General features: G+C 22.8%; 17 protein-coding genes across 17 annotated transcripts in view; 8 read left to right on the top strand and 9 right to left on the bottom strand. All coding sequences in view use genetic code 6, as the record gives it.

Moving 5' to 3' along the window:
* TTHERM_01026320 (transmembrane protein, putative) overlaps positions 1–1,330 on the bottom strand; it is a gene marked incomplete at both ends in the record, with an annotated part of 1,602 nt that extends 272 nt beyond the window's left edge. Inside the window, 3 exons of the mRNA XM_001030731.2 lie at positions 1–314; positions 577–876; positions 936–1,330. The exon at positions 1–314 is cut by the window's left edge and continues 272 nt beyond it. Coding sequence (XP_001030731.2) covers positions 1–314; positions 577–876; positions 936–1,330 — 1,009 coding nt within the window. The remainder of the gene's footprint in view (positions 315–576; positions 877–935) is intronic.
* A 1,586-nt stretch (positions 1,331–2,916) lies between these two features.
* TTHERM_01026310 (EF hand protein) lies at positions 2,917–10,581 on the top strand (the record flags this gene model as incomplete). Its single annotated transcript, XM_001030730.3, has 16 exons — positions 2,917–3,462; positions 3,535–3,673; positions 3,753–4,219; positions 4,284–4,673; positions 4,738–5,252; positions 5,314–5,698; positions 5,810–6,375; positions 6,614–6,809; positions 6,862–7,011; positions 7,074–7,299; positions 7,347–7,730; positions 7,987–8,438; positions 8,506–8,701; positions 8,764–9,182; positions 9,242–9,422; positions 9,740–10,581. The coding sequence occupies 16 exons, from the start codon at positions 2,917–2,919 to the stop codon at positions 10,579–10,581; spliced, it is 6,054 nt and encodes a 2,017-aa protein (XP_001030730.2).
* Positions 10,582–12,408: 1,827 nt separating this feature from the next.
* On the top strand, positions 12,409–13,341 carry TTHERM_01026300 (hypothetical protein; the record flags this gene model as incomplete). The annotated part of the gene is made up of 1 exon (XM_001030729.1): positions 12,409–13,341. The coding sequence occupies one exon, from the start codon at positions 12,409–12,411 to the stop codon at positions 13,339–13,341; it is 933 nt and encodes a 310-aa protein (XP_001030729.1).
* A 47-nt stretch (positions 13,342–13,388) lies between these two features.
* Positions 13,389–13,712, bottom strand: TTHERM_001026283 (transmembrane protein, putative; the record flags this gene model as incomplete). The annotated part of the gene is made up of 1 exon (XM_012795971.1): positions 13,389–13,712. The coding sequence occupies one exon, from the start codon at positions 13,710–13,712 to the stop codon at positions 13,389–13,391; it is 324 nt and encodes a 107-aa protein (XP_012651425.1).
* Positions 13,713–15,107: 1,395 nt separating this feature from the next.
* TTHERM_001026281 (hypothetical protein) lies at positions 15,108–15,572 on the top strand (the record flags this gene model as incomplete). The annotated part of the gene is made up of 1 exon (XM_012795970.1): positions 15,108–15,572. The coding sequence occupies one exon, from the start codon at positions 15,108–15,110 to the stop codon at positions 15,570–15,572; it is 465 nt and encodes a 154-aa protein (XP_012651424.1).
* Positions 15,573–16,797: 1,225 nt separating this feature from the next.
* Positions 16,798–17,571, top strand: TTHERM_01026280 (hypothetical protein; the record flags this gene model as incomplete). The annotated part of the gene is made up of 1 exon (XM_001030727.1): positions 16,798–17,571. The coding sequence occupies one exon, from the start codon at positions 16,798–16,800 to the stop codon at positions 17,569–17,571; it is 774 nt and encodes a 257-aa protein (XP_001030727.1).
* Positions 17,572–20,915: 3,344 nt separating this feature from the next.
* On the top strand, positions 20,916–21,320 carry TTHERM_001026261 (hypothetical protein; the record flags this gene model as incomplete). The annotated part of the gene is made up of 1 exon (XM_012795969.1): positions 20,916–21,320. The coding sequence occupies one exon, from the start codon at positions 20,916–20,918 to the stop codon at positions 21,318–21,320; it is 405 nt and encodes a 134-aa protein (XP_012651423.1).
* TTHERM_01026260 (SIT4 phosphatase-associated family protein) lies at positions 21,321–30,923 on the top strand (the record flags this gene model as incomplete). Its single annotated transcript, XM_001030725.3, has 4 exons — positions 21,321–21,849; positions 22,089–22,331; positions 23,058–24,294; positions 24,464–30,923. 4 exons carry the CDS (start codon positions 21,321–21,323, stop codon positions 30,921–30,923), a joined length of 8,469 nt encoding a protein of 2,822 aa, XP_001030725.1.
* A 925-nt stretch (positions 30,924–31,848) lies between these two features.
* Positions 31,849–34,447, bottom strand: TTHERM_001026242 (hypothetical protein; the record flags this gene model as incomplete). Its single annotated transcript, XM_012795968.1, has 11 exons — positions 31,849–31,939; positions 32,224–32,313; positions 32,568–32,657; positions 32,713–32,802; positions 33,017–33,106; positions 33,224–33,316; positions 33,522–33,614; positions 33,748–33,837; positions 34,044–34,093; positions 34,149–34,261; positions 34,405–34,447. The coding sequence occupies 11 exons, from the start codon at positions 34,445–34,447 to the stop codon at positions 31,849–31,851; spliced, it is 933 nt and encodes a 310-aa protein (XP_012651422.1).
* Positions 34,448–34,803: 356 nt separating this feature from the next.
* Positions 34,804–36,051, bottom strand: TTHERM_01026240 (phytanoyl-CoA dioxygenase PhyH; the record flags this gene model as incomplete). The annotated part of the gene is made up of 2 exons (XM_001030723.2): positions 34,804–35,247; positions 35,533–36,051. 2 exons carry the CDS (start codon positions 36,049–36,051, stop codon positions 34,804–34,806), a joined length of 963 nt encoding a protein of 320 aa, XP_001030723.2.
* A 1,266-nt stretch (positions 36,052–37,317) lies between these two features.
* On the top strand, positions 37,318–41,376 carry TTHERM_01026230 (hypothetical protein). Its single transcript, XM_001030722.3, has 16 exons — positions 37,318–37,405; positions 37,460–37,509; positions 37,571–37,660; positions 37,874–37,963; positions 38,114–38,203; positions 38,301–38,390; positions 38,582–38,671; positions 38,972–39,061; positions 39,217–39,306; positions 39,662–39,751; positions 39,860–39,949; positions 40,226–40,315; positions 40,608–40,697; positions 40,810–40,899; positions 40,997–41,086; positions 41,220–41,376. The coding sequence occupies exons 1-16, from the start codon at positions 37,379–37,381 to the stop codon at positions 41,323–41,325; spliced, it is 1,353 nt and encodes a 450-aa protein (XP_001030722.2). The 5' UTR covers positions 37,318–37,378; the 3' UTR covers positions 41,326–41,376.
* A 5,839-nt stretch (positions 41,377–47,215) lies between these two features.
* Positions 47,216–48,841, bottom strand: TTHERM_01026210 (hypothetical protein; the record flags this gene model as incomplete). The annotated part of the gene is made up of 1 exon (XM_001030720.2): positions 47,216–48,841. One exon carries the CDS (start codon positions 48,839–48,841, stop codon positions 47,216–47,218), a length of 1,626 nt encoding a protein of 541 aa, XP_001030720.2.
* A 4,031-nt stretch (positions 48,842–52,872) lies between these two features.
* On the top strand, positions 52,873–53,217 carry TTHERM_01026200 (hypothetical protein; the record flags this gene model as incomplete). The annotated part of the gene is made up of 1 exon (XM_001030719.2): positions 52,873–53,217. One exon carries the CDS (start codon positions 52,873–52,875, stop codon positions 53,215–53,217), a length of 345 nt encoding a protein of 114 aa, XP_001030719.2.
* Positions 53,218–54,890: 1,673 nt separating this feature from the next.
* Positions 54,891–57,145, bottom strand: TTHERM_001026177 (SLEI family protein, putative). Its single transcript, XM_012795967.1, has 9 exons — positions 57,053–57,145; positions 56,949–56,998; positions 56,678–56,767; positions 56,313–56,402; positions 56,022–56,111; positions 55,763–55,852; positions 55,482–55,571; positions 55,337–55,426; positions 54,891–55,156 (listed from the first exon to the last, which is right to left on the bottom strand). Exons 1-9 carry the CDS (start codon positions 57,089–57,091, stop codon positions 55,051–55,053), a joined length of 735 nt encoding a protein of 244 aa, XP_012651421.1. The 5' UTR covers positions 57,092–57,145; the 3' UTR covers positions 54,891–55,050.
* A 1,039-nt stretch (positions 57,146–58,184) lies between these two features.
* TTHERM_01026170 (hypothetical protein) lies at positions 58,185–59,492 on the bottom strand (the record flags this gene model as incomplete). The annotated part of the gene is made up of 1 exon (XM_001030716.1): positions 58,185–59,492. The coding sequence occupies one exon, from the start codon at positions 59,490–59,492 to the stop codon at positions 58,185–58,187; it is 1,308 nt and encodes a 435-aa protein (XP_001030716.1).
* A 3,083-nt stretch (positions 59,493–62,575) lies between these two features.
* TTHERM_01026160 (hypothetical protein) lies at positions 62,576–63,880 on the bottom strand (the record flags this gene model as incomplete). The annotated part of the gene is made up of 1 exon (XM_001030715.1): positions 62,576–63,880. The coding sequence occupies one exon, from the start codon at positions 63,878–63,880 to the stop codon at positions 62,576–62,578; it is 1,305 nt and encodes a 434-aa protein (XP_001030715.1).
* A 1,653-nt stretch (positions 63,881–65,533) lies between these two features.
* Positions 65,534–71,123, bottom strand: TTHERM_001026159 (cyclic nucleotide-binding domain protein; the record flags this gene model as incomplete). The annotated part of the gene is made up of 15 exons (XM_012795966.1): positions 65,534–65,621; positions 65,801–65,890; positions 66,031–66,120; positions 66,430–66,519; positions 66,778–66,867; positions 67,140–67,229; positions 67,491–67,580; positions 67,879–67,968; positions 68,244–68,333; positions 69,267–69,356; positions 69,687–69,776; positions 70,024–70,113; positions 70,359–70,448; positions 70,711–70,800; positions 71,036–71,123. Coding segments are annotated over 15 exons (1,346 nt in total), but the record flags the coding sequence as incomplete, so codon positions are not given.
* Positions 71,124–71,941: the final 818 nt, after the last annotated feature.

Genomic DNA, 71,941 nt, shown 5'->3' with positions numbered 1-71,941 from the left:
GTATAAAAGAAATTGAATGCCAGTCATAATCACACCCACAGCTAAGTCCAGTTATAAGCTCATAGCTCTTTTAGCAAAAGAAGCTGCCAAATGCAATTACACAAATCATAGGGTAAACCAAAAGATATTTAGAGGATTATTAATATTCTTTTTGTTAAGCTTAGATAGATTTAAATATATAAAAGAATATTATTACTATCTCGATTAATAAAGGGAGTAGATCTAAAGCAATATTTGAAAAGTATCCAGAAGTCGTTTCTAAAGTAATAAAACAGATATCTCCTATATTTCTGTAATCCTCAAAAAATAACGGTCTATTTTTGCAACAAAAATAAAATAAAATACTTTTTAGTCAAATTTTAATTAAGTATTGTTGAAAATTATTCATATTTCTATGCTTTTATTAGAAAATTTAATTTTTTAAATACATTTTCTCTATAAAAGCAAAATATTTGTGATAGGATTTGTTAATAAAATGCTTATATTCCAGTGGTTTAAGAAAATGGAGTCAAGAAATAAATAAAAAATATTTTATATTGCTTAAAAAGAAAGGAATTAATTATTATATTATTTTACACAACAGCAAATAAGAAAGGTATTATATACGAAAAGATTAGTGCATATTTTTTCACCATTCTTTTTGTTTTTTATAGAACTGTCTTGCTTCCAGGATTAACTGTGTTAATGTAAACAGTATATGCGATTATGCTTCCCCATGAAAGAGAAGAAAGAGAACCAAATAGAGTTAAAAATGCAGATAGGTTGCAAATAAATCTATTAGAAACAATATCGATATATTTTTGATTACAAATAATTCCCAACGTGAAAAGAATATCACTAAAACAGATGCAAACGATCATTTTTGTCGCAAAGCTTCTAATATTTTTGTTGAAGAAGTACATTAAGATAATGACCAATGATAAAACAATACTTACACTTCCTGTTACCAAAATTATAAGAGGGAAGTGGTTATTATCATCATCTATTGATGGCATTTACTTAATTAATCACTTACTAAAACTATTTAAATGCAGTCAAATGCTTTGTGTTTTTACCAAATAACTTCAAGTACAATCAGCTATTTTTCAAAAATAATACTAAATCTTTAAAGCGCTATGAATTTTGCACTAAGTGTTATATAATGATTTTATTTTTGAGTATTTTTAGAGTAGATGATTAGGCAAGTAAGTATTTATAAATGTGATTTTAGTATTCTATATTAATTTAATTAATAGTAATGTTTTTTATAAAACTTAACCTTTAATCTGTAAATATACCAAAAAAAATCACAAATAATTAATTGAACTATATTTTAATGTTTAGTCTACATTATTTCTCAAAATTGTCCAATTATAAAAGATGTATGAAATTTACAGTATACTCAAAAAAATAAGAATCATTAAATAACAAAGTATAATTCTTTTATTTTAATTTACAGATTTAACTATAATAATAATACTTAGAGATTTTCATTAAAGTATTTTGTATTTTAGAAATTATATTATTAGTTTATTTTTTCTAAATGTTCTTAAGAATTTCTAAAAACATTAAATTTAACAGTATTGATAAATAAATAGATAATTTTTACTTTAATTTTTCTTTCCAGAAAATTAAAAGAAAATTAAAATGAAAATGATAGTTAGTTATAAGTATGAAATAATTTAATTAAAGATAGTAAATATTTGCTAGATAGATATACTTAAGCATAATTTCATTACTCAATTAATCTTTCAAAACATCAAAACAAAAATAAATTTAAATTTAAGCTAATTTAATATTCTTGTAAATTTTCATTTTCTCAAACCAATTAAAAATTTTTAATTATTTTTAAAAAATAATATTTATGATAAATATACTTTTTGAAACTCTACTAGCTATCATTTATTAAATATATGAGAACATAGAGTATTTACTTATACTTACATTTTAATAAAATTGCTAAATAAATTTATTTACTTAAGACATTAAATATTAAAAAATAATATCAAAAATGGGATATTAAACTATTTCACAAAAGCAAAGCTAATTAAAATGAAAAAAATTACTGAAAACTGATAATTATTACTTATACAATAAATAATTAAATAATTAAATAAATAAATAAATGTATTTGTTAGGTTTATTTTCAACAGATACTTTTTAAAGAAAATAAAAAATTAATTGCTTCTTTTTTTGTTATTTATTTTTTAATTGAAATATAAATTGATAACATTTAGATTATTAAACAAAATGAATGAAAAAGTTAATAGAATAAATTTTGGTATTCAATTTTCATAAAAAATGAGTTGAAATTTATTAGTTGAAATAATGATAAAATATTCTAATATATCTAATACAACCTAGAAAGCACTTTAAGCAAACAACAAAATATTAAAGTTTTATTATCATCACATAAAATTAAATTTAGTTTAAAAATGTGCATTTTTTATTTAGTTATTGAATTAATAAGTTTTGATTATTCAGATAATTTTGAATTTAAATAAATATTGAAGTGCTTAGAATTAGTACTTTTATCAGTATCTTAATACAATTATTATTTTGATTAGATTTTTATTTTTTTATATTTCACTGAAAAAAAATAGTTATTAAATAAGTTTATTTGTGTGAACAATTTAAAATTTATAAATCAATTGAGAGATCATCAAAAAGATTTTTTTTTGCTTGCAAATTTTCTTTATTCCTTTATATATAAATAAATATATGTATGTATAATATTTGTGCTTATTAGTTCATTGAATGTGAATTAATATAAAATATCTACCTTGATTTTTCATAGTAAAATGAATCAGATTATTAATAGAAATATCAATTTTTACAAAGTCAAATTCAATGTCAAAGCAAATATTATTTAATTATTTATTTATCTTTTGATTATAAATTAAAATAAATTAATTGCATTCAATTTAAAATTGAAATATGAATAAAACACCTTTTTCGCAAAAGGAGAATCGCAATTTTTAAGAAAAGTCAAAGCAGACAAATCCCTTTTCGTCATAGAATGCAGGAAAAGGGATGTCTGATTTATAAATTGTAGGCAGGAAGTATGAAGACGTTAAAGCAGGAAATATATTTTAAAAAGATACTTAATAAGATTAATATGTTAGAGAGGCAAAGGAATATGAATAAAAAAATGTTGTAAAGAGTTAAACTAAATCAGGTGGATTCAAAATTCCTGAAGATTACTTCGATAAGCCAAGATATAAATAAAGGGCATAGCAAAGTGAAATAACTCCATTAAAGAAAGAAAAAGAATTCGACAGCAATAAAAATTTTGTTGGAATTTCTAAACAATAAATTTTATAAAAATTGGGAATAACAGATGAAGATGAAGGTCTAGCATACGATACTTTGCAAGATAGAGTTTATGAAAATAAATTAAATGAAAAACTTTCATAGGTAGTTGAAAATAAAGTTCATGAGAAAATAGAGCAGATTCACCAATCAAGAGAAAGACTTTCAAAAGTAAACGATTCATTAGACAATATTATATAACTTAAAACATATTTTTTTTTAAATTGTTTAATCAATCAAAAGTCAAAGGAGTAATTAAAAGCGATGCAAGAAAAGCAAAACAAGTAAAAGCAAGATAATTGGGATAGACTCACTGGCAAGGATAAATTAAAATCAAAAAGCAAAAACATATTCGAAGTTGATGACCAATTTGAAAAGAAAAGTATTTTTTATTCATTCCTAAATAAATGATTAATTATTTATTTATTTATTTGTTTTTTTTAAATAAATGAATTGCTTAGATAATACTGTTGAATTTGAAGTTGTTGGTAAAAAGGTAGAAAAGTCAAAGTCTTACAAGGCTCTTTAGCATTTATCAAATACACATAGTGAAGAAGATCCTTATATCTTAGAAGCAAAAGAGTACGAATCTAAGCATGTAGTTAAGAGGATTACCAAGTCCGGAGGCTTTAAAATTCCCGAAGAAATCTTTGAGAAGCCGTAATCTAGGAAGAAAGTACCTAAACCTGAATAGCATCCTAAGAATGATGAAAAAGAGTTTGATGACACCAAAAATAATGCAGGAATTTCTAAAATGGAGATATTATAATAACTTGGAATTTAGGATATTGACTAGGGATTAACTTATGATAGACTTTAAGATAGAGTTTATGATAATAAGTTGAATGAAGAGCTTTCTGAAGTAGTTGAAAATCAAGTTTTTGACAAGATAGATTAAATACATAAGCTGAGAGAAAAACTTAAACAAGTACAAAATTTTTAATGAAAGATGAAATAATTTTATTAATTTTTTATTTTTGTTTATTTGTAAGACTGAAGAGTAAATCAAAAAGAACAAAGAAAAAGATGAAAGAATGAAGTAAGAAAATTGGGATAGATTAACTGGCAAGGAGAGATTCAAACCTAAGTATATCAATTAAAATGGAATTGAAGAGGAAGAATTTGAAGAAAGCAATAATTTAGAGAAGGAAGTAGAGGATTACTACACAAAGAAATACAATTTAGAATTGTCTGACAGAAAGAAAAAAGAAAAAGAAGATGAAGATGAAAGAAGCAGATCCTACAAAGACAGGTTCTTTGATGACAAAAACAGATTTTCTCAGCTGAAAATGTCAGGATCAATTGATGAAAATGTTAAACAATTCTATGATGCTTTAGAGAGCATGTAAAAACCTTCTCTTGAAGAGACTGAGCACACATTGGTAAACATCTCAGTTTAATATTGATAAAATGAAAATATTTTTTAATTTAAAATTAACTTAAAAGGAATTAATAAGCAAAAAGAACAAATATTTTAGAAAAATTATGTTGAGGAAATAAGGAATAGAAGTCAGTGATGATGATGAAGAAGAGGAAGAAATGGGAGTAGATTTAGAAGCAGATTAACATAAATTAAGCAAGTTGGGAGATAGAAGCCCTAGAAAGTAACTATACAAATCACCTAGAAGATTTTCTGATGTTGCCTCACCGTTGAATATTCAATCAACTGTTTCTCATCAAGGATTTAAAAGTCCTAAAAATGGTGAATTAAATGTTTAACATAGAGAAAATTAAGAGTTACATGATAGTCATAATTTTGACCATAAACTAAAAGGAGCACATAAATTTTAAAATCCATATAGAAGGGAATCTCAAACCAATAATGAAAAACCTAAATCACCTATTGGTCAACAATAACAACATAAAGTAGCAATAAGATCACCTCCAAAAACAGTGGAAGAAGAAATAAGAGATTATGAGAAGTGGGATAAAGAATTTAAAAATTATGTTGTTGATAGAAAGTAAGATCAAATTTCAAAGCTATTTTTTATATTTTGTCTCATTAAATTATTCTTTAAATAGAAAAAGAGAGCAAGTGAAGAAGTTAGAAAAATCTTTGGAAAAAAAAGACTTTGAATTATATGAGTCAACTTCTCCAAATCGCATTCGTTGGGAGAAAAAACCAACTACAAATTTAGCTAAGTCATATGACAAATCTCAAAGTCCAGACAGAATGGGCTAATCTAGTTTGAATAATTCAAAGGGAGACATCAACTAACAAAACAAATATTAGGAATTAAAAATGATTTAGACCATGTTTGATAAAATAGACAAAGAGCAAACTGGCCTTGTTGACAAATTAGATTGTGTTAAATATTTAATAAAGCAGAAATAGCTCCTCTCTATTTACGATTTAACTTCTTAGAATTTAAACAAAAGTGTTCAGCAGTTCCCCACTGAAAAAAAGGTAAGAAAAAATTTATATTGATCATCTATATCATCTAAAAAGAAATTGATTTTAACAAAATTTAAAATATTTATTTATTTATTTAAAAATTTATTTATTATTAATTAATAGGGATATTTTACTTATGAAGAATTTGTCAAATTCTTGCAAACACCTCGTAATATTTTAGAAAAAAGTACTACAAGTGGAAATTATTTTTATGATGAGATTAAAAAGAATCGTAAAAAAAATATTAAAAATGCCTAGCAAAGTCTTAATTAAATAGAAGACGAAGTGGCTGAACTAAATGAAAATAACAGCACTTGTTTACTTTAAGCTGAGCATTTGAGAATAATGAGAGAATTGTTTATAGATTTAGATAAACACAATGACATGATAGTTAGTAGAAAGTAATATGTTGAAAAACTTAGAAGTGATGTAAGAATAGTTAAAATACTTCATTTACCTGCACTTTATATGCCTTCGATTGATAAAACTATGAATGTAGATCGTGTTCTTTATAGAATTGAATAAGAGCAATTTATTGGTGATCCTGATATTAAATCTACTAAAGAATACTTAACTTGGCAGCAATTTTTAGAGTATTTCAATGATATAAAATCTCTTAAAAAAGGCAATGAGGCTGACACACAAGAAAAAATAAAATAAATTAAAGTGTTTTCATCAATAAAAGATAAGTAAAATTTTTTTATTAAGTTAAAATTAATACAATCAGATCTATAAACTATCTCCAATATTTAAAAACTCTTTTCATAAATTAAAATTTTTAATTCCATATTTATAAAATTGAGGTCTTTGTAATAAGGCTAAAATTTTGAGTTTCAATCAAAGTTTTTGGTTTGAATTTAAAGTTTTTATTTTACAGAAAATTATAAATTGGAAATATGAACGAATAAATAATATATTTATAATTAGTGTTGATGATCAGAATGAAGTCGACTTAGAGGAAGGAATTAAAAATATTCTTAAAACAGAATATGATAAACTTCCTAAGCAGTCAGAAGTTTATGTGAATTCCTTTTAATTTATTGAAGCAGTCAAAATGAATCCTAAATATCCTTAATATACAAATAACTTGTCGAGAAGAAAAGCAGATAAATTTGATTTGAAGGTAGATTTTTTAATTCTTTTTCGTGTGCATTAACATTTATTGATGTTATTAGGAAGAACTTTTGTGTGATACTTTAGATAGAATGGAAGCAGAATGTGATGAATATCTCGATTTTGAAGAAATTATGGAGTATTTTACTCGTAGAGGAAGACCAAAATACATCAACAAGAAAGAAGAAGATAAAGAATTTAAAGAAAAATTAGTATAAATTCATTCTTAAATGTTGAACTGAGAGAATATTAATTTAATAAATTTATTACATAGGCTACTATTCCTAGATAAAAAGATAACGAGAATTTATTTAATAGCAGAATGAAGGAAAAGAAAGAATAACAAATGCTAAACGATTCAAGCTTTAAACAATCTGTAAATAACTCCAATTATATGGAATAAGATGCTGTTGAAGAAATAGATGGTTATGATTCCGATCCTGAAACTCATATTTACAAAAGAGGCTATGAACCTGATAGGAAGGCTCTAGCAAGACCAAGTAAAATTTAATAAATATAACATTAACTCATTAAGGTTTATTAATAGAGAGTGCTTTTAACAGATCATTTTAGAAGTCTTCAGCCAAAGAAGGATAGTCTAGTGAAATAAAAGGACTCTCTCAAAGTATCACTAAAAGCTATTTAGTTGATAAAAGAAAAAGTGGTTATGGAGCTTTGGAGAGTGATGATTAAAAATATAAGCCATACACTAGTGATGAAGATTAATACTACTCAAGTAAATCTAGCCATAAAAAGAAAAGAGTTTATTAAAGTGACTCAGAAGATTTTAATTATAGAGATGATATTAATGAAGATGAAGATCATTATTAAAATCCCGATCAACATCATATAAAGCTATCTTAAACTAGAAAAAATAATTATTTAGATGAGCCAGCAAGAGAAAGCAATTAGCAATATTTTGACTCAAAAAGTAATTAATTTATTCATTCAATCTATTAATATTAAGTTTGAAATTTAATCATTTTTTCTTTTGCTTAAAAAAAATTTCAATAAAATTAAGTTTTGAAATAAATTTAAGAATTATTTATTTATTCTTCAAATAATAAAATCGTTTTTTTTCAAATTAAAACAATTTTTATTAATTTTTTTCTACAAAGATAAAATATTTGTTTAACTTTTTATGATAATTCTATTTTAAATTTAACAAAATGTTTACTTTTATTTAGGAAATTTACAAGAATAAAGAGGAGACTACAAAAAAGCTATGTTTGATTACTATGCAAGTGAAGTTTCTAAAGAAAAAAAGTTTAAATTGACTAAACCTGAGCCTTACCAGTTTGACGAAAGAGAAAAAGAGAGAAAATAAAAGAAGACCATAAGATAAAAAAAAGTGGAAGAGATGATTGAAGAAGCTAGGGAAAAGGAGAGAAAAGAATATAACACTCGCCCAAAGCCTAAAGAAATTCCTGATCATGTAAAGAAGCCTTTATATGAAAAAATCATGCATGAATAGGAAAAGAGAAGACAAGAAGTTAGAAAGAATTCTGTAGCAATCACAATATAGAGAGAAAAGCCATTTAAATTTTACATTCGTGATAAGAACCCTGAAACTTCTCTAAAAAGAAGTAAAAGAAAGACTTAGGAGGAAAGAGATTCATTTGTTTTCAAAGCAAATAAAGTAACTTCATTACACAATTTATTAATAAGATTTATTTGTTTATATATTTACTTATTTTTTTCATAAGGTTCCTTGGTTCTGCTCAATTAACTTGCTTGAGAAAATAAATAGAGATGAAGAACTAAAACGTTAGGAAAGAGTAGCAAAGCAAGCTCAAAAAACTATGTCCATGTCTAAATTACCTCCTCGTATGGAGAAACATGAGCAAGAGCGTCGTGCAAGAGAGCTTATGGAAGGATATTCAGGAGTTACAAAAGTATCAAGTAAGTTAGATTTAATTTGTGCTATATTTCATTTGTTGATTTAAAATTTTTGTTATATTTAGCCATGAATCCTCTTAAAAGAGAGATGTATGTAGAGCCTTCGTTTTAACCACCTAAGGCAAAGCCAATTCCTAATTTTAATAAGATGCACTAAGACTTCTAAGAACGTCTTGATAAAAAGAGAAGAGGGAAAAGACCTACAGAGGTTCTTCCATTTAATTTTTAAGAATCTCGTAAATTGCCTCCAAGAGATTATTTAGATTAAGAGAATGAACTGATGAGACTAACTAAAACTAAGCCAGCTGTTGATAAACTTTAAGAAGCTATGAAATGGAGAGATCACAAGCCTAAATACCAACCTCCTTCAATTTAAAAATGGGAGACACTAGTTGAAAAGAATAAAAAGGATAAAGAAGAGAAAGAAAAGAAGAAGCAGGAAGAAAAGAAGAAAGAAGAGGAAAGAAAGAAAAAGGCTGAAGAGGTATTTTATCTAAATAATTAGTTCTAAATTAATTTAATTTTTTCATATTAATTATAAAGATGGCTGTAATTGTAAGAGAAAAGTATTCCAAGAATGACCAAACACTAAAATTGCAGCAAAACAGAAAAGAGGCTGTTACTAGAAAATAGCAAGAGTTCAAAAAATAAGAGCAGGAGTGGTAATAAAAAAAGAGTGAGATTCTTGAAAAAGTTAAAAACAGACCTTTGTTGATGGAGCAAAGTAATAATTTATTTATTTATTTTAAATATTTTTATTTAAAATCAGTTAATTAAATAAAATACCACCAAAAAGATATATTTTAAAATTTAAAATCAACTTTTAGATTTTATTTTATTCAAAATTTCTAAAAGCATTAACTGTCCTTAAAATAAAATTTATTTTATTTGCTAAACTGAAATAAAATAATAAATTAATTTTTTTCGTGAATAAACCAATATTTTATTTTGATAATTTGTTGAAATTTTTTTGATAAAGAGAAATAATAATTTGGTTTTTTTATTTCAATCGATGTTTATTTTAAATGTGATATTAAACAGAATGTAAAGGAAGAGCTTATCTTGAGAAACTTAAAACTCTTGATAGGATAGATAATCGCTTGAGAGAAAAGGGAATGAGCTCTAAGGAGAGACTTAATCTCTACACAAAAGATGAAAGGAAAATGCTGGATGAAATTAAGGCTTTAAAAGCTAGAGGATTCAAGAGCTTCAGAAATGAGTTAGATGTAGGAGATGATGTCTCTATTTCTCCACCTAGAGAAGGTGAAGATTATGAGTAATTAGCAAAAGAGTTTGGCGAAGATATAGATGTTGGTAAAACTAAGCCTAAGACTACTGATGCAAAGAAGAAATAAAAAAAATAGGATGAAGATAGCAATTAAGATTCATATTTAAATAAAAAAGGTTCTGTGACATAAAAAGAATTAACACTTGATGAGCTAAGTCAATTACAAGATAGCTTTAGTGATTAAGAGAAAAATGCAAAAGAAAAGCCTGTCAGCAAATTTTCAAATAAAAATTATTTATAACCTTCAACTAGCAACAACAAATTTGGAACCTCAACTAAGAACGCTGATAGCTCTTATTCTGCTGCAGAAGATTCTTATTTAGATAAAAAGAAAGATGAATCATCTAGCATAATTGACTCTAAGAAGAACTCTTTAATGCAAATGAAAGAGAGCTCATTTGAAAGCAAAAAAGATTAGCCTTAAATAAAAAAAGTAACTTCTCAATTCCCTTCAAAGATTGAGTCTAAATAAGATACTGATAGCAAAAAGTCATTAGCTGACTAGAAAAAAGAAAGTTTATTGCAAATGAAAGAAAAATAAGAGGTAGAAGAAGAATATCAAAATGATTTTGATGATTTAGATTCACCTAGTTGATTTTAATTCAATAATTTATATTAAATAACAACGAACTCTGTAAAATAAAATTTAAAATATAATTTATTTCTTTGTTTTTTTGTTTGACAAAGAATATGTGTGCTTTAAAAAAACTTATCATATTAATCAATAAATTGCTCACTCACTCACTCTTCCTCTTATTCACTTTGTAATTTTTTTGTGGAGTTTGTGTTAAAAATAGTCAACTTAAAAGCAAAAAGAAATTTGAGATAAAATAATTACTCTTTAAATTCGTTTTTAGATTTTATCAATATAGTTATTGAAGGCGTAATATTTTTAATTATATTACATTAGACTTGCTTCTTTCTATTTTATTAATCAATACACCAGAAATTTAATTTAAATAAAAATTTGATTTGTGTGATGTTATTATCACAATAATATTAATAAATAATAGTTAATATTATAGCTGATCTAATAGCCTTATCTATTTTCTCTTTTTTAAATAATGAATTATTTCCTTGTCAAATTTGATGTGAGTTAATAAATTTAGAATATTTAAGAGTTTTAAATATATTCATTTATTAATTTTGATTACAAAGAAGATAGATTCGTGTTGTTTGAGATTATTTAAACTAAAAAGCTGAAATAAAACTTTTATTTTAAATTTCTATTGAAAAAGCTTTAAAAAAAATATTTTTTGATAATTTAAATTGATAAACAAGAAAAATCTCTAAATTTCTACTAAAGGGAGATTAATCAATAGTTTCTATTTTTTAACATCAAAATATCAAAAAAATTTATAAGATGTACAATTTATTTATGTGTATTAAACACATAGTTAGAACTTTAAAAAGTAATTATCCTTAATCTATATATTATGGATAGACTTAGTTAACTACAAAAAAAAGAAATAATAATTATCTAATTAACTTAATATAAATAATATACATCAGAAGATATTTATAAATTGCTTGATATTTCTTCAATTAAATTTTGTCTTTGCCTTGAAAATTATATTTTTTCTTTCGAAATCAGCAACAAGCAGATTTAGATAAGTTAATTTTCATTTTTTGTATCAGAATTTTATGAACTTTTTTTTTAATGGCTTACATGAATTAAAGGTGTTCTAAATTAATATTTAAATATTTATGTACTTTAATTTATCGAGCAGGAACTCTATCAGATATCAAAAAAATCATGATTATATTATATTTATTGATAGCAATAGCTCACAACAAAGAGTTGTTGTTTTGAGCAAAAGAGAATTAAAGAGTGGTAAATAAATAGGAGAAAGAAGTGAAAGAGATTAGATTATGTTAATAATATTTATTTTGTGCTTTTCTGTCTTTATTAAGGCAAGATAAATTATTTATGTAATGAAATCTAATTGAAAATTAATAGTTTTTTTTTTTCTATGATGAGTCATCTTGTAAATTAAGAATTCGCAAATTAATTAAACTTTTATTTTAAATTGATGTTAATATTTGTTTCTAAATTTAAATTTACAGTATTTCATTTTGATAATCATGGAAATGGGTTGATAAAGAATTATAAATAAATGAATATTTAACTAACTAGGCTATTAGATAGATAGATAAATATTTAGATAGTGGCTTTAGAAGCTTATAATAAAGCTTAAAGACTTGTTTTATAATAATTGCTCTTATGTTAGTCATTAAAAATAATAAAAATAAAAGTATTTTTTTTAATTACATTATGTTTAGGGCGTATCTTTCTTTTTTTAGTTAGTAAAATAGCAGGCGAGTCACAATACAACAAATTTTGATAATTTATAAAAAAAAAATAAATATTAAATCTTTCATTCTTAATTAATTAATTGGGCAAAAATTATTAAAGTTTAACATGAAAAGTTAACTTTGGATAGCAAACAACCAAAAAGAAAACTAGTCTGAGGTTAGAGTTAAGAATTACATAGAAGAGGACAGCTAAACATTTGACTCTATAGATCCCACTCACCATGAAGACAGTATTTATGAAGCACTTGAATAAACATCAAAGGATGATATGTTTGGCGATAAGGAGTTTTACTAATAAGGTAGAATTTCTGGTAACAAATATCAAAATTTGTTAAATAATTCCTAACTCTATTACAAATCTTGCTTTAGTAATCATAACCTCGATAGTTTTGACACTGATTTTTATATTAATAATACTCCGTTACCTTTATCTTCTAGCTATTTGTTCTCTTCTAGCTCAGAAAGTTCCAGCATAATAAATGAAGAGTAGTCCTCTGAAGAAAAGTGCTTAAAGCTAGTAAAAGAGCCAGAGTCTAGTTAAACTAACTAGTCAGAGCAGAGCGATAGCCTTTGCCAGGAAGATTGCCAAAGCTAGAGCTCAAAGCTAACGATGAATTAACTTGGCTAAAAGAGCTGTGAAGAGACTAAGAATCTATTCATTCTTGCAATCCCCTATATCATCTCACGCCTTAATGGTAGTTCTAAAGAAAAATGTAGATGGGAGTATGCCAGCTAGATTACTGGTCTTCAAGTCAAAAAGTTGAACTCCCTTAAGAAGTTCAATTCACTTTTATAAGAAATAGAAGAAAAGAGTGAGAGAAATCCTGAAATTTTAAAAACCTTTAGACACAGTATAGTAGAAATATTAGAACACGACTATATAAAATACGCTACTAACTAAAAAGATTATAAAACTCAAGCAATCTTATTGAAATATCTACAACCTATTAAGCTAATAACCCTATAAAAGTCAAACACCTTCTCATCAGTTAAGTATGTTAATAAGCTTTTAGAGAAATATCAAAAAAAAGCTGAGTGAATGAATGAATGAATAATCGTGCATATACAAATTATTACCCTATACAATCAGTTCTCCACTTTCTTTTTCTTCTTCTTCTTCTTCTAAAACTAACAAAATATAAAATTGCTAACCTCCCTACCTACCTACATAAATAAATACTAAATAACTACCAATTATATACAAAACAATAGTAAGTAATAATAAAAATATAAATTGAGTGATCCACTTATTAGTTTAAATTAATTTATTTTAAAGTATAAAACCTTGTTTATTTCAAAATTATATATAATATTTTCCATTATAATAAATAATAAATATTTTGACTGTAATTTATAATTTTCTTTTGTGATCTTTATAAAAGTTGAATTAACAAATACTTTCAAATTCATGCTATCAAGTTTAACTATATTATTTCAATAAAACTTTTGAATAAGCTAGTAGATTAACTCAAAGTATTTGAATTCTACCTCAAGCTATAGTCTAGTTACAGATAGTTGCATGTAACATTCACTTATCACCTTTTATAGCTATTCGTTCATTATAATTATCTTCATTCATTAGCTTAGCGCAATTTATAAAAAATTAAATAATTAAAAACTAAGAAAGAACTTTTAGTGATCAAAAAACACCTATCAATTTTTAGATTTTTCCCTACCTCACAATTATAAGAAAAGAGAAATAGTTAAGGTAATCAACACTTATAATAAAATTAACATAATATCCCTACCTATAGCTCCCTATAGGAGAAATTAACTACTTTTCATTCATTTATTAATTTAATTAGTGATCATCAATTTTCTTAATGATCTTCAAAGTTAAGCACTACTTTTATGAATGTTAAGTAATTTGATGAACAAATGAATAGATTGACTTATACCTAGTAATAAACTTCATTTTTAACATGAACAAAATAATAAAATAGTAAAGAAATTCATAAAAATTACAAAATTACTATTGTCCTACAAGAAATTTTTTTTTGACATTAATGTTTCAACTTAATATTTTTTTTGTTGTTTGCAAAATTTAATAAATTATTTTTTTCTGAAAAATTAATTTTTTGGATTAATAAAATAAAAGAAAATAATTTTAAACTAAAATAAAAATTACCCAAAAATTTAATCAGCTTCTGATGAGTAAAAAAAAAAAATATATTTTATGAGTAAAAAATATTTGAATCGGTTTAGTCTTTTTTAACAATAATAAATAAATAAGGTTATAAATATTTATTTTAAATTTATTTTTTAAAAATATACTTTTAATATAAAAGATAAAAAAACAAGTGTATGATATTAAAATTAACCAAATCTTGCTCAATTTTTTTTAAAAAAAAATTTGCATTTTATATTTTTTAATTATTATTAATTATATGGCAGATTTATTCAAATAAAATGATTAAATAGAAAAAAATAAATTTATAACAAGGATTCATTTTTAAAAAATACAGCATTTATGCTGATTCTCTCATTCAATATTCAATATGAATGTGAGCAAGAAGTTTATAAAAAAAGAAACTGCAACTATTAAATAAATAAATAAATCCTAAAGGATTATTAACAATCTTAAAATCAAATATATTTATTTATTTATTTGTTTGTTTATTCATTCATTGAAAATTAATTATTTTGAAAATAATTTATTTACTTGATACTTTTTGAAATTTAGAATCAACAACAACAACAATATCAATCAATCAACTTACTTAAAAAATAGATCAAATTTAGCATTTCATATAAAAATTAACAAACAATCAATGAGCTAGGTAAATCATTTAAAGGAAAAGGCTGATGAATACTTAAGAAAACATAGAATTAATGAATTATTTGAAGATATTTGCACAGCCATATGCTTCAAATAGCCTGAAGATATCGAAGGCTTCATAATTCAATAACTTAAGCTAAAGAAGGAACAAGGTTTTAAAACTGGAATTTTTAGTGATGAAGAAATAGATAATGTTTTTACTTTGTTTGATTTAAAGAAAGATGGGTTCATCGGAAAAGAAGCTTGCAAAGATGCCTTAAAAACTTTAGCCTCATCAGAATATTAATTTAACGAAATAGATGAATAAAATATTCCTGAAAAAGTAGATGCCGCTACTTTTACCAGACTCTGCTTCTCAGTATTGGGAGTTCAAAAGCAATGAAGGATAAAGCAAATTACTTAAATATCTGCTAAAATATAAAAATATTCAATTTAACCTAATGTAATCTCATGTTTTATAATAATATTTAGTTTAGATTTTCCTTCGTTGACTAAAACTGTTCAATCGATATTTTTATCAAGCAATTATTAATTCATTCAATCATTATTTTATATAGAAATAATAGCAAAAAAACAAATACATAATTTAAGTAAATCTACTATAATTATTATTTTAATTATTGTTAAAAAAGCATTATAATAACTAATAAAATTTTAGCTTTCATTCATGAAAACAAAAATAAATATAAAAGTAGTTAATAAATAAAAAGGGCTAATTAATTTTGCTAAGTGTTTAGAATAGCATAATAGCTCACTAAATATTTAAATTTTTAATTATTTTTTTATCAAGTAATTTCATTAAAACAATATATTTTAAATTTCATAAAATTTATTTTTAAATTTAATCATTATTTTTAGTTTATTTGTTCAAATTAACTTAAAAAATAGTAAATAAAATCCTGCATGATCATTTATTTTTAAAAATGTAATTTAAATAAAAATATTATATAATTTGTGTTTGTTTGTTCTATTTACTATAAATTTGAAAATAAATTAAATATAATATTTCTATAAAAAAATTATATTAAATAGAAGCTTAGAAAGATTACTTTATTCGCATTCCAGTCATTAAGAGATTTATTTTTTTTCAGTTTTTTAATTTTTATTTTTAATGGAATATATTAAAATGTATAGAAATTGCTTAATGCATTTACTTAGTTGTAAGCAAAAAGAATGACTGATATTAACAATACCTAAATATTTATCATTAAATTTTCTAGGATTTTTATTTTAATAATATACTATAAAAGCTCCTTTTAATAACTTCCAAATGCATATTTGAAATTAAAAAAATAAAGACATATATCAAACAAAGTTTTTTTAAATCGGGGGGAAGAGTGACATTAATTAATAAGAATTGGCAGTAGGTTGATTGCACCAGATAAAGAAAGTAATAAATTATAAAAATAGATAGAAAGAGTACATTAAACAAGTAGTAAAAAAGAAGTACAAGTCATATTGTTTGATTTAGTTTGACCATTCAATAATTTTCCTTAAATTAGTAAGTAAATAAATTAATTAAATAATTAATAAATAAACAAAAGCAGAATTTAGAAAAATCAAAAAATATAAAAATATTTAGAAAAAAGAGAGAAGTACTTACTTACTTACCTAAAAACATACATTCATACAAACAAACATAAAAACAAACAAAAAGCCCATAACTAAAAGATTGTTTGAAAGAAAACTCAATAAGTTAGCTTTGGAATATTTTTAATGGATAAAAATCAAAGTGGTATGAGCTATGAAGATCAAAATAGTGACAGTGGAAATAGAAGCGGCAACGAGAAGTTGATTGATTTTCCTACTAATGGTAACTCAAACTAATTTAAGATAGATAGCGGTGGTATTGTGCCTCCTTATTTATTTAATAGAAGCTCACGCTACACTGACTGCGTCTCTAACTCTTAGGAGGAGAAGACGATGAAAGTGCAAATCTACTTGAATATAGAATTTACATTTGATGGAAAGGTCGAAATGCTCAAGGTGACATAAGATTTACCTCCTAAGTAATTTACTATTGACGATGTGATAAGCTTAGCAATCAGGGAATTTAATGATATCCTTGAGAAAAAAAACAGCCAATATAGAATAAACACAACTTAATCTATTTGGAATCTCTATATGTCTAAGAAAAACGGAAAGCCAAAGTAAGATCTACCTGCTCTAGATAGAGATAATCTTCTTTAGGACACTTAAGAAGACATGTTTTCCTTAGATACAAAAGACCAAAATAAGTTATGGTTAGAAAGCGGTAAAGAGTGGTAAAATTATATAATTTAGCAAGATGAAGGAGATGAAGACTTCATGCCACCACCTGTAAAAAATAATAATGACTCAAAAAAAGATTAAGTTGAAAATAAGGAAACCCAAATTCCTCAAGAAATAAATAATTCAAAGCCTTAGAAATCTAGTGTACCAAGAACTTAAAAAAAACAGAAAGAAAACACTAAGACCTGCTTTAACAATTTATGCTCTTTTTCTAAGTGAAAGGAGACTTTACACTCTAATCCTTCTTAATTGATTTTCACATTCTATAACAAACATTAAAAATAACAACAAACAATTTTTAAAAGTAGTATTTTTAAAACACTCATGTTCATTAATAAGCAATTAAATAAATGAATAAATTAACAAAAAATAAATAAATAAAAATCAAACAAAAAAGTTTGTTTGCTTCTCCAAGTAGATTTGAGATCAGCTTCTTATATAACATGATTGATTGACTATTTATTTGTATTTTTACATGTATTCTAATTCAGAAATTTAATAATATAATAAAAAAAATGAGAAACAAAGTAAGTAAGTAATTGATCCTCACTCACTTGGTTCACTTAGCTGTTTATTGAATCTGTTAAGCACAATATCAAAAACTAATATTAAAAGTTAATAAAAATGTATTTATTTTAAAAATAAAGCAGTTATTGGTAGCTGCAGGAGAAGTGGATTAGAAATAAAAGTCTTTTGGATTTGGTTGTTAAAAATCAAAGAATAAATTATTTGTTCGTTTACTATAATATAAATAAAATCCTTACTATATTTATTAATTAAAATATCTATACAAATTTTATGTATTTAATAACTGCTATGTGGTTATACTATTAAAATATAATTTTTTGATCAAATTTCATGCTTAATTCCTCAAACCCATCAATTTCTGTCATTACTACCATTAAAATACCTATTTAAAAGCCATAAAAATTAAATATTAAAAAACTTGATTGATTTTATTCCATTAAAATTTTTATTTTTTTGTAAAAGAATTTCTTTTTAAACCACATCAAAAAGATCCTTTAAAATAATAAAATTCACGTATAAAACACGAAAATAATCCTATATAGTATCATTAAATTTATTTTCGGTGCTTAAATGACATTTATTTATTTTCAAATATTATTTGTTATAAAAAGTCTGAGACAAAAATTTATATATAGTTCTTATTGAATTAGAGTAAATTTATAAATGTATCAATATGCCTATGTAAATTAAATTTGAACAGAGACAAAATGACAAAACTAGCATAATTATTACATATTTGAGAATATTTTTTATGGCTTAAAACAGCGAGGGAAAACAGTCTGTAAAGCTAGATAGCTGACTAGATAATAATAATATATACTTTTAAATAGATATTTCTTTTATAATTAAAGATATTTTAGATTCTCATAAATATATATTTTTTTATGTATAAGTTTGTAATACAGTAAGCTATTTTATTTGTGCAATACAAAGAAAATTAGTAATAATCAATTTTAAACCAATTTTAAGAATAATTTATTATATTTATTCACTTTTAAACTATTTTTTAAAGATAATAATATAATAAAATTAATCAATCATGATGATTTCCTGTGTTTTAAGTGAGAAAATTCAAATTTAAAATCACTAAAATACAGAAATGAATTATTTATCAATTAGAAGTCGTTATTGTTGGATTTTTAAATTTATAATTAACACTTGTCAAAAGTTAAAAATGAATAGAGAAAAATATTTTTACAATTTTATATCATCAAAATCTTGAAATTCGAAACAAATTATTATCAAAAATAAAGAATTTGATAACTCTATCAAAAACACTTTTGATAAGGTCTTGGTTTCATTTTTTAAGTAAAAAATTTTCTTATTATTTACTAATTATGATATTTTATTTTAATAAAAAACTAATTTTAATAATTTTCTATTTTTATTTATTTCAAAAACGATAATTAAAAAAATTAATATTTTATGTATTTGATTTTGTCTTAAAAATTTAAATTCCAAATAATTTATTTTTTACTTTTAAAAATTAAACTCAATATTTTATCTATCAAGTATTTTAAAAAAATATTTAAATAAAATTATATAAGTGAATTTCGAAATATTTTTAATGATAAATGCCATAAATTTTTCTATCTTCAAAATAGAAAATCCTTTAATTGTTAAATTCTTTAAAAAATTTCAGAAAATGTATGAAATTTTAAATTTATATATTTGAAATATCAATTTTTTTATTAATTTAAATAACCTATGTTGTTTTTTTATAAATATATTTAAGATGTTTATTCTTGAGATAAATATAATAATAGCTTTAATTTTCAATATAATTTAGAAAGGGAATCTAATATTTAGCAATTTCATCTAGTACTAATGGCATATATACTAAATCAAAGATATTAAAAGGAGTTTAAATTGAAAGGGAGAGATAGAAAATAAATGTTAATTAATTTAGAAAAGTAAAATTAACTATTAAGTCTGTAATATCTACAAAATTTAAACGAAAGCTAATTGCTCGAAGATAAATATAGATTGATCTAATTTTTATTGTCTTAAAAAAAGTGTGCTAAAGTTAGTAATATTTTGTTTACTAGCTTGAGTTTTTAGTAAAATACAGTTTTTGTGAATTTATCTTTAAATTGAATGATGCATCATGTTTTGTCTATATCAAATAGAAGATAAAATTAATTTGTTGAAATTAATAAGCAAAAATTAATAGGAAAAATATTTATTTAGCTAGTAAATAAATTTATTTACTCTTGTAATTCTATTAGACTCAAAGTTTTTAATTTATGTATTTAAAAGCAATAGAAATAAGTCGATAAGAAAATATTAATCTCTTGAACACATAAAAAAATATATTGTGCTACGATTATAAAAAATATATTTGACTTATGTTTTGAAAGGAATTATTTCATGGTTACTATTTTCGATATAACTATCTTTGATTTTAAATCCTAAGGCTTTATTCTTGAAGAAAATTAATTTATATCTATCTATTAGTCTTTAAATATAATTATATCAAATTATATACTTTTACAAAGCATATATCTTTATTTGATAATTGACACATTAAATTTTTAGTTTATTAAATTTCATTGGATGATTTTCTGAAGCTGTTTATCTAATAATAAAACAGATTAAGATATTATTAACAAAGAAACACAACATTCTTATAGTACTAATCAAAGAACTTGAAAAATAATTGAAATTTTTTCTAAATTAGATAAAAGTAATTCAAAAACAAACATTTAGATAGAAGATTGAGGAGCAAGCAAAAATTAAAGTTACTTATCAATAATTTGTTTAGAATTTATTCACATAGATAGATAGAGAGAGAGTGTAGTGATTTATTATAAATTAAATAGTTTATCAAGAAATTAAAATAATATCGAATAACTGCGATTTATCAAGAGGGCTTGTTGGTTGATTTGTTTGATCAATAACACAATTTTTTAGTGATTAATAGCAAACACAGAAATATATTTATGTATTTATCAATGTATGTATAGATATTAATGTGTTTGTTCAGACATAGTTATTAATATATTGATGAAAGCAGTATGTTTAATTTATTGTGAATGTTAAATAAAGCAAATCATCAAATTTTAATTGATTAAGTAATTAATTTTTTGTTTGTTTTATTTGTTAAAATAAAAAGGAAATCAAAAAAATAACAAACAAATCAATCAATAAAGGAATTAAAAAATAAAGAAAGTATATATATAAATTGCATCCTTATCAAACAAAAGAGAGAGAGGCAAGCAATTATAAATACAAATAGTAGATTTTTATTTTTTAAAGAGAGTATCAAGTAGATAGGTTAGTTGTGGCTAATAACCAGACATCTAAGCATATAAGCAAGTTAATAAGCAAACAAGTTATCTTTAATTTCAAAAAGTTAAAGTGTTTTAGAAAATAGATAAGCGCGAGTGAAAGCAAACATATTAATCAGTCAGTCAGTCCAATAATTGATATATATCTGAATGTGGCCTTCTTACACACAAAGTTATCTCAACAAAATAGATTAAATTTTGAACAATAATCCTGATCGGAATTCAGAATAGGTTCTAAATGAGCTATTAGTTAATCAGGAAGATCTTATAAGTGAGTTTAAGCGCAGCAATCCCAAGTTGTTGGATTATTTTAGAGACAATTAAAAGTTAGTTCTCAAGCTAGTTGAATACGTATCTGTAGAATCTAGCGATATTTCAGATGTTGATAGATGTTTTAAGTATCCTTTAGTTAGTTCCGATATTTTTGATTGCACACCAGCTTGTATAATGACACAGTTCTTTGTTGAGTCAAAGGATGAGACTTCTAATCAAACCAGGACAAAAAATAAAGCAAATTGCCAAAGTGTAAAACCTAATTCTGGCGATTAGGATGATGATTGTTGTGATGGCGACACTTCACACAATGAAATATCTGTAGCAGATGCATAGGATAAAGATAAGGAAAGCGATTAGCAGCAGAAAGTAGCATCAGCCACATAAATTGAATTAGAAAATTAAGGTAAAATATTTATACAAATCATCCTACAAAGCTTGAAAAAAAGTTAAGCATATTTAGTGTTATAAAATAATCCGCTTACTGATTTAGGAACTTAAAAAAATAATTTAAAAATTTAAAAATAATCGGAGCGACTGCTTAGCTTTTAGTAAATAAATATGGATTTTGAGTTGAATAAATCAAGCAAAGCATGCAAATAGTGCACAAGATTAAACAGCAATATTTTTTAACATATAAAATAGATGAAAAAGAAGAATCAGTAAAGAAATCTACCAAAAAATAAAAGGTATTTAGTTGGCCAGTTATGAATAAACTCTTTTAGTTTTTAGAGCCTCTCACATGCATTAATGAAGTATTAGCAGGTTACTGGTCAAAGGTAGTTTTGAGCTTGGTATAAATGAAGCCTTAGGAAATGATTGAATACATTTTAACATCTCAAGGAGTTTTGGATGGTCTGTTTAGGCATATAAATAACTAATCAATAGGTAAATAAATAAAAAAAAAACAAATTAAAAAATACACACAGAGATAAATAAATAAATTAAGCTTCAAAAAAGTTCGTTTTAAAATATTTCATAAATGGATTTCAAGGAGCAAAAGCATGAATGATGTTATCAAAGGAAAATCGGAAAGAGTCCTTTTTTTGTAATTTGATTTTGCGTATAAATTTGATTAGAAAAAAAAAAGTATGTCATAGCTTGGGTCATCACACAAATGCAAATTATTTGAAATTAGTGCTAAATAATTTGAATATGCAATTAATTAAATCTTAAATAGAGTTTATTTTTGAATTTTTAATAATATTTTGAATTTTCTTTCTCCCAAAAATTTCTAATTAATCAATTTCTTTTTATTTGTCATTAAAACTGAAAAATTTTACCACTCTTTATTCCTGAGTTAATTAATATACAAATAATTCATGCATAAGATATTTTATTTTGCCAATATATCCTACCACTCCATATAATACCAAACAACCATACCTACTTTTTTAATTATTTTTTTCTATGAATTTAAAAAACGAAAGCAATCACATAAAATTTATTAATTAAGTTTCAAGTATTTATAAATTTTTTTGAATAGTCTTTTATATTTAAAATTTTAATAATTTAAATCTAGAAATACAAAATTTTATTAATTGATAATAAAAAATATTTTGAAATAGAATTTGTTTACTAGAGTTAAATATAAAATTCATTTTAATAAAATAGCTTCAGTTGTTTAGACTTTGTTAATACTAGAAAGCAATAAATTTAGTTCTCAAACTTAGGAATTTTTAAAAGATTTTACTGACATTAAGGTAAAAGCAATTGGTGAATTCATAGATAAATTCGGAGAGTATTGTTCAGAAGAGATTTAAAATTTAGCATTAATATTTACTGAAATTATTTCTAAGTATTACTTGATCCAAGATGGTAAAGAAATGCTTGAATATCTATGCAGTGAAGAATCTGTAGAGAAAATATTTAAATTCATGATTCATGGCAGCGATGGAGCAAAAAACGGAGCTTGTCAAATTATTCAAGCACTTGCTTAATATTATGCATTCAATGCAAATTCATTCATTAGTGGCTACCCAGAAGGTTCCGAATATTACATGATTATGTTACAATAATATGAAAACATGGCTTTCTTAAAGACATTAAGCAGTAGCTTTGATGCATTAGCAGATATTCTAGCTGGTAAAGACAGCAATGCAGCTGGTGGTAACTCCAGAGCAGTTTTGGGCATCCATAGATTGAAAATTATAGAAATTATGAATTAAGTTATTAGAATTCAATTTCCAAGTGTTTAAGAAGGTCTTGTCAACTCTAAGATTTTACAACACATGCTGGATTTATTTTTTAAATACGAGTGGCACAATATATTGCATTAAATAGTTTTAAATATTTTATTATTTATTATCTAAAACTGTGACAAAAGCAAGATAAGAGCTTACTTAAAACATCTTTTAGTAGATTAAAATTTCACACAGTAAATGATATCATATGTTGGAGATACTCTTTATTATTTTGATAAAGCTAAATACCCAGATCGTTGTACAACTAAAGGTAATCTCGGCTACATAATTAAAATTGCAGATGAGATAGAAAAGTTTTACTAAAAATCGGTTTAAAACAGATAAAATAGTGATATGCTTGACTGGCATAATCAAGAATGGATTAATTTTATGGAAATTACTCTTGATATCCATAAAGAAAGAGGATGCAAAGATTTAGGTAATTTCAACAAATACATCAATGGTCAAGTCCCTGCTGAAACAGCTGGAGGAGAAGACGATATGGCTATCTATAGAGAATATGAGAGACAACAAGCTGCAGATCGTATGAATCAACGTTAAAGTTATTTAGAACAAGTTGAACTACAAAAGCATTACGAGTTAAAGAAAAGCAAATCTGAAGAATCCTAAACTCCCAAAAAAGAAGAAAATCAAACAGCTAAAGGAGAGTAAAAAAAATACTTTGAAATTAAACACAAAAAATAAAACTTTTATCTTTTTTTGAGCTTTAAACATAATAAATATTGTTATTTATGTTATTTAATTAAGGAAATTTTATTTTTTAAGATTCAAAATTAAAAATTTTTTAGATTGAAGTAATATTTTTTTAATATTTAGCAATGCACAACCAAGTTAAACATTAGGAGTAAGCTCAATCAGGTTTTAAGATTCTTCATAAAAATAAAATGTACTATTTGTTCAGATGAACAGCAAAAAATTAGATGATGACATTTAAATGGATGAAGAAGAGGAAGATTCAATTAAAAAAAATAAACCTACTTCTGAAAATACAGAAGAAAACTAAGCTAACTCTTAAAATGTAATTGATCCAACAAAATAATCATCTTAATACAATAACAATTATATAAGCGATAACCCGATAATTAGAGAAATAATGGAGAAATACAGTCCTACAAAAGGATTGATTATAACTCCTGAGGGTAGTATCGTTTCTCCTTCAAAAATAGAGGAAAAAGACCATCTAATACACTTAAAACCAATAGGAACAGACCCTCAAATTGATGTTGTAATTGAGAGAAAAGTTATAGAGCCTTTAATTGAAGAGAAACATATTTCAGAGAGTGATCTTAATACTCCTTAAAAAGAGAAAATTGTAGAAGAGGCATAAAATAATAATAATGAAGAGTAGTAGTAAGGTATAGACTAAGATTAAAGCAGTAAGTAAGCTGCTTCAAATCTGGCAGATGATGGTGATGAAATATAAGAACGTAAATAAGAAATAGATTAAACAGAATAATAGGCCCATAAAGTTAGTTCTGCCAATAACTTAGACAGATTTAATGAAGATGAGGAAATAGATTAATCAAAAGTAAAATCTTCTGTAGAGTTAGGCACAAATGTTGATTAGGCAAATCCTCAAGAGATTTAAAATTAAGTTAAATCAAACACTGATGAATAAATTGAAAAAGAAGATAATGTAAAGCAACAAGAAGGAATTGTGGAGAATAATCCTATTTAATCATCACCAGAAAAGCCCAATAATATAATTGAACTTGAAAATGCAGAGATAAAAGAAAATAAACAAGACAGTGAGAGTTAAAATGTTGGGGTTGTTTCTGAGAGACTTAATCATTTTATGAGCTCCATATCAAATGCTTAGGTTGGAGATAGAAACAAATCATCTGAGTCTAACTTAAAAAAGGGATTTTAGAAAAAACCTAGCTCTTCCTATTCTCCCTCTTCCCATAAAAAAGAAATCGATTAAAATTTATTCTCACCAAAGAAAGCAAATGTCAATCAATTCATTCCTTCTGAACCTACGAAATAGGAAAATGAAGAGGTCAAGGATTAAGATTAGATTGAAGAAAAAGCTGAAGTTAAATAAGAAGTAAAAGTTGAGGAGCAACAAGTAGATGATGAGCAAGCTGATAACAAAGTAGAAGTAATTAAAATATAAGACGACCACGATTCTAGTCAAGACGAAGTTTCTAGTGATGTAAAATAAATTGAAGTCAATCATAATGAAATAGAAATCAAGAAAGAAGAACAAATTATTCAAAGTGAATAAACTGAATTAAAACAGGAAGCTAACTAGTAAGAATCTGAATAAGAATAGCACATTGAAATTATAAAAGATTAAGAGGATGATGATGAAGAAGAAGATAATAAAGTTGAATAAAAAACAGAAGATAGTTCTAATTTACAAAAACAAGAAGTAAAATCAGAATAAGGTCTTCAAGCTATGTAATAGGAATAAAAGGAAGAAATAAAATTACAATAATAAAATACTGAAACTGTGTAAGATGAGATAAAGAATGAAGTTTTAGAAACTGATAAAAAGATAGAGACAGAAGAAAAGCAATAAATTAAGGATATCAAAAAGGATACAGCTGAATTTTTGAAAGAATCAGGGGTTTAAGAATACTAATATGTATTATTCAATAAGCAAAATCAATAGTAAATGAGTTCTCCTTTGATTGAATAATTTGAGCATAATGTCCAAAATAAAAAGATTTCCCTTTTTACATCTTAGGAAATCCACAAAGAAACCTAAAATGCAAGTGAAAATTAAATTAAAAATTCATAAGACAAAGATGATAATATTATGAATGAACACATTATTAAAGTTGAAAAGTCTGAGTTCAAAACTTTTGTATTTTAAGAAGAAGAATCAAGCAACGAGCCCATAAACATAGAGTTAGACAGAGAATACGATAAGGAGGAAGCTGAATAAATACTTAAAACATCTCACAGTCCAATAAATTAAATTTCAAATATCGATTCTTTGAATTCGTTGAATAACTTCAAATATGAAATGAAATATGTTTCTCCAGCCTCAGATAACAACTTTGCAAAATCAGGTGAATTAAAGGTAAATAAGGAAAAAGAATAATCTGAGTAGTAATAACCTCAAAGCTTACCCAGCAGTCTTTAAAGCAGTCCTTAAGACTAAGAAGCACTAACTCAAAAAACTACAATAATCACAAAAATTACTTAAGGAGGAGTTACAACTACTCAGACAACAACTTCTTATAGCAAAGTTTAAGATAATTAAAAAGCCTCATCGAAGCAAGGATCTCCTTCATAAAATATAAATGCTTCTAAAGATTCTCCTTCAAATAATCTAGATAAACTTGTGGTAACTGATGAAGGATAAATCCCAGCTTTAATCTATGATGAAAACGATCCTTCCATTAAACAGTCAAAAAAGAAATTCGGATCAGAATAGACAATTGATAGCTAAACTAAATCATTACCTTCTGATGCTTTTAGATTAAAAGAAGACATGAGCTCTAGTGCTAATCTAGGAAATGCAGATCCATAAAGAGCATTTGGATCTTCTCCTATGAAATTTAAGCAGTAATTTTAAGAAAATTTAAGAACTAGCTTAGATTCGTCTTCTATTCAAAGATTAAATTAGCAAAATTCACAAAGTGTCGATGCAGCATAATCTAATTTAGGAGAAATAAGACTAACCACAACTTAGTCTGCTGAATCAAATGTTTCTCCTGTAACTTAAAAATCTCAGTTTCTGCAACAAAGCCAGCAAGAGCGCCTATTTATTTAACAAATGCTTCTTTAAAAGTATGGAAAAAATTCTACCAGCTAATCAAACTCACCTTAAAATAATAGTAATAGTCCATAAGAATTCAAACCAGCAGATCCTTACTCTTCTACTGCTCCAGCTCACTAATAATATAGCTTCAAGTTATAAAATCCTCACGAAACCTCAATTAATTAAGAATAACAGGCTTAATAAACAATTAATATTGGTGGAAGTAATTATACTATCATTGGTAAATCAGTTCACACAAATACCAATTCACAATTTTAATAACAGTAACAACAATAATAATAATAAACTTAATTAATTTCAAACAATTAGCAACAAGAAATTTAAGGTTAATTGTAATAAGGCCAAATAATAACACAAGCAGAGAAGATATCATATGTCGAATAAGAAAGTTTTTTGCTTCAGTAAAAGCTCTCCTCAAGCAAAGATTATTAGCTTATATAAGCTTAAATAAAAGATATGCAAAATGTTTATGATATCATAAGTGATGATAATACATTACTTATTGAATAAAGAATCATTACCAGTTAAAATATAAGAGAGACATTCTTAGAAGTAGCTGAAAGATCTAGACTTTAGCTTGAATCTACTATTGATGGCTTAGAATAGGATAAGCAGCGTCAAGAAAAGGAGTTGAAGTTACAATATTAAACAGAATTCGAAATGATTGAGAGATAAATGAAACAGGAACTAGATGAATAGAAGGCTAGAAAGAAAATTCAAGATTTCCTTTAGAAACTTCTAGTCGACAGAGTGAACAAACTTTACGAAATCCATTTAAAGTACTCTCTTTAATAAAAAATATCTTTAGAGAAGGCTATTATAGAAGCTAAAAATTTGAACGAAAAGCTTCACAGCATGAATCTTTTGGTTGCACCTGCCAAAGAGCTCAGTCCAGAAAAGCAACAACAAATTTTAAATACTGAAAAGCCTAATTTCATATAGAAAATCTAACCTGTTAGTTAACAAGAGTATATTTAATAGAAGCAAATCATCTAACCATAGCAACTTACTCAGTCTTCTGTTTCTTAGACTTAAGATGACAACGACTTAAATAAATATCTGGTTTAGACCATTCCTAGATAGTACAATTCTGTTCCAGCTAACAATTCTGACAATGCTAAAACTAATTTGACTGTGAATACTGGAGTTAAAAAGAATATAGAAAATAATTCAGAATAAGGTGGATCTAATTCTCCATGCTTTGGCAACAAAGATTAGATTAAAATTCCTCTTCATAAATAATCAGAAGATTCTAACAGCTCATCAGGAGCAGCTGATAATGATTAACAAAAAAATATGTACAGTTCATAGGGAGAGAGCACTTCTCCATGTTTTGGAAATAGAAAATCCTCACCTTAAAGAAAGAGCTCATTTTAGAGATATGGTGGTAGAAGACTTTCTGGAAAGGACAATTAATAAGAAGGAGAATTTTTAGAAGATCCTTATGACTACAAAGCCAGCTCATCAGCTAGAGATAAATCTCCTATGCCAAGCTAGATGTTCATGCAATCTTCAATCAATTCTAACACTCAAACTAGTGCTCCTAACTCTTCGAATGAATATTTGAGAAGGTTAACACAACCAACAACATTAACTAGTGTAACGAATTAGTAGTAGCCTCCATTTAGAATCAGTGGTTCTTCTTAGAGTTAACCTACACAAATACAACAGCAATCATAGTATGCTCCTCATAATCAGTAACATTAGCGTATATTTGATAACTATATTTAACCAAACACTTACTAAGGAAGTGAAGACCAACAATAAAACAACTCTCAAATTCCTTCAAACAGATATTCATAAAATCCTCAATTAGAAAGTAATAAGAATGCCTCATCTAAAGGACCAGAATAATACAATATCTAATAGCCTCGCACTTCACTGCAGCCAAGTTAATTATAGCAATAATAATTATAACCTAACAATTAGCAATAACCATATTAACAACCTCCACAATATCGTAAGATCTTTGGTTAAACACCTTTACAAAGTATTAACAAGCAACAGTAATCAAACCATACAACGATAAATCTTCAAAATCCTTCTTCATAATAGCCCCAATAAGTATAAATTTAACAATTATAGTAATAGTAATAAGTAAAATAATAGCAATAATAATTTGCTTAGTAGCAACAACTTAATCAATAACCCAACCAATAATAATAACTTAATTAGTTGTAATAACAGTAACAATAATAGCAACTTCCACAATAATAGTAAGGTCTACTCTATTATAACTACAGCCAACCTTAATTAACACAAAAGTAAAATATAACTTAGCCTGAAGATTAATATAAAAAGATTAGTGATAACTTAAAGCTTAGTGGATATTATGGTTAATAATAAGTAAAGACAATTCAAATAGACTTAAGCAATAACACAGATGAGAGAAAAATTTCTGATTATGTTTCTTCTTCAAGCAAAAGCAGTGATTAAGTTTAATAACCTCAAAGAGCTAACTAGTCTGCAATTTACATTAATTAAAAATAAGTTCCCTAACCTTCGCATTAGCAAAGAGGATCTTATGGATAGGCTAATTTCTAAAATAACTCAGATTAAAATGAAATAGAGAATCAATTGCAATTTAGGAACTACATTAGCAACCCTCAAGTTAAATCTACACACAATACTCCAGGAAACGGATCAACACCAGTTGGAAGTAGCTCTAATTTGTAGCCCATATCCTCATAGCCACAAAATAATTAGCTGACTTAAAAAGAGCTAAACCATAAGCTACTTAGTTAAACTACCTACATAGAATAACCTAGATAAAGACCTTTAAGTCATTCTGAAATAATGTATAAAAGTCCGTCTAACTAACTTCCTGTTGAATCTTAATTTGCTAAATAATTTAACTCATCTCAAAACAACTCTCCTCAAAATCCTTCCTATCAATAACAATAGTAACAATATGGTGCATCAAATTTCTAATAAGTTAATTAACAGTAGCAACAGTATCTAAGCAATTAATCAAGCAAACCTCTTCTCAATAACGAAATCTAACAAATTATTTCTAAATACACTACAGGAAAGGAATAAGCAGGAATGTATCCTAATTAAATTTCTTAATATTCTAGTGTTTAACCTCCTCATCAAATGCATACTCAAATTGGTGGAAGCGAAAGAAATATTTAATATAGTGATGAATTCAGTTACGATAAGGCAAAGAATACAAGCACAAACTACACCTCATACAGCGGAAATGGATCTTTCTATAATTAACAGCAGAGCGATATATCTTCAAGTCATTCAGAAATGGCTGATGAAATGTCAATCAATTCTTCTACTTCAGTTTCTTAATTCATATAAGAGCTAAATGGTAAAAAAATAAAGATCGTCATGAAAAAGCCAACTGTTTAAAAACCATCTCCAAACGATCCACATGAAATATAGAAGTAGCAAATGCAACAATAAGCTAAACAGCAGCAACAAAACCAATAATAATAATAATTGCTAAATTCTAATTCAGTAAACAATATGAAACAATCAAGGTAAATGAATGAATAAGACAAATAATTAATTTAATTGCTTAAAAAATGAAAAACATTCAATAAAATTTAATCTAACAATAATTTTATTTGTGATAAAATATATTCTCAATAACTTAGTAAAAATATGAATAAAGTAATATAACACATTAACAAATTAAATCAATATTTTCTTTCTTTGTTTGTTAGTTAGTTAGTTAATTAATTAGTTATTTAGTAAATATAGCATCATTATCAAATTTATGCCTTAATACGGTTAAATTATCATATTTGTGAAAATAAATCTAACTTAACTTTACAAGTATCTTGCTTAAATGGCATACAAGCAAAGCACAAACCAATAAATGAATGAATGAAACTATCAATCTATCTATCTATATAAAATTTACTTCTTTTTATTGTTCAATAATAAGTAACTAAGTAAGTAAACAAAGTTGAATAAAATATTGCTATTCCTATTTGCCATAACTAATTGAGAAACAAACATTTATATATATATACTAGCTGAAAACACAGTAAGTTTATAGAAAAATTATTTTTTCTTAGATATAAATATTATAATTAATTATTACATTTATATGTGAAATAGCTGTGTTTTCATTGTGAAATGCTTTTTATAGTAATAATAAATAAATTCATATGATTAATTCATATCTTTATTACCTTTATTTTTATTCTTTTCTCATTATTTATTATGTTTTATGCTTTATTAAATATTCATAAAATATATTTTAATATATCTATCCACTTTATTCAATATAATTTTTAGTGTTAATAAATCTGGTGAAAATAAAAAAAGTGTACAAAAATTTTAATAAATTAAAAGTTATTTTTTTTACTTTGAATAGTTTTTAATTAACTTCTATACATATATTTATAATCTATATAAATTTTTAATTTGCATAAATTTTAAAAACTTTTACAAGTTAATTTTTAAGTCATTCATTCAAAATAAAGACAAAATTTTTAATTTTTAATCAAAACAAGGTTTCTTTCTTAACTAATCTCTTCATCTTCATAATTTTGCTCTTAAATTTAATTTCTGATGTTTCTCTAATCAGATTACCACTTTTATAACATTAAAAAATAATTATAAAAAATTAAATCAAACTAAAAATTCAATCGTTTTCTATTATTGTATTTATTACCAATGATAAATAGGATTTATAATTAATAAATCAGATATTTTAAAATATTGAAAGAGTTTATTAATTATTTGCTATCTTTTTTTAATAGCGCATTGAAAAATTTTAAATGAATGATTGATTAAAAAGATTAAATTAATAATAAAAAACCTTATAAACTAAAAATTAAAAGGAATAATTAGAATAAAAATCTTATTTAATTTTTACATGAGATCAAGAGATAATATGGAGAGATTAATGCTTTGTTATAAACAAGAAATCAAACTATGCATGCCCTCGTCTGTAATCATATTAAAACTTTTTATTAATTATTCAATTATTTAAAGAATTTATAACAACACAAAAGTTAATTATTTTCATTTAAACAATTAAAAAATTAAAAGTATTCATATTTAAAAAAATAAATTATTAGCATGTAGAAAAATAACAAAGTTATCAAGAAACTAGCTAAATTAATAGAAAGTAATTTGTTATTTACGATAAATTTAGTATAATTAATAAATAAGCATTTGAATTAAAAAAAAGAAATCGGATAGCAATAATTTTTTTACTATAAATTGAGTTTCAAAGCTGAGAGATTAGTAATTTTTGCAATGTAAAAACATAAATCTTTAGCACCTGTATCTCTAATATTATTAAAACTTTACAAAATTTGTTTCTTGAGATAAGTACTTAATATTTAATTATAATTGTTACTAAAGTTTAAGCACTAAATTTTAAAGATAAGAACATTTTTCTAAAGAGCAACCTAAATTTTTGGCACCTTCTTCACCTATTTAATTCTCTCTTAATAAATAAAATAAATTTAACAAAAACAAAAAATTTTTAATCTTGTTAAAGCTTTATAAAAATCTAAGAGCACAAAAATAACTTCAATTAATAAGTATTATACTATTAAATTAAATACTTTTAACTTAATAAATTTATTTGTTTAAAAGGAATTTTGAAGAAATTAACTAAGAAGTCAAAATTTTAATTAATAATTAACAAATAAACTTACTAAAGACCAAGGGTTATATTTATTAGTTTGCTACACTTTTCTATTGCATTTCCTAAGCTTAAAACACCTTGAACTCCAATATAGTTTAATCTTTTCAAGTGATTAAAATTAAAATTTGTAAATAAATAACCATAATTATTACAATCATTATGATAAAAATCAAGCTGTAAAAGTAAATATATCCTTATAAATTTTTCTATTTATTACTAAAGGTTAAGAGTCAAATTTTAAAGGCTACTGCTACATTATATCAAAGAATTAGCTAAATCTTAAGCACCTTATGATCCAATTTAGTTAAGTCTTATTTTATTTTTAGATTGTATTAGTTAATTGATAGAAAAATAAAATTAAAATATCTAAAAGAAGTCAAACAAACATTTAATTTAAACAATTTTAAATTAAATTAATAACAAAAGATAAAAGAATAAAGCTAAGCTAAAATTCTTATGCTAAAGTCAAAAAATATATTTAAAATTTGAAAAATAATGCCAAAATAATTTTTTACTATAGATTAATCGATAGAGTTGTGAGATTTGTAAATTTGATGAATAATGTTTAACACAAAACAGATATTTCTTATTGTCTCATTTTATTTTTACTTTTATTAAATATTTATTAGTTTTTTAAATTAATGAATGATATGAAAATTTTAAAATAATAATTTTTAACATAAAAATTATGTTAAGTTAAAAAAAATACTTAATTAATATATTTAGCAAATAATTTTTTACTCTAGATTTAAATTTAAAGAGATGAGATCAACACAATTTGATAAAGCAAAGCTTAGATTTATTAAGTCTTACTATGAAATTTCATTCTAACTTTATTATATTTTTAAAATGAAAATAAATAAAGCAAAAATTATATTTGAAATATAAAATTTTTATTTTTAATAAATAAATAAATTTTTAAAATACTAAATAATTTTAGCAATCTTAAATATATTTTTTTAGTTAAAAAATCAAAAGTAATACAAATAAATGAATTAAATTAAATGATTGTTATTTATTCTTTAATTTCTTTATACCTAAGATTTAACTCAAGATAAGTATGAGATGACAAAGGAGATTCTAAAAACTTTTTAATATAAAATAAAATAAATTCAAATAAAGAAAGTAAATTAATTTATTACATCCTTAACATTATTAAATTATTTTGTCCTTTAAATCATTTTTATTTTTACACCTTTTTAGTTTTATTTACTAATTATTAAAGTATTCACCTTTTATATAAATTAATACGCATCTTTATATTATGATATTTATATTAAAAAATAAAATACTGTAAATTCTCATAAATTAAGATCTTTGTTAATTAAGATTAAATTTTGAAAAGTTTTTGTATAATCAAAAAAATTAGTAAATGTTTCTAAAATATTTATTTGTCACCTTGAGTGGTTGTAGTATATAGAAAAAAGTTCACAGTGGACATTTGAAATGTTAATAAATTTGATATAATATTGATGAAAAAATTTAATTAATGTTTTATATATGAGTACTTAAAAAAGATATTTAAAATTTCTCGCCAGAATCTGTTTCTGATTGATCTTAAAATAAAAAATTATTCAGCGACTCAAAAATTTTAATTGATTTAAATTTATCTTAAACAAAATTGATAAAATTGTATAAAAAATCATAGAATAAGTATGATGAATAATTTATTGTTTATGAATATTATTAAAAGTTTAATTATTTATATAATATATTTTATTTGGTGTTTTGAAATGTTGATTTATTTTTTGCTTTTTATTTTATAGCTTGTTTTTTTGTTTCTTTTCCTTTTTTATTTCAAATCTTTCCATTAAGTTATTCAACTTGCTTATTGTAGTCTAAGAAAGGGAGATTAGGGTTTCTTTGCAACCAGTTTCTGGAGTGCCATTTAATATTGTTAGCAGTTTCAACAAAGTGAAGAGTGAGAGCATGTCTTGGGTACTTTGATTTATTGTGTTCGCTATAATGAACGTAGTCTCCATTGAATACGAGCATAGAGCCTCTTTTAACTTCTAAGGGAACAGCCTTTTCTAATTCATATTTCTTTTCTTCACCTTCATATAAAACATCATCTCCAGCAGCGTTTCTGTACATAAATCTCTTAGTAGATTCTTTTTGGCTTCCGCTGACTCCCCACATGCATCCGTTTTCTTTAGTAGCATCGTGCAAAGCAAACCAAAATCCTACACAGCTTAACTTGGGTTCAGTGATCAAGTAGGTGTTATCAGTATGAGGACAAACCTATTATCAATATTAAAATTATAATAAATTCTTTTGCTAATCATAAAGGAGAACTAAGAAGATTTAATTTAAAGAAATAATCGTTTTTTAATATTAGAAATTAAAATGACAACTAAAACTAAATTTTTAAAATTTATTCTGCCATTTTATTTTTATTAAGCGCTTTTAATCTACAACTTTACAAAAAACCATTGCTGTATTTAAATAGCCTAAGTTTTAAGTAGATATTTATTTATTTGTTTGTTTGTTTCTATCTAAATTAACGAAATAACAATGTAATATTACTTGAGCTCCAACTTTAGGATTTTTGTAGATGTACATGCTTTAAACCAAGGAAGGAGCTTGGTATTTAATCTATTGTAAAATGTACTTATAAAGAGGTTAATAAGAGAACTTTTAGTAGAAAGGATCGAGATCGTGCATAGCATGACCAATTTTATTTAAGGCATGCTCCTTTGGTACAGTGAGATTACCATTCTTGTCGAATACATTTTCTTCAAAGAAAAAGTGGATTTTGTCTCCAGTTTCAATAAAGTCTAACCCTCTTGAGTCTTCACCACTCTTAAAGTAAACGATTTTCTTGAAAATATCATTTTGCTTGACGAGTCTTTCAGTTTCAGCAATCATTTAATCAACTTCTTGCTCAGTTAAGACATTTTCTACTAAGGTGGCACCATTCTCAAAATATTCTTTAACGTGTCTCTCAGTGAATACCTTGTCAAATGAGCTGGTAGCTATGAACATCTTCTACTTGCCAAATAAAGAAAAAGATGCTAATCTAAAGGATTTTGCGATTTTCAACATTTTATGAGCTATTTTTTTTTATTATTAAACTTGCTTTTTTAAGATATTTCTGAAGTTAATTTTAATAAAGAATTAATCTGTAATAAATGATTTATGTGTCTTTTCTGATTGCAGTTTTAGTCACATATAAATGATATGTTGGTTAAATTAAAAAATATTACAAAGCAATTTATTCATTTATATTCTTATTACTTCATTTATTCCCCCTAAATCTCTGAAACCCCTAAAAAAATTGAAAGACTTAACATTTTAATTTAGGGTCACTAAACCAATCAAATGATACTATTTTAAATTAATGTTGTGTGCTTGCTTAACTTATACTTTATTTATTTTTCTTAAATTACATGCTATTATAAAAATAAGAGTAACAAAATGAAGCAAAAAAATTGAACTTAAAAAATATTTACATTTTAAGTAAAGAGGTTAGCTACTTTAGGAAAATAATTAACAAAAAATATGTATTTTTTTGTTTTTTCTATTTATTCTTTAAAGGAGAAACCATCAAAATTTTTTGGATGAATAAAAAGAAGATCTGCTTAACTAATCAAAAATCCAAACAAAATTGTTCTAGTTGTTAAAAAGAAAGAAAGAATTTACTATGCTTAATTAAGTATTATAAGTCAGAACTATTTCTCCTAAAAATAATCTATATAGATATTTTCATCAAACTTTTTTGGATGACTTGTAAATAAATCTGCTTAACTTATTGAATGCCTAAATTAATAACTGTTCTAGTTGATTAAAACAAAGGATTTCTCAAATTACTAGTAAAAATATTTATCATTCATGCATTTAAATATTTTTTAGTCGTGATATTATAAACCCCCTCTTTTCTTAAATAAAAATTTAAAAATCTTATGAATTTTATCTATAAAATGTAAAATTATTCAATATAAAATTTCTTTTTATGAAGGTCTCTTTAAATCTTTTTATTTTAAATATAAAATAGTATTTTTTATTCTCTTAAGTATTAATTGCTTAAACTTTCATATTGTCTAAATTTATTAGCAAATAATAACTTTTATTAATATATTTTTGTATGTTAACATCATTAAAATTAAAATATAAATTTATTTAATGCTTATAAAAATAAAAGAGTATAATTGACATATGAAAATAATATTAAGATCCCTAATTTATTTACAGAACATTAAATAATAAAAAAGGTCTTTCAAAAATGTTAATGTTGATGCCTTTATGATTTTTAGAAAAATAAATTCAAAATGCGATTGTTTGAATCTATTTTTAGCTTAATTATTTATTAAAAATAAAATTAAGAAAACACTTAAGATTGTAATAATCAAATAAAACAGTCATAATTTAAAACATGTTATTGTTTTAACATTTAGAAGAAGTATTCATAATTCCATTTAATTTAATATAATTTTATATTTTTAATTTTAAAAAGTTTTAAAATTCTTCTCTCTCAACTCATCATAGCCTTGACATTGATTTCCAGTAATTTTTTATAAAATTAATATTTTAAAATTCCATAAAAATTATTTCTATTTGCTAAAAGTTTTGAGAACTTTCGTGATGAAAGAATACAATTATTAGTTTAACCATTATCTCAATGCATTAATCTTTCAAATTTGAACCTCATTCTTAAGTAATATTTAAATTAAAAATTTGTTTAAAATTAATCAGTTGTAATTAAAAATTAACTTATTTTAGCTTAATTATCTTTTTAATTCATTTATTTATTTTTAAGTCAATTGTATTTTATTTATATTTTAAATTATATTTTTTAGTTTAAATTTGCTTTTCACTTATCAACTCTATAAAAAATTAATTAAAACTAATTAATTTCTTTTTTAAAAAGTAACATGTATTTAACTGAATAAGGTGCTTTAAGTTTAGGTTCTGCTTTATCTAATTTAATCAACCTTCATAAAGTCACATTATCACTTAAGTAAATAATATTATTTGTTAAATTTTTAATGTTTCATAGTTTCTTATTCTATTATTGTTTGCTCAAGTAAAATTAATATTATTGAAATTTACTTTAAATTTTATTGATTTTTTATGTCTTTTTATTAAATTTTACTATTAAATAAAAAAGTAACAATTATTTAAGGACTACTGGTGTTTTTGGTTTATGTTCTGGTTTTTCCAATTGTCATAATCTCTAATATTTAACACTTAAGCTCAAGTAAAAATATTTTTTATAAATCTTATCAAATATTAGCTATCATGAATTTGATAAATCAATTTATTTATACTAAAAATTAAAATTAATTAATTTAAAGCAACAATTAAATTGGCGATGAGGGAGCAAAAAATTTAAGTTCTTGTCTAATAAATTGCTCATAAATCTTGCATTTATCATGCTACTTAGAGTAAAAGTTTTTTTTATTTAACTTGAAAATAGAATATCAATATATAATATCTTTGATAAAGAAAATAAATAAAACAGTAATTAAATCTAGAAGAGTTAATAGCTGTCCATTAAATTAAAAAATTTTTTTTAACAATATCAAATAATAATACAAAATTAAAATGTATTAACTTTCATTATTAATATAAAAAGAAGCAATAAAATAGGTGATGAAGGTTTTTATTACTTAAGTTCTTGCTTATTAAAATGTTAAAATCTAACTTATTTATCATACGAATTAAGGTAAATGACATTTAAAATAATTAATATATTCAGGATATGTTTTATAATTAAGTTCTTATCATCTATCAGTTAAAAAAATCTTAATATAAATAAATAATATCTTATTTACAATATCATTTATTTTATCCTAAATGATGGCAAAAACTATAATTTTCAATACAACTATTTTACTAGATTTTTATTAAATGCATGTTTATATATTCTAGATTTTAAAGCTAAAAAATTCTGGAAATTAAACCTAATTGAAGACATAATGAAAATTAATAAATTATGTTAAATAAAATTTTATTAACTCAATAGTCGAAATAATATTGGAGACTTGGGAGCTCAATTTGTTGCCAAAAATCTACCAGTTCAGACAAAACTCACAACTTTAACATTAAAATTAATGTAAAATTAGCTTAATATTAATTTTCTTTTTAATTAATTTCAAAAAAAAAAATTGAATCAAGTTAATATTATTTATTATATTTCGTGTTTATTTTTTAGTTAAAATACTTAATAGTTCAAATCTAATATATCTAATGAAATAATATATAAAAAAGGTATAATAGAATTAGTAATGAAGGAGCTTCAAAATTAGGCTAATTAATCACAAAAACATTGAATTTATAGAATTTGACACTTCATATTGGGTAAATATAGTCTTTTTTAAAATTTTAAAAGATTCGTTAAAAATATTAATTAATTAGTGCAATTCAAATCAAATCAATTTTAAATTTGTATTATTTCTCATTTTTTTCTTTTTAGCATATTTTTGTTTTAAATTTTTCAATTTTTATGAGAATTTTAATTGATTTATTAATCTTGATAATCTTCTTCATTATTTTTGTTTGATAATAAATTTAAATATTTATATAATTTATCTAATTAATATTTATTTATTTTTGTGTATGGAGATTAAATTAAATTAACACAAATGAAATACATAAAGCAAATAATTTCATACTACTTCAATATAAATATTCACTATCTTATTAAATTTAAAAGTTACAATAAAATTGAGGATACTGGTATTTCTCATTTAAGTTCTGCTTTAGAAAGCTGTGCAAACCTCTCAATTCTGTCATTATGGATATTGTAAAAATATTAATTTTATTAAATCATTTTATAAAAAGGAATTTAATTTAATTTTTCAAATTAAATTTAAGGCATTATTTCATTATCAAATATTTTAAAAATTAAAAGGTTTAATTAAATTAATGATGATGGTGCTTCAAATTTAGGTTCTTCTTTAGCAAATTGCAAAATGCTTTCAAATTTAATTTTGTCAATTTGGTATTTTAAAATTTATTTTTTATTTATTAAATTTACAAATAATTTTTCAAAATATTAACGTATTTCCTCATGAAAATAAAACAAAAAAATACCACTTTCTTAAATAAATTAAAAATTTTAAAAATTTTTGCTTGAAAATTGAAAACTCTTGTAAAATAAAATGAAATATAAATATATTTACAATTAAATGTTCAGATGATTTTTATGTATATTTATTTATGCATCTATCTTAAGTGTATTAAAAAATGTTTATATATTTAATTTATTAACTAATAGTGGAAATTAAATTAAAACATAAGGAGTATCAATTCTAAGCTTAGCTTTATCAAAGTGTGAGCATCTCTAAACTTTTTCTCTGAATTTAAGGTAAAATATTATAAATCGGATTTAAACATATTTATTTGAAAGATTTATGATATGCTTATCAATTAATCAATGAATATTTGTTAATTTTGAAATTGTAAACATTTAGAATTTAATTTATTAACTAACTTTTTGATTTACTCATTAAAGTATAAAATACATACTTATTATAAAGATTTATAAATACTTTCTATGTTAATATATAATTAAAAATGCATTCTTTTTCCTCATCAAACTTTGAATTTCTCTCAACGAAGAAAGTATAAAAATTAACATATTTTTAAAATAAAAATAGAGGGAATAATATGATGGCAGAAGGTTCACATAATTTAGGCTAAGCGTTATCAAAATTTAATAAATTATGCCAATTAATACTTACACTTAAGTAAATATAGCTTATTTCATTTAATATATTTGTCATAGAAATTTAATTATTTCAGAAATATAAAATTTATTTATAATTATTTAAATATTATTTGAAATAAAAATCATAAAAGTGGAAATTAAATTGGTGACGATGGTATATCAGGTTTGTGTTTTGCATTTACAAAAACAACAAATCTTAAGATTCTGAAATTAGATTTAAGGTAAAAATGTTTCTTTACAAATATATTTTTAATTAATTCGTTTTTAGAACTGTTTACTCTTTATTTAAATCCAATAAATAAAAATATTTAAACATAGTAAGAATAATATTGGCAATAAAGGTGTCTAAATTTTAGGTTCTTCATTATTTTCTTGTCATAAGCTCAGTATCTTGAATCTTGATTTAAGGTAAATTATTTATTTATTTAGAATCTTTACAACCTTTAAGTTTCTTTTAGAGATTATATTTATTTATTTATTTATATATATTTTTGTTAAATTTTTATTAATTTTAATGAATATTTTTTGAAAATATAAAAAGTGAAAACAATATAGACTATAATAATTAAAATAAGCTAAAGTAATAGCTTAAAAAACTAAAAAGATCTATCGTGATTTATACAAGTTTTATTAATAATATGGTTTGATGATTAATCTAAATTTTTAAGTTTGTTTTGTTCGTTCATAAAAAATATATTTAATTTTTATTTTTAATTCATACTAATAATAAGTAATTAATTCTTTAGATTTATATTTAATTTTTAAAATTATTTTAAGCTTACAAATAATTATTTGAAGAATATTAATATATAAATATATTAATTTGATAAAAATAAATAAATTATTTTAAAATTGGATAGCTAAAAATAGATTTATGATTATTTTTAGTAATATTATTTAGAAATTAAACAAATAATTCAGATGATTTATTTACCAGAAATTATATTTGCTAGAATTTAAAAAAACCAGAAAAAAATTTTTGGCAATTAAAAAGATTTTTACATTAAAAAGAAATTTATTAAGCTGAATTAAATACTAACGCAGATAAAAAATTGATATTTTTAGTAGTGTGAGTATATTGACTATATTATATATTATTACGCCAGTATCATTTTAGTCAAAAATACTATTTGATATCAAGCAAGTAATAAACCAATGAAGTGCATTAATCTTATTTCTTTTTTAAAGAATTTCTCTAAAGAATTTTCTAATAGAATAATTTTAATAATGATGCGATTTATTTATAATTTGATTTCTTCTAATAAGATAAACCATTATTAATTCTTTTAAAAGTATAAAAATAAAAAATGGCTTTAAATAATTAGCAAGTAACAAACAAAAGAAAGAAGTAAAATCTTTTGTAAAATATTTCTAGCTAGAATGAAAATAGTTGAAGACATAGAAAGAAAAAAAATAACTTATGTAAAATTGTAATTCAACTTTTCTTTAAAATCCAATAAATAATTCATTTATTACTTATGTGAAGAAAAAGGATTTTACAAAAATAAATAAAATATTTGTAAATTTTTATAAAAAAGTTAGTTTTCATAAACTTTTTTGGGAAATCAATGGTAAAATGTTTGTAAAACAAATTTAGGAAAGTAAAAATATAATTCAAGAAATGATTGTTAAACTATTATTTAAAAAGTAATTACCAATTTACTTATTTCATACTTAATGAAGAGAATTTTCGCAAAAATAAATAAAAAATCTATCAATTTTATCAAAAATCTGTGCTCGTAAATTTTTTTGAAAAATAAATTGCAATGTTTGATAAATAAAATTGAGGATAATAAAAAATGGAATTTGATAAATATAATTCTTATAATAATAGTACTATTTTAATCAATCATATATTTACTTAAATCTTTTATAATTAAAAGACAAATTAATAATAGGTTCTAGTTAGAGATGATAATTATTTTCAGATAGATTTATTAAATAACCAAATAATAATGAAATTTACTCTAAATAAAATTGGACTTTTTAAAAAGTTTTTCTTTACAATAGATTCTTGTAAGCGAGTTTTCAGTTAAAGATTTTGAGGTAATTTAAGCTTTGTAATTGTGTAAATATAAAACAAAATTATAGATGAGACTCTATCAAACCAAAGGCCACAAAAAAATTTTATATGATTCTCCTGCTAAATAAGCGAATCAATTAATTATAGCTATAGTTAAGCACCTGTCTAAATTGATGCTAATTAAATAGAATCAAATTTTAATTAATTAATCAATAATCTTTTTTACCGAAACTTTTTTTTACTTTCAATCAAGAAACAAAAAGATATTATTTGATAAGTATTTTTTTAATATGAATAAAATCATATTTAAAATGATTTATAAATTACTTTAAATTTCATTTTAAAGTAATAAATTAAATAAATAATTTTATTTTTAAGTACATTACTTATATATTTATCAGAGGATATGTAATCACGACTCAAATTAAAATGTACCAAAAATTGATTAATTTTTTGATCGAAAGATTTATTTTGCATATATTTTTTGTCCTACCCTATGAAACAAATAAATTGAAATGAGATTATGATTAATAGATATTATAAACATTGATAAACAGTTAATAATTAACTTACGTTTGAAGATTTACATAATGTAAATAAATTTACTTATTCAGTAAATTGGTAAGTAAAATTAAAATAATATGTTTATACAAATTGCTTAAATGAACCAATACTAACTTTGGTTTGATTTGAGATTGTTTAATTTAATATAATTAAAGAACACTTTTTGTTTAATATAAATTATTTTGCGGCAGAGCACAGACTTTAAGGAGAAATTTTGCGTTGAAGAGAAATATGATCGAAGAATTCGCTTATAGATTTACACATTTGATTTATCAATTGAGGACACCAAAAAATAATTACTTAAATATAATTTCCAATTGTCAAAATCCCAACTTTACCAAAAATTATGATGAAACAAATCTCTTCAAACTTAATTTAATTGCTACCTTCAATAAATTTTAGCTTACTATAAGCTTAAAATATTACACTTGATAAATAATCTTCAATCAAATGAGCCATTCAAAAAATCATAATTTTTACAATAAATGATGTCATTTATCAAAATGTAAAGGAAATTAAATTGAATTCCTTTCTTCTAAAAAGGTCAAATTATAAAATTTGATTTTTTGGCTTAATTTTTGTATGAATGTATGTTTGTTTGTTTGTATTTTTTATGGGGAATGCGATTCACAACAAAATATTTTGGGTAAAATAATAGCGATCTAAATTAAATAAATGCGAATGTGCTAATCAACATCTAGGCTGAGTTAATATCACTGAAATAAACGAGTCATTATTATAAAAAGTATAATTAATTTATGGTTGCCTTGCATGTATTTTGATACTGTTTAAAGGACAGATAAATAAACAAAGAAAGAAAGAAATAATAATAATATTTAAATTTTGATATCTGTCTAAAGGTATTTATTTTATTATGTGTTTTTGAATTCAAGCTTAAAAAGAAGTGTTTATTAAAACATGAAATTTAATTTATTTGAACTATGATTAGATAATTTAGTGTTTTTAATTTACACATTTATTAATTGATTGGTAGATTGATAAATTAATAGATGAAAATGTATGCGCATTACTAATTCAAGATATTATTAAGAGAACAATTACAAATGAAGTAAATTTTATTTGAAACTTAGTTTATAATTTGAAATTTGCATGATCTTTATTTTACTTGTGAAATAAAATTAGCACAAATACTAATTTAATTTTATTCACTTTACCTTACATTGATTGTATTTTCAACAAATCTTGAAAGAGATCTTGAAGATGTTTGCTCAGATAGTTTACATGTGAGGATTACTGCTGTTAATTAAAATAATTAAAATCTTTACAATTAGATAATCTTAGATAATAATTGCATTTAAGATCAACACTGGAAATCAATTTTGAACCAGTTAACCGACCTTTGCTTCTTATTTTCATTTTACATAGACATACATCCTTTGCTTCTCTTTTAGTAAATTAAAATAATCAATGAGATAGTTAATTACAGATTACATAAACCAAAAATAAAAAATTAGTTCGTTCTATTAAATTTATTGTTTTTATCTTGAATTTACTACAAAACCTTGTTTATTCATTATTAATTCACTTTAAAGCCTAAGAGTGATAAGGAATTTTCCTGGGAATCAAATTGCTCGTTCTGTTTTTTTTAATGGTTTTTTCAATAAATATTTTGAAAATATTTTGTTCTTCTAACTGAACTAATTATTATTTCTTTTTGAACAAAACCAAAGATTAATGAATACAAATATATTAAGGGTAAATTAAAAAATCCTACTTCAATCAGTTGAAGTATCTTTCAAGTATTTTAAGTGTATATCAAATAAGGGAGTAATTAATTTTAAGTAATCGTTTAAAGGAAAAAGGAATCATGTATCACAAACAAAAAAAAATCAATCTATTTTTATTACTCAGCCGCTAATTGGTTAAAAGAATAAAAGCATTATTATATTAATTAATTAGTTAATTAATTAATAGTTAATAATTCACTGCTTGACTTTTTTAGAACTATAATCTCTTTTTAATTGATTGATTTTTATCCTAAATTTAGATTGAAATAGATACATATATACATATAAAGAAAGATTGGCTGTTTTGGCTGGTTGTTTGATTTATTGGAAACAATACACATGATAAAAGAAAGATCTTGGACTTATTTACTTATTTTTTTTATTTATTAGAATAAGAAAATATTAATTCTTAACACTATGATTAAAAATTAATATGAATCAGACTGCATAGAATAAAAGCTAAATTTAGTTTTTTATCTGTTTTAAATGTGTCTGTTTTTAATAATATAATATAAATTTGTTAATCTTTTATTAATAATACGTACGTAGGTACCTAAAAAGTCTTCCATAAATCTAAATAATTAAGCAAGATATAGGCATATTTTTAAACAAGTTAGGCCTATTTGGATTTAATATTTTAAATTTTATAACTTACATCAATTCGAAATGCTTTGCTTTTGAATAATTCTTTTCGATAGGTTAGAAAATCTAGAGAAAAATAGTTTTCATATTGCAAGTCTGAGTGTAATTTTTATGTTGAGATAAGTTATGTTAAAGATAAAGGAAAATAGATTATTATAGAAGTGATTCCTGTTGCATAATAAATAAATAAACAAACAAAAAATATTTGTTTGAGAAAGATTTGGAATAGTTGGTGGTTTTGGAAGTGAGCAGATAATTAATATAATTGTGTAAGCTGATAATATTATTTGAAAATTGTAATCTAATAAAAAGCATTAAATTGGAAAAATTAATTAAGATAGCCATTTACTTAAAAATGAATTTTAACATGAAGTAATAAATTAGAGCACTCATTTTGAATAAAGTAAGTTACTCGTGTTGTTTGCAGAGACTATAAGAAATGAAAGGAAAATAATATTTAAAATTAATCAAAATTTGGTAGAAGAAATTCAATTTAAAATAAAATTTAATTGATGACAAGCAAACAAAATAAGATGCTAACGCACTCTTGGCTGATAAACCGAGATTTTATAATTTATTTGTAAAATTGTATTTTTGGACTTTAAAAAAAGCTTAATTACACTTTTTTTTGTTACTGTGAGTTAGTGGGATCTGTATTCATAGAAAGATTCATCTTAAAAAACAAAATATTAAAGTGTAATTTAATCTTTCAATATGTGAATAATAAAAGAAATTTTCACAAATTTTAGATTATACTTCACATCCAGAGTAAGCTCCCAAAAATTTGTATTAACCAATTTCCTTTGATTAAATGTCTTTTACTATTTTAATAAGATAATTCATTGAGAGACTGTTTGAATTTCTTTTGTTTGAGATCAGCTATTTGTTTTTTTAATTTCATTTTTAATAATCCATTTGATTTCTTAAATAATTAAGACATTCATTAATAATTTAAAACAAAATTCAATCAACTTGCAAAAAACAAAAGAATCTTTTGGATTTTATCAAAATTAAAGAAAACCTTTAAGGAATTAGCAAGAAAGTGAGTAAGTTAAGGCTGATTGTTCTAAATAAAGATTTCATAAGAAATGTATAAGTCTTTTGTAATAAAATAAATGAATGGGCTTTTTGTTCAGTATGTTTGAAAGGATCTAAAATTTAATTAAAATATTAGTAAAGAAAATCAAAAAAAACAAAACACTTAATTAATAATTCAAGTAAAAATGTAAGCTCGTTCGAAAAAAATTGACTTTTAATTTAATTTATCCATTAAAATTTTTTAAATATTAAAGTACTATTTATATAGAGAATTTTTATTTATTTATATATCTTTGTTACGAATATTTATTTTTTATTTATATATATATGTCTTTGTTTGTTTGTTGGTTGGTTGATTTGTTGCTTGCTTATATACTTATTTATTCATTTATTTTAATCTAATTTTGGTCATTAATATATAATTATTTATTTATTTGTATATTGAAGGAGAATAAGATTTTCTTGAGATGGTTATAATTCTAATATTTAATATTAATTAGTTGGTGACTTTAATCTTTTATTTCATATCTTTATGATGTGATCGAGGAGATTGTTAATAACTGTTTTGTTTGATTTGTTGGCTTCAAGATCATTTTTAATTATGTTTAATTCGTTTTCAATTCTATTGAGCTACTTGGGGTAGAATTTTTCTAAAAAATTTTGGATATAGAGATATTGACTGATTTTCAATTAGGATTGTTAGTTTTTGAAAAATTTGTCAATTTTTTATTTGCGTTTTTGCATTGTTGGGAAAAGAGTTCTGTAGCGGAAAGATTATCTTTTTTGTAATTTACAACGGAGGGATGCAATTTAGCTTTTTACTTAGGAATCTATAGAAATTTTTATTATTGTTACAAAGTTATCAATAAATTGCAGGTTAGGATCTACTTGACTTTGGAAGGGAATATTTATTTTTTGGAGGCTAAGTTTAGCAGGAATTTAGATTTCGTCAAACGAGAGAATGTTGTCACAGAATTACTTGTCTGTGTATTGAGTAGAAGAGCCATTAATTAAATTTTCTAAGAAATATAAACTGAGGAATTAATTGAAGTTAACACCGAATATTTCAGGGATGTCGTTTCTTAATGCGAAGTTTATGAATTCATGGGTGTTTTTATTCAACTTTAAGAGATTTAGCAATTCTCTAGAGTAGCCAATTTCTTTGTTTTCAACACTTTTTGACTTGTAGTTAGCAAATGTTTTAATGTAAAAGAAAGGAGTTGAATCATTTTTTGATTGGTTTTAGATTATATTTTAGACTTAGCTGTCAAAATTTCTCTTTCTTTCAGAATAAATGTCGTATTATGAGTAGTTTTATTGAATGAAATTGTCAGTTTCGATCATGTGATTAATGATTTAATTGACGGGCTCTTGAGCCTATACTAATTAAGAGCTTATTTTGCTGTTTTATAGTTTGTCTTCCTAGGTAGAAGGGCAGTTTTCTACAGCTTAGGCAGCGCAGTAGAAATTGCTTGAGGTCTCTTAGAGAGATTCGAATTCAATTTATAAGAAAGAGAAATTATTTGAATTATTACTGCTGTTTGTTGATGAAGTCCCGTTACAATTTCCTTCACTTTTGCCCTCGATGTCAAGAGACTCGGAGCTTTCAAAGAAGCAGTTGTCTTGTGTTTTTACTGGGTTTGAGAATTAAGATTTCAAAAGTTATATTTTATCTACCTTTTTATTTTGGCAAAAAACAGACTTAATGCTGTTAGAAGAACCCTACTTGATGCTGGAATGAGCAAAGTTATTGGCGTCCTTGGTGATTGCACCAAGAGAAATATCACCAAAAAGATGGCTGATATTGATGGTTTTATTGTCATAGTGAAGATTGTTGTTAGCTTCTTCAATGAACTCTTCCTTGTCAAGCTCTTTGAATTCAAATTCTTTGCTGACAATTTTCTCATCAGAAACCTTTTTGGATTTACGGATTCTGGATTTTTGCTTGGGAAGAGGTTTTAAATTTTTCTTAGATTCTGATTTCAAGTAAACTTAAGTTTCTGATTAACAAGAAATCATACTAGTTTATTTAACAATAGTGTTTTGTAAACTGGATTAGGAGACATTCAAAGCAACACTGGTATTGTTGCTCATTTGCATACTCAAGCTAGACTCATCAAAATAAATTGCAGAGTTTGAAAGAAGCATTGAAATAATTTCTGATATGTTTTGATCCAAGAAGATAAAATGAATTGTAAAATGGATTTATTATACCCTTTTTTCTTATTTTTACTTAATCTTTGTTTGATTGTTTAATTTATAAAAAATTTCACTGCTTCGCATTTAATTTTAATGTCCAAAAAATTTTGTTTCAAGAAAATAAGAAGTAAAGGAAGAGAAATAGAAAGTTTTACAATCTCATTAACTAGCTTAATTAAATTAATTTATTGATTGATTGATTGATTTGTTTATTTAAAACTTTTAATGATTTTAATTCCCACCCCATAAAGAGAGAGAGAGAAGTATAGAGTGAGAAAAATTAATAATTAATTAAAAATTGATTTGATTAAAATAAAGTTTGTAACAAATGGATAATTCACCATATATTACCATACCAAATATGAATGCACAATTACTTAATTAATTTATCTAAGCAGTCAACTAGTCAATTATTTATTAATAGTTTCAAGGCTAAGCATTTTAATTATACACTATTAATTTAAATGATCGAAAAAATAAGACACAAACATGTAAACACAGAAATTCAATAAAAGAAAGACAGTAAGAATATTAAATAATATATTGACAAAGCTAATCAATATAGCCATTTCAGATAAATTTACTCATTTAAGAAAAAGATTACTTTTTTCTTATCAAATTATAATCAGAGCAGACTGGAAAACTAGTTTTAATTATTAATTCACATTTACATTTACATGAAAATTATGTAAGCAGTGTATAATAGATTAAGTATTTTTACTCTAGTTTTGCATTATTTTTCTCAAAAGATTTTAGTTAATCTTGAATGGCTCTTTTAGATACTTTTTAAGTCTTAGTAATATGTGATTAAGATTTTTCATATACATTTACTTTTTATCACTTTCTTTCTTTCTGATTAATTACAAGATTCGAATAAGCTGGTCAGCTTGTGTTTAAGAAATGAATATTTACTCTTGTTTAATATCAAATATAAGCTTATTGTTCCTAAGTCTGAGTGGGATTAATTAGTATTCACCTAGCACAAATTAAATAATTGATTTTAAAGGCTTTGTGATTAAGTAAGTATCGAGAATAACAGTTTCTCTATTGAAATATCGATATTTTCTTGGATATTTTCTTGTATTGAATAAACGAGGCTAAAATATTTACAATAAATAAAAATTGTCTAAAACCTTAATGAAGTAATTTTTATTTTTGTTAATTTTGAATGCTTTTTGGTATTGCTTGTTTTTTCTCGCTAAAATATCATAGATTAAGTATAATAAGTATTTGCAAGCTAAAGATTTTCAATTTATCAATTCTTTAGTGGATTTAATGCATGTTTAATTACATCAAACAAAGAAACTTAATTAAGTATCTTTATTTAATTAGAATTAATCTAAATATCATGTAAAGTCTTTTTTAGAAGCCATAACCTTTATAATTAGATCATTGAAATACCTTTTATAAGCAGTATCTCATTCGTGTAAGTAAATAAGATAAGTATGAAAAATATCTCAAGAGCTTTCATCAAATATAATACAAAAAAGCTTAAATTTTATTTAAAAATATTAAAAATGAAAACGCTCATGCTTTTAAGATCTTTATAAAATTAAATATATTTTAGTTTTACTTGGGATTGTTTAAGTTTTATTTATTCGCTTAAAATAAAATAAAATAGTAATATTTATATGTTTAATACAGAACAATAATATTTTTAAATTATTATCACACATTTAACGCAAATCACCATAGTTATTTTAAACAATTTGATGTTTATTATATAAAGACAATAATATAGAGTCTTTTTTGCTGTAAATTTTGAAATATAACATGCGTGTAGATAGAAATAGATGCAACATATATGTACATGTATGTATATAAGATTAATAATTAATTCTTTATTGTAGTTTGATAATAAAAATTTTGATTTGATATTTACCTGAATTTAGGTTTAACAACTTAGTTTAAATTCTGATAATTTCAGATGGCTGAATACAATTATAATTTTAATTAACTTTGTTGCTAACGGGTATGTTTTAGTTGTAAGTCATAATTTATTTATTAATTAACAATCAAAAATTTATTAAACAAATAAATATAAATTTATTCTGAATATAACACACTTTATTTTTCTAAGTAAGGGCAATTATAAATTAATATTTATGATATGTCATTTTATTCTAAATTTTATTTTTTCTCTAAATCTTCTATTTTCTATTTAAAACAAAAGTTGTTTTTTTAAAATTCTTAAATCTCTTTTCCAAAAATTCCATCTTCTATTTAACCCACAAAAATTATTGGTTGAATACTTCCACTTGAAAATTTCAATTAATTGTATTCTAGCAATATTTAGGGGGACCATTATGTTTTAAATAAAATATTACAAAAAATATTTTAGCGTTAAATCTATCTAAAATTAAATTCTCAAAGCATCAACAATTGGAACCAATGAAAATATTTGGCCTACACTCGAAAAAATGTTATTCAAATACTCAAATATATTTTAAAAAAATATATTAACAATTAAAAATCTAATGATCTTGTTGTTCTTTGTATTTTATGTATACTGATCATTAAATTCACATAAAAAATTCACTAAAGCTTAACAAATTTATTTCTTAAAACTTCATGTTTTCATACAATTACTCTCTCTCTATAACATACAACTATTTAAATCTTATGAACATTATTCACGCTAGCCCTAATTTTGTTATATTTAATTTTTTATAATAAATCTATTCTATTTAATTCTTACGACAATTTCAAGCTCTCTAAGATAAATTTAAGAGTAAGAAGCTTAGTATTTTAAGGAATTCATATTCATTTTCATTTAAAACTCAAATAGTTTCATTATTTTGAGTATTTAAGCAAAGATTTGTCTAGAAAAATTTAAATTTAAAAACAATTTTGATTAAATCTAAGGTCTTTACATTTATCATTTAGTGAGCGGCTATCATTTAAATGTTATACTAATCTTTGCTAAATTATTTATTTTAGCTGAATAAAATAGATTGAGATAATGCAAATCATCAACTCTTGTTTTAAATAAGTAAACAATTAACTAAAAACAATAAAAAAATAAATTGTACAATTAAAAAATTCAAATATAAAATGACCTCAATTCAAATCTACTGACAAAAAAATAAAAATTTATTCATGCACAATCTTCTACTCACGCTTTTTACTGATAATTAATTTGAATACATAAAAAGAATACTGAAAAGAAGAAAATTCCAAAATAATTGGGTTATAAAATATTTAAATATAGTAACTTAGTTAAATTAAATAGATAGAAATTAATGGATTTGGTTTAGACATGCATGTTTTTATAATTAACAAAATTAATTTTTTTTAAATTTAATGCATTTAATAAACAATGAATCGCCTTTTATAATCTATTTTATAAATTATTGGTCAATTTTATTTATATTTTATCGATTGATTTCCACTAATAATTAATTTTCAACGCTCATCTAATGATTGCTAATGCTTAAGTTATCCTGCTTTAATAATTTATAATTAATTTAGTTCTAGGTATAATAAATTCTAATTACTTAACATTTTTTTAATCTATTTTCCTTATTAATTCTAATTAACATATCTATTTCATATTATCAAATCAATTTTATAAAACACTTTGCGGATGTTTCAAGCAATTAACCAAAAACATGTTTATATTTTGATGTCGAATTCTTTAAATAAATTAAAGCAATACAAAAAACATATTCAAAATCTTAAATATAATATTAAATTAAGTATTCATAGTTCAAATAAAATAAATAATGGCAGTACATTTAAAATAAATCAAAATATCAATTTTTAAATAGAAAATTTTATTTGGGGAAATGAATGCTTGTTTGTTTTAACGAAATTAAGAAAAGGGAAGAATTTGTTTGCTTTTTTCATAATTAAATTAAATACAAAAAAATTAAGTCTGTTTAGATCTTTTTCAAATTAATTGAAATAAGATATGCGGTAAACGTCTTAAAGAGACCAACAAGACAGGATTTATTAAGAATAGAAATGCTAAATAGTTTATGAATAAAAATTAAAATAGTTTTTAAATTTAACCACTTCTTCGGCGGTTGGTATATAAATTTGAGGCATGGAAGCGAAAAAATCGATGTGAGTCTGAAAATTATACATTGCAAATCGCAAAAACTTCCCGGATGTCCATGCATTCAAACCTCTCCCGGAAATTTAGCAACAAATATATCTATTCTAATACTTCCGTCTGCATCTCGAAAATCTCCAAGCTCATCCCACGCTGGAGATCCTTTTCTTCGTATAGCGACTCTAAAAAAAAAAACAAAAATGAAGGAAAACATTTAAAAAAACCAAATGTAGAAAACATTTTAAAAAAATCACGCATGTTTAATTGAGAAATATATAAAAAATATTGTTATAAAATACTAGGAAAATAAATAAATAAATGGAGATGGAGACAAATAAATAATAGCAAATTAAAACTACAGAAATAATTTTAAAAACTACAGCAAATAATTTTAAAAAACTACAGCAATTTTTATAAATCTTAACTACAGCATATCTAATCTAATCTAATTTTTTAAAAATTTAAGAAAATCAAATAACATCAACTGAAAAAAAGAAAAAACAAATAAATAAATCAAATAAAAAAATCAAATTTAAATTAAATAAACAAATGAAAATATTTAAACTAATTAAAAAAAAATTAACGAATAAAAAAACTAATTGAAAAATCTAATAAAAAACAAACACAATAATAAAATAAGCAAACATACTACTTCATACAAATACTTTAAAATATGCATTAATTAAAGTTACTATTCACAATATTTTAAAACTTATTTATATTGCTTGATATTAATAAAGCATTTATCTATTATTCCTCTATTGTACACCTTATTAAACTTTAATTTTTGATCTAAAGATTATTTTATATACCTCTAATCAAGCTTTTGTTTAGCGCTCATTTTTAAAATGCTTCTTTATATTTTGAAGACTTTGAAAACTAATTTAAAAATTGTTATTTCATTAATTATAAATCCAAATGATTTCTACTTCTAATTTAAATATTTTATTTTTATGATAAATCGAATTCGTGCGTGAGTTTAATTACTTGAATATTTTCATAATAAATCTTTCTCATTTTAAAATTTGCTGCATAGTTTTTATAAAATCTAAACTACTAAATTGATAATCAAAATGGAAAATTTAATGTAAATCTATTATAAAACTTTAATTTTTATAGAGATAGTTTAAAAATTGTTTGAATCATAGTTTTTTATATATAAAATGATAACTTTTACACTATTAGATATTTATTTAAAATGATAATACTTTATCATAAATAAATTAGTATTTATATGGCTACCTCGCAAAAAAAATTGGATATTTTATTTTAAAAATATGCTTTTATGATAAGATTTATATGGCTAAAAATATTTCATTTCATATTGACGAAAATGTTTAGTTTGGAATGGCTTCAATTTAGAAGAAATGAGATTTTTAATTATTTTTATGGGGACAATAACATATTCGTTGATATTTTTGTATTACTTTTAATAAGCCTTTAATGATAAATATTAATATTTTGGTATATGATACAAAAATCTAAAAAGAATCTTTAGATAAAAGATTTGAATTTTTCTAATGATAATTAAAAATAATAATTTAATTCGTTTGAAAAATTTATTATTTCTTTTATTTATGGTATAAGAAAGACATTAAAAATCTAAAATCTAAAACAATAAAATGCATCATCATTTAGTTTATTTAAATACTTATCAAAGCTATTAAAAAAATAATGAAATTTATTTGTTAAGGAAAATTCTTGAGTTTTGTTTGATTTTATATGAAATTTAGTTTAATTCAGATTTTATTGAAATTTAATAAAAAAATTGCCTCATTTTAATATTAACTGAATTATTTCTAAATTCAAATCTGATATTAAAAACAAATCATTCCAAGTAATTAATTGCAGCGTTAAATACATATTGTAAAGTCAAAAATGAGAAAAAACTTAAATTTTTAACAAAAATTCTAAAAAAATTAAAATTTAAAAAATAAATTTAATAATTGTAACGATTTATTTATTTGAATACATTTATTAAAGTGAATGTTAATAATAAATTTCAATAAAATTTTTTAAAACTAATAGATGGTTTTCTTACTATACTTTTAATTAAAATTGTGAAAATAGTCATTCTAAAACTGTTCAAGCTATAAACTAATCAATTAACCTGTTAGTCAAAACTGATAGCTTAGAAAACTAATCTCTTGATTTTGTTTGTTTTATTTTTGAATTGCTATTATGGTATCTCACTAACTTAATTAGAACTATTATTTAAAAATCATAAAAAATGGTTTTATATTTTTTTATTATGCATGGTAAAAATAAAGCAAGATAAAAAAAGAGAAAAATAAATATTATTTTAATGAAATAGCAAGAAATAATCGTTTAATAAAATTAAATTAAATATCATTAAGAAGAATTATTAAGCATTAAACAATTTTTACTTTAAATTTAGGGTTAAAATTTCTAGATTTTCAAATCTCATTAAAGCAGAGCCTAAATGTGAGGCACCTAATGATCCAATATTGTTTTAACTTTTAAAAATTTTATTAATCTATATTTGAAAAATATATATATATATGGTTTTACTATAAATCAATAGCTAAATGTTAGAGTTTATAGAGGTTCGTTAGTGCTAATCCTAAATCTTAAACACCTTTTGTTCCTATTTTGTTTCCACTTTTAATTTGTAAAAATAAATTATTTAATGAATAATATTGCAAAAAAATTATTTTGTAAAATTAAGCGAAAATTTAAAAATATTATTTTTAATCATTTTAATAAAGAATTAATTTAGCATTATTAATTAAATTTTAATAAATTCAAAACAAATCAAATATCTTTAATAAATAAATAAATAATAATTTTACTAGAGATCAAGGTTTAAAAATTAAAGATTTTTGCATTTTACTATAGACTAGCCTAAGTGTAAAGCGCCCTTTGATCCAATATTATTGTTTCTTTTTATATATTAATTAAATTATTAAATTAAGAAAAAAAGCAATCAAGAAAGCTAAAAAAAATATTAAAATTTTTTTAAAAAAGCTTTATTTTTTTTCAATAAATAAAATATTTTTTATCAGGCAAATTTATAAAAGAAACTGATTAAAAAACGAAAAAAATATTTACGAGAGATCAATTCTTAGATTCTGTAGATTAGTGCAGTAATCAAAAGCAGAACATAAGCTTGCTAAACCTTTATCTCCAATATTATTGTTGCTTTTAATGTTATAAATTTGATTTTAGTTTTGATAAAAATAGAAGATGATAGTTATTATATCCAATATCCAGTATTTATTTATTTAAAATTAATTGTTAAATTTACTTCAAATTAAATTAATTAAAATAAATAAATAAAAAGAGTTAGTTATCTTGATTTTAAATAACATAATTATTGAGAGATGAATGAATTATTTTTACAAGAAGTCTAGCTTTAAGTTTAAGAGACTGCTGCAGTTTTACAAAGTAGGGCTTAAAATTTATGAAAGCTAATCATCAACAAAACTTCCACTTTAAATTAATAATTTATAAAATAAAAATTATTAATTAAATTAGTTTGTTAAAATTAAAAAAGCAAGAAAGAAAAATAATTTTTTAAATAACTTAAAGGCAACTTAGAACATATTAATTAAATGGATTATTAAAATAAAAAATGAAATTTAGAGCATTTATATCTTTAAAAAAACCTTTCACTTAAATAAAATATTATTTTATTTGGTAAATTAATGAGTAAATTAATTAAAAAGTAATTAAATAATTTTATTTTAGGTATTAAATGTTTTTACCGAAGATATAAGGTCAAAGTTGAGAGATTAGTGCACTTAGAAATAGCAGAGCTCAATTTTTAGGCATCCTCTATTCCAATCTATTTTGCGCTTTTAGTATATTTTTAATCATTATTTAGAAAAATAAAATATTAAAAAATAAAAAAAATGATATTAAACATTTTAAATACGAAAGAATAACAAAAAATAGGAATGTCTTAATATTATGTATGACTTATATCAATCATATTATTAAAGTTTTATTTGAATTTATTGTGTTAAAATTAATTACTTGATACTAATTTAGGGATCAATGAGAGACGATAATGAAGAGTTGTAAAACTTTTTTTATTAAAAAAAATAAGTTTTAGTTAAGTGAATGTAAATGATGATTACTTCTTCAAGGTTTTTAAAATAGTTATTTTTGTTTGTCATAGTTATTTTTTATTTAATATTAAATTTTGCAAATATTTATTTTTTATATTTTATGAAGAGATGAGTTTTATAATTGATAATATGAAAATTTTTAATTAAAAGAACAAATAATTATGTAAGATAAAAGAATAAATAATTATGTAATAGATTGATTGCTTGCTTATTCGAAATTATTAATAATTTTCTAGAAACTACTTATTTTGAAAATCAGTCAAATCAGATATATTAATTTTATGTGATTTCTAATCAATTTTTACTGTTCCCATCCCTGTTACTGACTGTATAATAAATATTTCAGATTAATATGCCTGTGTGGGCCTGGGGCATTATATTTATTTTTTGGAAAGAAGAATCTCATACAACTATAGATAGATAGCTAGCTAGCTATTCTAATAGGATAATTGTTTTGTGAGTAAGAAATACATACATATTTAGTTAGTATTTTTATTTATTTTAATAATTTTTATATTATATTAAATAAAATTTATTATTCTACTAATGTGTATATTTCTAACTCAAGAAATAATTTTCTGATAATAGCTATAAATTTATTAATATGTACCTTCCAAACTGTTGATTAAGACGGGTATTTTAAATAATTTTTTGTAAAAAAACTCGCTTAAATATTTTATAATTATTTAAAATATGTTCAACCATAACCATGCTATTATTAACGAACAGTTAGTAGTATTTAAAATGCATTAAGAGCGATAAATTATATTTTTTAGATTAAAAATATTCAAGAATTCAATTTCTCTAAATATCTATTAATTAAATAAATGCTTAATATTTTTTAGACAGTACCTTTTAAAATATATTTCAATATCTTCAAATTTAGGTATTATTGAAAAAAATGCTATTTTCCCCTACTTTTAATAAAACAATCATAACCATTTCTGAATAAACTTGAATCCAATTTTTGTTTTTTTTACACTTTTTTATCCTTAAACGATATAACTAATTAGGTAATTTATATTTAAAGAACGAAAAAAAATGTATTTTATTTAAAGATATTAAAAATTAAATTGGCTTTCTTAATACAAACAAATTATATAAAATTAGAATTATATATTTAAAATAAGCTCTAATTAAATCAAAAAAGCATTGATAATATAAAGATAATTGTTGAAATAAAAATTATCTATGAGCTAGAAGTCATTATTTAAGGAGTAGATGGTGCAGAATAACACTCGCTACCATCCTTAGTAGCCTTATTTTTAGTTTAACCAAAACAAGCAAGGCATTCACTATCTGTCCAAGTAAAAGAAGGTCTGCCAATATCGCAAGTATATTAAGAAGCAACACATGCAGTCATATCAAAATTTGCGTGCACAGCTTTAATTGAACCTTTAGAAGTACCTGGGCAAGATTGACAGAAGAGATCGGATGCACCTTAAACACCTGAATCTGTACCGTTTAAGGGGCAAGCTCTAATAGAGCATTTTCCATATACTGAACCAATCTACCATTTTAAACCTGTAGGAGGTTTGCTGCAGACTCCACTATCTGGACAATTTACAGGTCCATTTCCACAAGTAACATCAGCACCAGGGTTTGCAGGAGGAGGAGTAGCTTCACAACCTGTTCCATCAATTTAACCATATTGCTTAGTTGGACCAAAGCAGGCAAGGCAGTCAGCGTTTGTCCAAGAATTACCAGGTCTCTTACTATCTATACAAGGAAAAGAAGAAGCAGCACAGCCAGTCATTTCTTCATTAGCGAATACAGCTTTCAAAGATCCTTTAGAAGTACCTGGACAAGATTGGCAGAATAGATCTGAAGCACCAACAAGTCCTGAATTAGTACCATCTGGGGGGCAATCATAAATTTTGCATTTTCCATTTGTACTTCCATTATCCCATTTTAAATTTATTGGAAAAGTGGGAACTTATGGACATCCTCCTCTAGCATCACATGACCAAGGAAGAGTAGAAGAACAAGTAATATCATTACCATAATTATTGGGTATAGTAGCTTGGCAACCTGTTTAATCTGCTCTAGCATATCGCAAAGAGGCACCAAAGCAAGTTAAACAGTCATTATCACCCCATGAATTAGGAGGTCTGTTCTTTCCACAAGTATCAAGTGATGCCACGCAAGCTGTCTAAGCTGCATTAGCGTGTACGGCTTTAATTGAATCTTTTTCAGTACCTGGACAAGATTAACAAAAAAGATCAGTGGCACCAATAAGTCCGGAATCAGTACCACTTGCAGGGCAGTTACTTATAGCGCATTTTCCGTTTGTCGAACTATTCTACCAGCTTAAACCTGAAGGAACAGTAGGTGGAGCCCCACATGCTCCTGGAGTAGTACAGGTTGTATCAGAACAAGTAACATCCAAACCAATAGTAAATATTTAATTTACTAATAGCAAGTATAATATCGGTTTTATAGATTTCATTCTTTTTAATTCTTTATTTAAAATTTACTTTTTTAATTAAATGTTATAAAAAAATTTACTTTATTGCAATCGATCTATTTATAAAATTCTTTCTAATATATTTGCCTTTATTAAAATTTTTTCATTTCTATTTAATTAAAATTAGGCCATTAAAATTTTTTAATTACTTGTTTAGTTATATAAACATACTTAAAATTTACTTTAAAGCTTAAATAAAAGTTTTTAAATCTAGTCTTTTTTAAATAAAAGTCTCAAAAAGAGAATTTAAATATTCAGATGGGTAGAAAAGAAAATTATTTATTTTTTGAAAAAATATTTCAGTTTCCAATACATTTTTAAAAATTTCTTTGTTTTTTTTAAAACTTACTTAATGATTACTAGTAACTATCGTAACGAAAGTATAACTAAATAAATAGTATCAGGTTAATTTTAGTATATTAAATGATGATTAATTAAATTAATAAATTTTGTCATAATATTATTTATTTCTCAAGTCTAAAATTAATTGGTAGAGTAACATTCATATAATTTACTTATCAATATAAAATTAAGCATAAAGTCTCTAAAAACATCTTCTATTTATTTTACCACAATTTTAAATTAAATTTATTTTTCAAATATGTAATAAATGTATAATAATTCACTCATTTTGAAAGTTAATAATCAAAAAAATTTCATCTAATTTTTGCAAATTTTTTAAAATCTTTTTTTTCATGACAGTATTTATTTTTTCTCTTGTATTGCTTAATAGATTATAAAAAAGTCTGTTAAAGACAAGTAAAAATTCTTAAAAAGCTTGAAGGCAAAATTAATTATTTATTTATTCAAATCATTTGTAAAATGTAACTCAAGAATTTTTTAATTGTAATTCTTCACATGCAATATAGTTTTGAAATTTTGTAATAGTACAGTGTTAATTAAATAAATCATTAATTTTTTATACTATAAATTGCAATTCTCTTCATCACGAAGTTCATTTTTTTATTATTATTTATCTTCAAAATAATTTACTTTAAATTTTATAAAGTGATGAAAACACCTAAATTTTAATAAAATTATTTCTTTTTAAGCGTGGCATAATAACTTCGGTGATAACTTAGGAATATTAAAATACATCTTTTTAGCTTCTTGCAAATTTAACAATAATTTATAAAAAATGTAAAATAATGTAATAGAAATGAAAATCAAATTACTTATAGAATCTAACAAGACTTACTTTAAAGTTAGAAATTAAATCCGTCTAATTGGGTTGATAAATAAGTAGCGGTGATAATTCTTTTTGTAAAATAAGATATTTCTAAAATGAATTAAGGGATTAAATAGCGCTTATTTAAACTATTTATTTTTATTGAATTACTTTTTTTACTGATGAAAATTATTTTAAATTTAAAAAAAAAACATTTATTGACTATTTGAGATTATAAACATTTAATATTGTAAGAAATTTAATTCATATCAGTAAAAAATTAAGAATTTCGATAGCCTGTAATTTAATTTAATTTACTATTTATAGGTTTATTTACAGTTCTTAATAAGCATAAATTGTGCTTGCCTATCTAAAAGAATAGTTATAAAATTAAATGTAAAAGCAATGAAATGGCTTCAAGTAAGCAAGCGTTAATAAAATATTTAAGCTATATATGAGTTTTTAAATTGATAACAATCAATTTATGAATTACAAATTACATTCAAATATCTATTTATTTTTATCTCTTTTACAATAATAATATCCAATAAAAAAAATTCCTAAAACGAATTAAGGGATTAAATAGCGCTTATTTAAATTATTTATTTTTATTGAAATATTTTTTTACTGAAGAAAATTATTTTAAATTAAAAAAAACATGTATTGATTAATGAGATTATAACATTCAATATTTTAAGAAATTAAAATTCATATCAGTAAAAATTTATTAATTTCGATATCTATTGTAATTTAATTTAATTTACTATTTATAGGTTTATTTACAGTTCTTGATAAGTATAAATTGTGCTTGCATATCTAAAAGAATAATTAATTATAAAATTAAATGTAAAAATAATGAAATGGCTTCAAGCAAGCATTACTAAAATATTTAAGCTAAAATTAATTTTTATATTATAACAATCATTTTATGAATTATATAAATTAAATATAATTTTAAAAATATCATTCAAATATTTATGTATTTTTATCTCTTTTACAATAATAATATCCAAAAAAATTTCTAAAATGAATTAAGGGATTAAATAGCGCTTATTTAAACTATTTATTTTTATTGAAATATTTTTTTACTGAAGAAAATTATTTTAAATTAATAAAAAAAACATTTATTGATTAATGAGATTAAAGCATTCAATATTTTAAGAAATTTAAATTCATAACAGTAAAAATTTATTAATTTAGATAGCTATTGTAATTTAATTTAATTTACTATTTATAGGTTTATTTTCAGTTCTAGATAAGCATAAATTGTGCTTGCATATCTAAAAGAATAGTTAGTTATAAAATTAAATGTAAAAACAATGAAATGGCTTCAAGTGAGCATTACTAAAATATTTAAGCTAAAAATGAGTTTTTATATTGATAACAATCAATTTATGAATTACAAATTAAATATAATTTAAAAAATATCTATCAAATATTTATTTATTTTTATCTCTTTTACAATAATATCCATAAAAAAAACATTAAATATATCAGATAAGATAGAGACTGCGCAGTAAATAAAATTAAAAAATTATATAAGTCAAAAATTTAAATATCGCCTTTTAAAATTTAGACAGTTTTGATAAAAATGCCACCCTCCCTCCCTTCTTTTAAAAAGTAATCACATCCATTTTTTTTTCTCATTAAATTTGGATTCAGTTTTTTTTTTCATTATTCTTTTAAAAAATACAATGAACAATAAAGATTTCATAATAATGAAATTTCTACTCTTTATTTTAAATAATGAAATAAAGGAATAAATTTAGCAAATATTTAAAACTAAAACAAACATATATTAAATACTTTGTTTAGTTTATAGATACATACAAATAAACTGAAATCAAAATTATTAGTTTAAACTGTCTTTTAAAATTTTAAATTATCCCTATATAAATCAAAAAAGTAATGATGATGATATTAAGATAATAGTTGAAACTAAAATTTTCTATGAACTTTATGAACTTGAAGATGTTGATGGAGTAGATTAGCAACGACATTTATCTTCAGTGGCATACTATTTAGTTTAGCCATAACAAGTAAGACAGTCATTATCGTTCCAAGTGCAAGAAGGTCTGGTAAAATCGTTACAAGTAGCAGAAGAAGCAACACAGGCAGTCATATCAAAATTTGCATATACAGCTTTAATTGGACCTTTAGGAGTACCAGGGCAAGATTGGCAGAAGAGATCAGAAGCACCTTAAATACCTGAATCAGTACCAGCTGAGGGACAAACTTGGATATTGCATTTTCCTTATGTTGAACCAATCTACCAGCTTAAACCTTTGGGAGCATTAGGGCAAACGTCTTTACATTCTGAAGGTAGAGTTGAACAGGTAACGTCAAAACCAGGAATTGGAGGAGGATTAACAAGGCAACCTGTTCTATCAGTTTTAGCATATTACACAGATGGGCCATTGCAGATAAGGCAGTCAGCATTTGTCCAAGTATGATCAGGTCTACTACTTCCACAAGTATAAGAAGAAGCCACACAGGCATTCTTTGCTGAATTAGCATATATTGCTTTAGCTGATCCATTAGAAGTACCTGGACAAGATTGGCAGAATAGATCTGAAGCACCAACAAGTCCTGAGTTAGTACCATCAGGGGGGCAATCACCAATAACACATTTTCCACTAGCCCCTGCACTCATCCATTTTAAATTTGCTGGAACAGTAGGAGGATCTGGACAGAATCCTTAAGAAGAGCATGATGCACCAGGAGAAGCTAAACCTGCACAAGGAACCTCATTACCTTTATCCATGGGAACATTTGCTTGGCAACCTGTTTTATCTGTTCTAGCATATTACAAAGAGGGTCCATAGCAACCCAAACAGTCATGATCAGTCCATGAATTAAGAGCTCTACTATTTCCACAACTATCAAATACTGCTACACAGCCTGTCTAAGCTACATTAGCATATTTTGCTGGAATTGATCCGTCAGGAGTACCTGGACAAGATTAGCAGAAAAGATCTGAGGCACCAGTAAGACCAGAAGAAGTACCACCTGCAGGACAGTTATTTATAGCGCATAATTCGTTTGTCGAACCATTCTACCAGCTTAAACCTGAAGGAACAGTAGGGGTAGCCCCGCATGTTCCTGGAGTAGTACAGGTTGTACCAGAACAACGAACATCCTAACCAATAGCAAATATTTAATTTACTAAAAGCAAATAAAGTATCGGTTTTAGAGATTTCATTCTTTTATTCTTTTTTTAAGATTTTTTAAAAAATTAATTACTATTAATTAAATTTTACATTTTTGCAATGATTTAAAGAGATCCATTCTTATAGATAGACAAACTACTGTCTCTATTAAATTTTTTACTTTTTTATTTAAAATTAGACCATTGAAAATCTTTTAATTTCACGTTTAGAAATAAAAACATGCTTAAAAAATACTTTATGCAAATACTTTCCACTTAAAACATAACCATTTAAATTATCTTTTTAATCATTATATCATTCATTTAAATTGATTTATATTAATTCATAGATGATATTATAGAAAAATCTCAAAAGAGACCAGTAAAAATTATAAATAAAAATTCTTAAAAAGCTAAAAAGCAAAGTTATTTACCCAATTCTTCTTTAAAATTCAAACTTTTTTTTATTATAGTCCTTCGCATATAATCGTACATAGAAATTATGAAATGAAATAGTACTATGATAACTAAAATAAGTATTTAACTTTTAGACAATACACTTTCTTTCTTATGAAAATTATTTATTTATTTTATAAACATATACATACATACCTTCATAATAATAAAAAATAATATGAATTTTATAAAATAGTTTTTAATAAAAATATTTGTATTAAGTTTGAAAATGTTTAATAAATTTGATATTAATGTTTATTTCAGTAAATTAAGACTATTAAAATATATTTTCTTTTTAGCTTAAAAATATTAAATTAATTTTGTAGAAAGGAAGATCAAATAGATTATTTAATCTAACTAATTATTTAAAAGTTAGTAATTAAGTACCTGTAATTAGGTTGATATATAAGTAGCAATTATTATTGTTTTTTAAGATAAGGTATTTTTTTTGATGAACTAATGGAATTAAAAGTATTTATTTAAGGCATTTATTTTTATTGAAAATATTTTTTATTTCTGATGAGAATTATTTTAAATTTAACAAAACTTTTATCTTTATAGATTATAGAATTAAAATTTTTATATCCAGTATTTAAATAATTTAAATTTATATCAGTAAAAATTTTAAGGTTTTGAATGACTATTTTAATTTACTATTTTTTCGTTGATTAGCTTAATTAAAGTTCTAAGTTAATGTAAATTGAGCATATATATCTTATAGATTAATTATATAATTAAATGCAAAGTAATCAAATAATTTTCAAGTAAACATTATCTAATAGCTGGTGAAACAAAATAATTTTTATATTAAAATTAATTATTGAGTTATAAATTAAAATACTATTTTAAAAATACCTATCAAATATTACTTTTTTATCTCTTTTACAAAGAAAAATTTACAATAAAATCAATATAAATAAATTAAAAAATATCAAATTTAGAGCGATTAGCTAAGAAAATGCTTTAAAATTTTATAAAGCATTTATTTAAATTTGGATTCGAAAGATTTATTTATTTAGCATACATTTGTTTTTGAAATTTTTCTTATTTAAATAATGCTTTAGCCTTTCTGGTGTAATATAGCCAAATGCGATTCAAAAATTTAGTAAATTGAGATCATATTTTTTTGAATGACTTCACAAACAACAACTTATTTTAGGTCAATTTATATGATAACAGAAATATAAAACATATTATATTAAACTATTCAAATATATTTATATTTATTAGTATTATTTTACCACTTTTTTATCACCAACCTTGTATTATTAAGGCTACTAATCTTTTTGATTTTAGGCATTTTACTTTCAATTATTATGATCTATAAACATAGTTGAACCTTTTAATATAAGTTAGAGTAAATTACTAAAAAAAAAATATGTTAAATCAATAAATCTTCTTAATTTTAGCTAAATATGAAATATAATAAATAAATTAAAAGAATTAGTTAGTGAGTATTATTTTAAATTCATTTTTATATTAAAAAATCACAATCCAAAACAAATAAACTGTTTTTACCTTAAATCAATTCTCAAATTTGAGAGATTATTGCACTTTCCTAAACCAGAAACTAAGCCTGATGCACCTTCGTCACCAATTTAATTTTTCCTTTTTAAACATTGAAGAAAAAAAATATTTATATAGAGATAAATAAATAAATAAATTAATTAAAAGAGTTATTTATATTATTTTAAATTCATTTTTATATTCAAAAATATCACTATCCAAAACAAATAAACTCTTTTTACGAAAGAAAAAGTGTCAAATTTTAGAGATTAATGCACTTTCCTAAACCAGAACCTAAGGTCAATGCACTTTCATCACCAATTTAATTTCCACTTTTTATATTGAAGAAAAAAAAAAGTTAATTTTTTAGTTAGAAGGAAAAAAAGAAAAAAAATATGAAATAATAAGAAATTAATTAATTGTAATTAAAGTGAAAGTTGAAAATGAAAAGGCAAGTTAAATTAACAAACAAACAAGAAATTAAAAATCAAAAAAACACAAACAAAATAAAAAAATATAAATAAATCTAATAAATAAAAAGTTCATAAGTAAATAAATTAAAAGAGTTAGTTATAATGATTTAAATTCATTTTTATTACAAAAATATTACTATCCAAAAAAAACAAATAAACTCTATTTACAAAAGACCAAGTGTTAATTTTGAGAGATTAGTGCACTTTTCAAAACCAGAACCAAAGCTTGATGCACCCTGCTCGCCAATTTAATTACCACTTTTTAATATTAAAGAAAAAAAAATAGTTATTTATTACTTAGAAGGAAAAAATAAAGAAATTAATTAATTGAAAAAAACAAAAAATTAAATATGAAAAAATGAGTTAAAGTAGCAAGCAAACAAACAAAAAATAAAAAACACAAGTAGAGTAAATAAAAAAAAGAAAAATAAATAAAATGAAAAGTTCATAAATGAAATTATTTTTTTTATATTCAATAATATCAAAATCCAAACAAATAAAATAAACTCTTTTTACCTTAGATCAAGTGTCAAATTAGAGAGATTAGTGCACTTTCCTAAACCTTAAACTAAACCAGATGCACCTTCATCGCCAATTTAATTAGACCTTTTATAAATTGTAGAAAAATGAATAGTTAATTTTTAGTTAGAAGGAAAAAATATTAAATAATAAGAAATTAATTTATCAAAAAAGCAAAAGTTGAAAATGAAAAAAAAACAAGTAAAATTAACAAATGCACAAACAAATATATAAAAAAAAGAAAAAGAAATCAAATAAAAGCTCTTAAAATAAATAAATTCAAAAAGCTAATAATTTAGTTTTAAATTCATTTTTATATTCAAAAATATCACAATCCAAAATGTATAAACTGCTTTTACCTGATATAAAGTATCAAATTTGAGAGATTATTACACTTTCCTAAACCAAAACCTAAGGCTGATGCACCCTCATCACCAATTTAATTTTTACTTTTTAAAAATTGAAGAAATAATAAATAGTTAATTTGTTATTTAGAAGGAAATAATGAATTAATTTATTGTGATTAACAAAAATTTAAAATGAAAAAATGGGTTAAATTAACAAACAAAAAAATAAAGAAATAAATAAATCAAATAAAAAGCTCAAAAAGAAAGAAATAAATAAATAAATTAAAAGTATTTGTTATAATGTTTTAAATTTTTTTTTATATTCTAAAATATAACAATCTAAAACAAATAAACTGTTTTTACCTTAAATAAAGTTACAAATTTGAGAGATTAGTGCACTATGTTAAACCAGAAGCTAAGCTTGATGTACCAATTGCACCAATTTAATTCGAACTTTTAAAAATTGAAGAAAGAATATTTAGTTAATTAGTTAGAAGAAAAAATGAAAAAATAGTATGTAATAAATAATAAACAGTGATCTCAGAATTTAAATATTCTAAATTTTTTAATTCTATGCTTTTTAAAATTCTAAATTCTGCTAAATTTTAAATTATTTAATCTCCCATTTTCGCCCTACCTCGGTTGACCGATCGATGGGTCTTATCGAGGGAATACGGAGTAAGTTTTTTTATTTTTAAATTGATTTTTTTATTTAAAATTATCACAATCCAAAACAAATATACTATTTTACATAAGATCAAGTGTCAAATTTAAGAGATTAATGCATTTTCCTAAACTAGAAACTAAATCTGATGCACCAATTGCACCAATTTAATTCTACCTTTTTAAATATTGAAGAAAAATAAAGAGTTAATATGTTAGTTTGAAGGAAAAAATGAAGAAAAAATATGAAATAATAACAAATTAATTAATAATAAAGTAAAAGTTGGCAAACAAACAAATTATAAATAAATAAAAAACAAGCAGATTAAAAAAAATAAAATAAAACAAATGAAAAACTCGTAAATAAATAAATTAAAAGAGTTAGTTAATTTGTTAAAAATTGATTTTTATATTCAAAAATATCTCAATCCAAAACAATTAAACTGTTTTTACTAAAGATCAAGTGTCAAATCTGAGAGATTAATGCAGTTTGCTAAAGCAGAACCTAAGCCTGATGCACCTTGATCACCAATTTAATTTTCCCTTTTTAAATAATAAATAAAAAATAGATTGTTAATTTGTTAGTTTAGAAGGAAAAAAAGAAGAAAAAATTTAAAATATTTAAAATAAAAAATGAATAATCATAAATATGAAATTACAATAATTAAAAAATATTTGTAGAAATAAAATTGAATGAATTAGATGATAGTTTTAATGTGAAAAATAATTTTATAAATCATATAAAAATTAAATAAATCAAAAAAATAATATTATTATTAATAAAATCTAATATACTATTTATTCAGATCAATATGGAGAGCATAAAATGATTAAAGTGAAGAGCTTAAAAACTTTTATTATTAATAAAAATAAATTGATATAATATTAGTAAAATGTAAATATTTACTTCTTCTAAATTGTTAAAATAATTTTTATATTATATCATTTATTTTTTTTTCTTTTCAAAAATATTGAAAATAGGAAATTTAATTAATTATAAATATATTAATAAATCAATTAAATTTTATATCAAATTAGCTTAAATAAAAGAAAAAATATATTTTAAGAAAAAATTTGAAACTATTTCTAATATATTTTTAATGTTATACATACAAACACTCATATTCAAATATTTAATATTTATTCATCCTTTTTTAGCCACTTTTTTATCATCATAAACTTTTTTTAAAGACAACTAATCTTGCTGACTTAAGATACTTGCTTATTACTTTGAATTTTTATGGTTCAGACATTTAGTTAAAACTTTTATTATAAATTTGTGTAAATTTTAAATAAAATAAAATTTTAAATTAAAAATTATTTCATAAATTAATAAATAAAATAATATTAGCGGAATAAAAAAGATAATAAAAAAAAATCAATAAAAGCTAACAAATAAATTCAAAGTGTTTTTAGTTTTATATTCATTTTTATAGTTTAAAATATCACAATCCAAAACAAATAAACTGTTTTTACCAAAGATCAAGTGTTAAATTTGAGAGATTAATGCACTTTGCTAAACCAGAACCTAAGCATGATGCGCCCATTTCATTAATTTAATTGCGACTTTTTAAATATTGAAGAAAAAAGATATAATTAAATAGTTAATTAAAAGGAAAAAATGAAGAAAAATATGAAATAATAAGATTAATTGAAAATAAAAGCAAAACTTGAAAATAAAATGATCAAAAAAATGGAGAAATAATATGAAATAATAAGGTTAATTAATTAATAATAAAAGCAAAACTTGAAAATAAAATAATGAGTTAAATTAATAAAGAAAGAACAAAAAAAAGTAAGCAGAATAAAAAGAAAAAGAAAAAAGAGCTTTATTGTTATAAATTTGTTTTTATTATTAAAAAATATCACAATCCAAAACAAATAAACTGTTTTTACCGAATATCAAGTGTTAAATTTGAGAGATTAATGCAATTTGCTAAAGCAGAACCTAAGCCTGATGCACCAATTGCACCAATTGTATTACTCCTTTTTTAATATTAAAGAAAAAATACATTATTAAATAGTTAATTAGAAGGATAAAAAAAAATATATTTAAATAATAAGATTAATTAATAATTAAAGCAAAAATTAAAAATAAAATGATGAGTTAAATTAACTAAGAAAGAAGAAAAAAAAGCAATCAAGTACAATAAAAATAAAAATGAGTTTTATTATTTTAAATTAGTTTTTATAAATAATAAATCACAATCCAAAACAAATAAACTGTTTTTACCAAAGGGAGAGTGTCAAATTTGAGAGATTAATGCAATTTGCTAAACCAGAACCTAAGCTTGATGCACCCCCTTCACCAATTTAATTGAAACTTTTTTTATATTAAAGTAAAAATATATAATTAAACAACTAATTAGAAGGAAAAAATGAAATAATAAGATTAATTAATAATTAAAGCAAAAGTTAAAAATAAAATGATTAGTTAAATTAATAAAGAAAGAAGAAAAAAAAGTAATTAAGAACAATAAAAAGAAAAATAAAAATGAATTTTATTGTTTTAAATTAGTTTTTATAGTTTAAAATATCAAAATACAAAAATAAATAAACTGTTTTTACCTAAGATCAAGTGTCAAATTTGAGAGATTAATGCAATTTTCTAAACCAAAACCTAAGCATGATGCACCCATTGCACCAATTTAATTGAAACTTTTTTAATATTAAAGAAAAAATATTTTAATAAATAGTTAATTAGAAGGAAATAATGAAGAAAAAATATGAAATAATAATAATAAGATTAATTAATAATAAAAGGAAAATTTGAAAATAAAATGATGAGTTGAATAAATAAAGAAATAAGAATCAAGAGCAAGCAAGCAAATAAAAAGATAAAGAAAAAAGAGCTTTATTGTTTTTAAATTAGTTTTTATATTTAAAAATATCACAATCAATACAAATAAACTGTTTTTACCTAAGATCAAGTGTCAAATTTGAGAGATTAATGCAATTTGCTAAACCAGAACCTAAGCCTGATGAACCCTCATCACCAATTAAATTGCTACTTTTTAAATATTGAATAAAAAAACTATATAATTAAATAGTTAATTCGTTAATATAAGATTAATGAAATATAAAAGCAAAATTTGAAAATAAAATGATGAGTTAAATTAACAAAGAAATAAGAAAAAAAAGCAATCAAGCACATTAAAAAGAAAAAGAAAAAAGAGATTTATTGTTTTAAATTAGTTTTTATAATTAAAAAATATCATAATTCAAAATAAATAAACTGTTTTTACGAAAGATTTAGTGTTAAATTTTAGAGATTAATGTACTTTGCTAAAGTAGAACCTAAGACTGATACACCCTCATCACCAATATAAAAAACTTTCCAAACATGTTTTGGTATTGAAATATCCTAAAATCCTGTTTGTGATATTTCAATACATGAGCAGCTATATAATCATAAAGTTATATATTTAATTCAATTATTAATAATACAAAAAACAATTAAATAAATTACTTAAGCGCTTCCAAGTTTATTATTTTTGCGGTAGCGCTACCACAATAATTTTAATCCTGTAAGTTCTATAATTCATAAAATTTTTAATAACTATTTGATCTAATTACCTTATTAATATTGAATGTGACTGTTTAATTTTTGACAAATTTGTTGATCAGAAACTTTCTGCTAATATACAAATATAAATTTAATTTTTTATTTGATCCTATTTTATATTTTTATATATTCTTTTATGATTTAATAATCAAATTATTAATTATTTGAATTGTAAATGACAAATTTGTTGATCAGAAACTTTCTGCTCATATACAAATATAAATTTAATTTTTTATTTGATCCTATTTTATATTTTTATATATTCTTTTATGATTTAATAATCAAATTATTAATTATTTGAATTGTAAATGACAAATTTGTTGATCAGAAACTTTCTGCTAATATACAAATATAAATTTAATTTTTTATTTGATCCTATTTTATATTTTTATATATTCTTTTATGATTTAATAATCAAATTATTAATTATTTGAATTGTAAATGACAAATTTGTTGATCAGAAACTTTCTGCTAATATACAAATATAAATTTAATTTTTTATTTGATCCTATTTTATATTTTTATATATTCTTTTATGATTTAATAATCAAATTATTAATTATTTGAATTGTAAATGACAAATTTG

Source organism: Tetrahymena thermophila, assembly GCF_000189635.1.
Source record: "Tetrahymena thermophila SB210 genomic scaffold scf_8254779, whole genome shotgun sequence".
Classification (NCBI taxonomy): Eukaryota; Ciliophora; class Oligohymenophorea; order Hymenostomatida; family Tetrahymenidae; genus Tetrahymena; species Tetrahymena thermophila.
This window is presented reverse-complemented; position numbering and strand designations above follow the sequence as displayed.